Source organism: Urocitellus parryii, chromosome 1 (assembly GCF_045843805.1).
Source record: "Urocitellus parryii isolate mUroPar1 chromosome 1, mUroPar1.hap1, whole genome shotgun sequence".
NCBI lineage: Eukaryota > Metazoa > Chordata > Mammalia > Rodentia > Sciuridae > Urocitellus > Urocitellus parryii.
The window spans coordinates 132651850-132719993 of NC_135531.1; the positions used below are offsets into that span (position 1 = coordinate 132651850).

Sequence of the window (68144 nt, forward strand, 5' to 3'; positions counted from 1 at the left end):
CTCTTGGTTTGGGAGACATAAACCCTTCAAATATAACCAAGCTCAGAAAATGTTTATACTTTTTAGATTCTAATCTGCGATCTGCTGTCAGGAGCTTGGATTTGGGTTCTGTCTCCAGAGACCCATCATATACCCTGACCAGATCCTTCACCTTCTATCTGAGGCAACTCCTCCTGGAAGAGCAGTTGAAAAGTACATTGAAGAAAACAATTACAACAATTAAAGAAGAACTGGCCTTTTCAGATGATTAAGCCTGCAAAATAAATCAAAGTCATTTTGTGGGCCTATTAAGCTCACTTGCTTGCATTCTGATATGTCTTCTTGAGTGGATGAAAAACAAATGGAATTTTAGCAGAGAAATGGATGTAATCTATAAAATGATTGCAGTCCACAATGTAGAGAAACAGATTGTCTTGATTTAGGTTTTTCTGGACTTTGTCAAGATCTGGAACACCAGCCAGGTATGTAATCCCAGTAGCATGGAAGGCTGAGGCAGGAGGATCACAATTTCAAAGCCAGCCTAAGCAACTTAGCAAGACCCTGTCTCAAAATAATAAATCAAAGAGGCTGAGGATGTGACTCAATAGTTAAGTACACTGGGTTCAAACCCTAGTACAATACAAAAAAAAAAAAAAAAAAAAAAAAAAAAATCTGGAACATCACACACAGTTCATTTCTGGGAAGAGATCAGGAGGGACATGGAGACCTCAGACTCATCTCCCCTCCATTAACCTGGAGTGCCACCTCTGCCCAACTCACAAAAGACTTCAGACTGTATTATCTGCTCAAATGCTACTCTCTTCTTAAAACCTCAGTACACAGGACCAAATTTTCCTTGCCTTATATTAAAATTCATTGCATACAGCCATCCCTGGTCTCTCTGTATCCCTCAGTTTCACCCCCTACAGCAGTACCTGGAGAGAATTCAAGTGAAAGTTTGAGCAGCCATGGAAGAAACTCAGTTTTTAGAGAAACTAGAAATCCTTGGGGTGATGGTGGGGGTGTGAAATCAAAATTAAGAGAAGGGTAGCAAAAAGTTAAAAAATGGCAAAGGCTTAACCCTGTAAGTTTTGGAGAGAAGGACTATGATGCCTTGGATGAGACAGAACTTTGGGCTAATATCTGAGTGAAATGTATTGATTCCAGTAAAAAAAAAGAAAAAAAATCCCTAAAGAGGAGATGCAGCCAAGAAGATGGTAGAAACTATTGTAAATTATACCAGTTTGAAGTAAGAGGACCAAGTTTGTGACATAATACAAAATAGAAAAAATTAGTTTTCCCACTTAAAAAGTATAGGAAAACATGAATTTAGGCCTTCACAGAGGTGCTATGGTGGTTAAGAGCACATTTGAGAGCCTGCTGCATGGTTCAAATGCCAGCTGCACTACAATACTGTGTGTACCTGAGCAAATTTTTAACCTCTCTGCCCATTTCTCCAAATGAGAAATTCATAATAGCCACTGCATGGAATTGTGAAAATTGGCGGAGTTACTAAGAATAATGTCTAGCACATAGTAAATAACATGTTATACAAAATTTGAAAGGTCTATTTGGTCATTTATTTGGAACAAATAAGGATATTTGAAGAAAACCTGGTCAAATCCTCTGTCATTCCACAGATGAGGAAACCGTATCATTACATGAACTTTTACTAATTATTTTAAACTCTTTAATAAAATCTACTAGTCTCTATTTTTAAGTGGCTTTCATGTATTTAAAGTTTGTCTTCCAGTATCACTCTTAAATGCAGAAACTTGTGTCTTAATCCTTTGTGCCCCTACCAATATTAGCATACATAATAGAGTTTGATAAAAAAAAGCTGTTAGATTTTAATACAGGATTTTAAATTTATCCCAATAAATTTAACCGTTTATACATTAGCAATGACTAAATTTTTGTGATTTTGTGTTTTTGTGTTTGTTTAATGCCACTTTGGAAGAACCAGATGGCCCTGGCAGAACGGTCTAGGATAAGTATTAATGAAGAGAGAAAAAGTCTCAGAATTGTGATCTGGGCAGCGTGATTTGCTGAGTCTTGAAAGTCAGAGGGAAGAAGGTCTATTACTGAAAAAGGTTGTTGAAAGTAAATGGAAGGACTAAGGACCATAGTCTGTACATTACAACATCCACCCCAACATATACCCTAGTCCAACTGCAGCAAGACTGCTTCATGTTCTGACTCTAGGCCCACATGGTGGACACTGGGCAGTAGGGTATAAATGTGTGCTACTCACAGCCCATTGGAAAAGCAGACGTGTCGACAACCTCACAACACTACCTCAGAGGAGAGCCTGCAAGGACCCAGAACTCAGAACCCAGAGCTGAGGACCTGGGTATTGGGATATTTGGAGAAGCCTCAATCGAGGTGAAATTTATCCTTGCCTTAAGCCAAAGGTTTAGGAAACCTCCTGAACTGAAGGAAGGCAGAGAAGCTCATAAGCATATCACATAATTTGTAAGCAGTTTCAGACAATAAATGATTTTATGATGGGGGAGGAGACATGTTCAAAGGTCCTAATTATTTTTTTTTAAGAGAGTTTTTTTTTTTTTTTGGTAGTCTCTCATGATTTTTTTTTATTGGTTGTTCAGAACATTACAAAGCTCATGACATATCATCTTTCATACATTTGACTCAAGTGGGTTATGAACTCCCGTTTTTACCCAAAATACTAATTGCAGAATCACATTGGTTACACATTCACATTTTTACATAATGACATATTAGTGACTGTTGTATTCTGCTACCTTTCCTATCTCCTACTATCCCCCCTCCCATCTTCCCTCTCTACCTCATCTGCTGTTGTTCAATTCTCTCCCTTGTTTCCCCCCCCCTTTCCCCTCACAACCTCTTCTATGTAATTTTGTGTAACATTGAGGGTCTCCTACCATTTCCATATGATTTCTCTTCTCTCTCCCTTTCTCTCCCCGCACTTGTCAAGAGAGAATTTTTTAATATTTATTTTTTAGCTTTCGGTGGACACACATCTTTGTATGTGGTGCTGAGGATCGAACCCAGGCTGCACGCATGCCAGGCAAGCGTGCTACTGCTTGAGCCACATCCCCAGCCCAAAGGTCCTAATTATTGAGGGCATGAACTAACTTGGCCACACTATAACACACAAATATGCTTTGATAGAAAGTCAAAATTTTTCTTTGGGAAAAACTTAAGGTAATTAAAGAGTACAGGGATCTTTTTGGCGTGGGGGCTGGGGGTGCGTGGACCAGTAGGGGACTGGCAATAAAGGAGACATTCTAAGTATCTACATGCTTCTTAATTTTTCATCCTTGGTTCAATTTGCCAGAAGATACAGTTTAGGGAAGAGACATTTTGAACCTCTCCTTGATTTATCTCTCTAGCCAGGATGAAGGGAGAGGGTGAAGAGTAGTTCACAAAGTTATACTCAAGGGAAGACTCAAATCACCTAAATTGTCTGGTGTTCTCTGGTAGAGTCTCTCTCATCAAGCTGGACTCAAAGACATGAGTTCTGGTCTTTACTTCACCACTGACATGCCATAAGACCCAAATCTCCATTTCCTCATCTATAAAATGAAGATTTTCAAAAGAGGAACTATTTCACACAGCTGTTGGGAATGTCAAATACTTACAAAACATTCAGCCCCGATTTGTCTCAAAGCTAATCTCATGTTTGTATGAGGTAAATCACATATTGCCTGAATATGACAAAAGTATGTGGCTTTCAGACACTAATCCATAGACTTAGAAGTAGCCCAAGGTCTCCTGGCGCCTTTATGCTGCATCAGGGGTGGCATACTGTCACTTGGAGCTGCATTTCTAGGACCTGGATCCAACCATAATGGTAAGAAACAAAGCCAATATAGGCCCTTCTTTTCTTTAATAGATAAATCAAGTTATCAGTATTCCTGAACTGCTCAGGGACTCAGGGTCTTGAGATAATAATATCTAGTTTTTAGTAGGTGCCCAATCTCAATGCTTATTAACTTCCAGGGTTTTTCTACTTCATTGGACACTGAAGATCACTATGCTCTAAAATCTCTCTATTAGTTTGACTTCATGACATTAATTGCTCCTAGTGTTCTCCCATTATTTTAAAAACATGTTTGTTGTAAAATACACAAGACATAAAATTTACCACCTTGACCATTTTTAGGTGTACAGTTAAGTAGTGACAAGTACATTCAGATTGTTATGCCACCAATTTCCAGAACTCTTCATCCTCCCAAAATGAAATGAGGCCCATTAAACAATAACTCCCCATTTCTCTTTGTCTCCAGCCACTGGCAGCCATCATTCTTTAAAAACTCTACCCCAGGGTCCTCATGCTGTATTCATCTTTTGGTTTGCTAGTTTATTTCCTTGGCATAATGTCCTCAAAATTCATCCACATTGTAATATATATATATCATAATTTGTTTTCTTCTTAAGGCTAGATAATATTCCTGTCCTATCATTTTGACTGTTCTATCTTTACCAGGTTTTCTTACTTGCATATTTGAATATTCCAGAACTCTAGTTTTCATCCTAGTCTATTAATTGACCATCAACAATTTTACCCTTGTCATGACTTCAGCTACAACCAATATGCTCAAGATCCCATATATCTCCAGCCAAGATGATTTTCCCTGAGATTCAGACTCACAGGAACCTCTTCAGGCAACTATCTCAAATGCAGCATATTTGAAAACAAATTCATCACTATCAAAAACCTTTCTTCCTGAGTTCTGTGTGAATGGTGCCAACATCTATGCTGCTGCCAAAATGAAGGGGACAGTTGCTTGTTAACCTCCTTCACATCATTTTCACTTTATTTTTGTAATCTTACCCTGATTTCTCGCTGGAGAACTACCTTCTTTACGCTCAGTCAAAATTCTTCAAGTGCCCTTCCAAATTAAATTCATGTGACATGTAATCTAGTTCTCAGCCATTTAGAAAATCCCATTAGGTTTATATACAGTAATTCATTTGATTTCTTCAACGACCTTATAATTTAGATACTACAATTGATAATGAGGAAGCTGAATCACAAAAAAAAATTATATAACTTGTTCAAAGTTGCATAGCAAGTAAATAGTAGAACCAAGGCTCACATTCAAGATCTGCTCCAAACCATGGCATCTAGGATCACCACTACCTCTCATGAATGTAGAATTGCAAACTTCTAGAATTACCCTGAAAGATCCTGACCTAGTCTGGGGATCAGAAATCTTCCTTGAGAAAGCCATGACTGGGCACTCCTTGCATTAACCTCCATAATTTACCACATGGTAATAATGGAAGAAAGAGCATAGAATTACCAAGTATAAGAAAGGTTGGGAGAAGGGAATGGTGAATTCTGTGGGGAATGTTGAAGTTGGGATGTTTTTGAGAATCATGCCCATTAAACAACTGGATTTGTGAGCCTGAACCACAATGATGCTTTTGCTTAATAGGGATTTAATTAATTATTTGCTGAATGACAAAGGTCTTTTGGATGTATACAATTGGAAGGAGGAGGAAGCAGAAGGAAGGTTAGTGCTGTAGGTTCTAAAGAAGTGGAATGGGAAATGAAGTGATTCTCTGTCCTGCCTGTGAGGTGCCCTCCCTCACAGTAAGGATTACTGGTAGGAGTAGGAACCTGCAGGAGAGTCTGGGGTTTGTTCAGCAGAATAGGGTTTTAGCCTCTGAGTAAAAGATGACAGTGAAACAGACTGTATCCCAAAGGTTGGCATGCCAAGGTTCTAGGAGAACTCAAAGGTCAAGTGGACATAGGAGGGGCAGGGTTTGGGCCACCTTATCAACCCAATATTCTGTTTCAAAGGGTACCAGCTGTATGAGGAAACCCTGCCCAACCATGAAGGGTGTGTAACCAGCAATAACAATGAGAGCAAAAGGAGACTATGTCAGACATCCCCTTCTTCCCAGCAGCAATGCCCACAGTTAGGTTTAGACCCTCAAAGTAAACGGTCAGATTGTGCCACCCAGAGGGTTGTCAGATAACATACAGGACATTCATTTAAATTTGAACTTCAGATAAAAAGCAATTGTTATTTCATGAAACATACTAAAAGTTATTTCATGGTTTATTTGAAACTAAAATTTAATTGGGCATCCTGATTTTTGTTTTTGTTTTGCTAAGTCTAGGAATTCCAGTGACAGGACAACATGCTAAGTTGAATCTCAACATTTTTAAGATGGCACTTAAATGCTGGGGCCTCATCATTTCTCAGCAGACTCTGGGGTTTGGTCACTATTTCCCAATGACAGTGCCTTCTCCAAGCACTGAGTCTCTTTTTCCTTTAGGAGCTGTGGAACAAAGAGAAAATAAATAAAAATCTCTACATGTTGTTGTGATTTGCAATCTAAAGTAATAAGCAGTAGCTCAGGAGTTTTCAACAGTTGCTTGCAATGTATAGGTCATCAACCTAGATAATGCTAGCATTTTGGGTACAGGAGCATAGAGTAGGATAGGTGGGGAGATGGGGTATGTTAGGAGATCAGAATGTCTGTGTGTGGCTCTATACACTGGTTACCAATATTTATAAACTAGACAATCAGTCCAAAATGTTTGAAGTTGTAACTGTGATGTTGAGACTTGCAGGGCATTATTTTTGAAAACTGTGTTAAATGTCTCATTTAAATCAGAGTTTCCAGTTATATATCATTTTGATTTTGAGACAGGGTCTCACTAAGTTTCTCAGGCTGGTCTTGAACTTCAAATTCACCTTCCTCAGTCTCCAAAAAAATAGTATTACAAGTGTGTACCACCACATCCAACTAGTGCTTTGTTTATCTATTTATTTTGGTGGTACTGAGGATGGAACCAGGGGCTCACAATCTAGTAAGCACTCTACTCTTGAACTACATCATGATCACTTATTTAAATTTTATCTTTCCCTTTTTGTGTGTTTAGGAAACACAGCATAATATGAATCTTAAGTCTCAACATTTATTTTTTGTATAAATTTCTCTAATCTCCAATGTTGGAGATCTTACATTTATGGATGGATGAAGTAGATTTGCCATGCTTTGTTGGTAGGCAATACCATGTGGCCATAGAATTTGGAACAAATTCAGGCTTTAGAGGCAGATACTCCTGGATATGATATGACTCCTGACACACAGGAACACATATGACTTTGAAAGACATATATGTTCTTAGCTATAAAATTGGAATAATGAAAGTAGCTAACTTATTTACAGAGCTGTTGTAGAGTTTGATATAATTAATGTAAAGCCTAGTGTATCAGAGACAATGCTACTATTCACCAAATTACATTTTTCAATTTTTTCTTTATGAACAGGAGATCAAATTTCCAACTTCCCTTTTTAGTCTGGGTTCATGTAAGTGGATTTTGCCTTATAGGCTGCTACAGAGGACACCTATTCTATGGAATGAAGCTACAAGACAAAGGAGGGTTGCCTGATCCATAAAGGGCTTTATGTGAGCAAAAACAACCTTTATCTGTAAAGCCACTGAGTTTTTTTTTTAACTCTGTCTTTGCATAGTCTACTGTGACTAATACATTTTACACACACTCTACACACACACACACTCACACACACACACACACGTTAATGAATTTTAGCATTTAAGGTATTGGTGAACTAATATTCAATGGTTCTTTGAAATATTTTATGAGGAGAAAAAAGCAAGACAACAGAGTAGGCATGCCACATTTTATGAAAGAAAGGAGAAACTAAATGTATATATGTATGTATATGTGTGTATGTGTGTGTGTGTATATATATATATATATATATATATATATATATATTTTCTCATTTTTGCAAAAAGAAATACAAGAAAGGGGAAACTAGAAACTAATGAAAATTTTTACCTACCCTTATAGATATACTGAAGGGGCATTCATGGGAGCAATGTTTCTTTGATTGAGCTTTATTATAGTGTTGATTTTGAACCATGTATCTTATATATTCAGAAATAAAAGTAAATTATAAAGTAAAATGCTCTAAAATTGGACCTTTAAAGGAACAAACTTCATCCCAACTCTATATAAAATTGTTCACTGGAGCCATGGGAGTAGGGGCACAGTTCAATATATAGCATTGCCTAGCATGAGTAAGGTTCTGGGTTCCATCTCTAGCACTACACAAAAAAAATAAATAAATAAGATAAAATGTATTACTGAACCAACAATGAAAGAAAAAGTTATTTGGGGTAGCTTGAATATGCTCTGACTATACATAATGCTGTTGGGAACCAGGACATTTTCAGTATAAAAAGAAAATGTTATAAAAACGAATTTTAAAAACACTATTAGTTAAATTTAATAGCAATATGAACTTAAGCTAATTCATCATATAAATTATATATATGTATATATGTGTGTATGAATAAAATATATAATTTAGTTGTGTTCTTTAAAGAGCCTGCAAGCAATGATGACACACCCCAGTGGTGATAAACATAACTGGCCCTCATATCTTGTATCTCCAAATGCAATAACTATTACAAAGCAAGAATAATCAATGTGTTAAAACCATCAAATGAAAAGTAGCTAGGCAACAGGTTATTCCTACAGGGGCAAAGTACACCTCACAGATCATTTAGTAATTTCAAAGACAAAAATGTTTTGTACTGAATCAAATTTATACCCACTCCTTACTTCCATTTTGCTCTCCCTGTCCCTCAGAACCCACTTGCCCTGATTCTTGAGTAAAAGCAATGTCACCTTATTCCCACCATGATAGGCACTCTGCCTTTGGCAAAATTGTTATTTTATCTGCCATAATGGAAACTGCAGCAGCTGCTATGTTCAGTCCAACACAACAGAAGCCATAAACACCATGACTTTCCCAGTGCTGCTCAGAGGCACCTAGTAACAACCCAGAAGCAATAGGTACATTAATATCCTGTGAGCACTGCTCCATGGAAAGATTTTCTTTTTTTTTTTTTTAAAGAGAGAGTGAGAGAGAGAGAGAGAGAATTTTTAATATTTATTTTTTAGTTCTCGGCGGACACAACATCTTTGTTGGTATGTGGTGCTGAGGATCGAACCCGGGCCGCACGCATACCAGGCGAGCGTGCTACCGCTTGAGCCACATCCCCAGCCCCAATGGAAAGATTTTCTAAGATGAAATGGTGCTACTCAGTTACCTCCAAAGAGGTCTCACATGACCAGTGACTAGCCATGCTGTTTATGAAACCATGGCCAACTTGGCAATGGATCATTTCTCATTTCCCCCTTCTTTTCTACCTCAATTCCTCTTTTTCCCCTTTCTTGCTTACATAGGTTTACACCACCCATGAAGCATTACCATGTAAACTCCACCTCAGTCTCTGTTTCCAGGCAAAGGTGCTTTTCCATGGAGATGTGGCAGTTACTTTCTCAACCAAGTCGTCACCCTTAGCATTACTTGTGGAAAAACCAAATATATGAGACTTCTCATGTGATGGCCATGTAATATTCTTGCAAACAATGTTCAACCCAAACCTCATGAAGAAGCTCCAACCTGGACTTCATTTTAAGGCAAATACAGGCTTAAACCTAGAAGTTAAAAGACAATATCAGGCAATGATCAGACAAACCAAGAATGTGCAACTTTCAGTAAGTTGGCCCAGATTCTTGAAAAGTTAATGTCCTAAATTAAAACCACATAGAAGTAAAAATGGGGTAGATTTTTCAGATTAGCCTCCAGATGGAACTCATGAACCTTGATCACATCATGTAGGAAAATTGCACATGAATTTTTTAGAGGACTATTAGGAAATTTTAAATACCACTTGGATATCAGTTGTGATTATAGGATTATTGTTAAATTTCTTAAGTATGATGGGGGTATGGTGATCATATAGGAGATTGTCTCTTCTGAGGAGATTTGTACTAAAGCATCTAGGGATCATGGTTTCATATTGACAATTTATTTTTAAAAATGGTATGTGCCACATGTTTGTGAAGAGAGAGAGGAGAGAGGATACGGTAAAACATTAACCACCATTGACTCTAAGTGGAAGGCATTTGTGGTTCTATTCTCTTGACATTGTTAAGTGTTCAGAATTTTTCATAATAAAAAATAGAAAGATATGGGCTGGGGCTGTAGCTTAGTGGCAGAGAGCTTGCCTAGGTGTGAGACACTGGGTTCGATCCTCAGCACCACATAAAAATAAACAAATAAATTAAAGGCATTCTGTCCATGTACAACTACAGAAAATTGTTTTTAAATAGATAAATACCAAGAAAAATCAAGTAAAATTTAGAATGTATTCATATTTGAAGAAAGATGTTAAACTTTTATTTTCCTCAACTACTTTGGTGTAAGCAGCCACTACTTTATCAGGGACTAACTCATCCACTGTAACTGTATATTCACACCCAAATTGCTGTGCTCTCAAGCTTTTTACATTTTGCATGTCTCTAGCAATCTCCCAGGTAGGAAAAATATGATGTCATTTCTTCACACCCAAATTCTTGTTGGCAGAATCATCAGCAGGTAGAGAGTTAGTTTCTTTAAAAAGCTGTATTCAACCCACAGACAGTGAGTGCTGAAATACTGAGACACCAATGTACTGTGGAGAAATTATTTTCTAGAGGTAAATTTTGATAGATCTGGTAGAAGCCTTGATTATTTTTTGCATGCATTTCCCAAATTGGGAAAGCATCATTCTCTATAGCTATATTGGCAACAAACATGGATTAACAATTTAATATACTAAAGTGTATAGCTATTTCAAGCTTCTATTATTAGCACCACCTCTTCACTCACTGGAAAAACTTCCCCAACATGTTTTGTTAATGTACCAGGGTTAGGTTTTTTGGTTTTGGTTTTGGTTTTGGTTTGTTTTGAGCCAGTTTTCCACTACAGTGGTTCTTCCCACTCTCAGCCTGCCCTTCATTCTCATGGGGCCTCCAAGCATAGGTGCTCCTGGTCTGCTCTCAGTCTCCTGGCTGACCTCAGGACAGCCAAGCCATCTCCATCCCCACACTCATGACAGAGTCCTAGAAGAGTGTACTTTTTATGTTATTGTCATGCAACTCAGCTGGTGAGGCTATGCTCTGAACTTCTAAAGGGTCCCCTGCAGGTGAAGGGGCTACTCTCATACCTACAAAATGTTTTGAGTCCACAAATGTTCATTCCTTCCTTCTTTAACAGCAAAACTAACTCCTCAGTTAAGACTGAGCTCATGGCAAGCAAATACCAAAATTGCTCTCCTTCAGGCTCTGAACCAATTTAGGGCTGTGCCATTTATCTCTCATGCTCTGAACTTAGTGAAGGCCCTTCTCATGGAGGGTGGCAGTGGTGTCAGTGGGGCAGGGCAAGCAGAAACACAGGCCTCTTAAGGGTCACCTCACAGCTGGCATACTATCACTGCTGTCCACATTTCACTGGCCAAAACCCAACACCAATAGGGTGAGGAAGTATTCTTCACCTTGAAGAAGTGCCAAAAGAGGAGAATGGAGGGAGAATTGCAGGAAAATAATACAATCTACCTTAACCTCCCTTGCAGCTTGGTGTGTACTTGCAACTAAGTTCTAGCCAATAGGATATGAGAAGATGTGATATGTACAAACTTCAGGCCTTAACCCTGTTGGACTGGCCCTGCAAGGTCCCCCTGCCTACCAGCTTGGGAAATCATGAGACAGCAGCAGTCACCTGGCACAGCTGTCCTGCTGGTCCTACATCTGAACTGTTACACGTGGCCACACTTACACTATTGGTTTCTTGCTTCATGGTTATGGTACCTTAGAACCATAGCTGGTACACCATTCATTCATTCATTCATTCAACAAGTATTTACTGAGTGTCTTCTTTGTACCAGGCATTGTGCCAAGCCTTGGAGAAATGACAGTGAGCAAAACCAAACTTGGCTGTTCTGTATCTGCAATGTGGTAGTGGTTATGCAAAACTACATGCAATAAAATTGTGTAAAACTAATACACAAACACACACAGAATGCAAGTAAAAAAGAAGTATATACAAGATCTTCAGTTTGTACAAATATCAATATTCTAGTTGTGATGCTGTACTATGGTTTCTAAGATATTACTGAGGGAAAGTAAGTAAAGGGTACAAAGGATCTTTGTATTCTTATAACTAACTGCTTGTGAACCTATATTATCTCAAAATAAGAAATTAAAAGAAAAAAAGTGGATCCTTGGTCTCTTTGTGCTTGGTCTAGAACAACAATCAGAAGAATAAAAAAATCATTGATGATAAGTTTGCATGGCAGCAGCCCAGCTTAACTATCTGAATGACAACAAGGCATTGAAGTGCTCCAATTACTAAAAAGAATTGAGAGGAGAGGTGCCAGGAAAGGATGCTTACCTTGGACTGTGAAACAAAAGAGAAAGAAAGTTCTTTTTTCTTTTAGTAAGCACTCATGTAATTTATCATCTGAGACACTTGTGAAAATAATTACACTGGAACAACTTGTACAATAATCCATTGGGCACTCTATAAGCCATTGTATAGTTGACTTTCTTCATTATAACAAACTAGCCTCTTCTAAACAATAGAGACTAATTGCATATTTTATTGAGATAGAATAGTCAAGAGTAGGTAACCAATAAGTCTCCATTCTCAGTGACTCTCTGCACTCAAAAATTTTTTTCGTTCTCATGCAAAGTCTAATTTGGTGCTGCCAACTCTCTTTCATCTTCTATTCAACTCATTTTTAATGTGAACCTCCCAGATCACTGGAACTGTGGGAGAGAGAACAAAAAGATTCAGGTGATTGTAAGGGTCAATCCAGGAAGTAGCTTTCATCATTTCTACCCACCCACTTTTGGGCCAGAATTCAGTGACATGATCACCCTTAACTGCAAAGGAGATTTGGAAAAGCAGTCCTCCTAGAAACTCAGGAACAGTAACCCTTCCACAAATGCATGATTACACACTGGGAGACATAGCTCTTACTTTGGCTCATTTAAGTATTTATATAGCTGTGCTATTCATGAAGCAACTACTAAGTTTCAGTAAAGCAGTTCAGAGCAGCATAGAACAGTGAATTAACTAATTTTACTTTCTCTCTGGCTGTTTTAGATTGCAAAATATCAGTGTTCACCTCCAATAACATTTTTTATCCTGTTTTATAATGCCTTCTCCTCTGTATTAGTTTGGGTTTGCCAGAGAAACAGAACCAGTAGGACATGTGTATAGATACAAAGAGATTTTTAAAAATTGAACCACACTATTATGGAGGCTAGTAAGTCCCAAAGAAGGTGGACCAGCAGACTAAAGACCAAAGAAGACTCAAGGTGGTAGTTTAAGTTCCAAGACATCTGCTGGCAGAACTGTTCCTTCCTTGGACAAAGTCAGTCTTTTGGGTCTATTCAGGCCTTCAACTAATTGGATGAGGTCCACCACATCAAAGAGGGTAGTCTACACAAATCCTACCAAATTGCCAGGCATAATGGTGCACGCCAAATACTTGGGAGGCTGAGTTAAGAGGATCTAAGTTGCAGGCCAGTCTGAGTAATTTAAAGAGACCCTGTCTCAAAATTAAAAAATGGCTGTGGGGTGTAACTCAGTGGGTAGGGGGCTTTCTAGGTCCTGGGTTTGCTCCCCAATACCACAAACACAAAAAATCCCACCAATTTAAATTTTAAATAACTTCCAGAAACCTCTAGATAATGTTTGGTCAAATACCTGGGCACCGGGCTGAGGATGTGGCTCAAGCGGTAGTGCGCTTGCCTGGCATGCATGCGGCCCAGGTTGGACCCTCAGCACCGCATACAAACAAAGATGTGTCCGCCGAAAACTAAAAAATAAATATTAAATATAATAATATTAAAATTCTCTCTCTCTCTCTCTCTCTCTCTCTCTCTCTCTCTTAAAAAAAATAGGCAGTCTCCTAATGTGAAGGTTTCAGAAAGTTATTTAAAAAAACAAAACAAAAAACAAATACCTGGGTACTGTGGCTCTACCAACCTGACACATAAAATTAGTGTGTGATTCTTGGCTAGACTTTGTTTCCCTTCATGAAAAGAATATGACAGAAAGGGATGTTCTGGAATTTTTAAGGCTATGTTATGCAAAGACTGGTGACTCTTGTCTGGTTTTCCTAGAATGCTCACTCAGAAAAGCAGCCTCCATGGAAGTCCCTATAGACCCTCATGCTAGAGTTATCAGGCATTGGCTTGCTGTTCCTCAACCCAGGCCAAGCCCAGCCTTCCAGCTATCTCCACCATGGTCCAAAGAGAAGTCCACCTGGCCACCCCACAGCTGCCCACCCACTACTTGAATACCCCTGAGAAATATCAAATACCACCTAAGGAATCCCCCATCATGCCCACTCAAAATTTCTAACCCACAAACTCATGATATATAATACAATTCTGTTGTTTAAAACTACTAAGAAAATCAAACATTATATTACATCCTTCAAGAGCATATTTTTATTGTTGTTGTTTTGGTTTTTGTTTTTGTTTGTTTGATTTTGGTACTGAAAATTGAACCCAGCGGTTCTCTACTGCTGGGCTATATCCCCAGTGTTTTGTTTTGTTTTGTTTTTTGGAGACAGAGTTTAACTAAATTGCCATGATTGTCCTGGAAGTTGCAATCTTCCTGCCTGCCTCAGCCTCCTGAATCGCTGGGGTTATAGGCATGTGCCACCATGCCCAGCTAGTCAGTTTTTAATACTTCATTTTTCTCATCTAAAGCAGGAGGTGGGGCTATTTGGGAGGGGAAAAAATCAAATCCCCTGAGTGACCTTGGGAAAGCCTCTTACTCCTCTGAACTCCAGTTTCCTCATTTGTAAGATGGGAATATTAACCTTGAGCAATTCTGTAAAGTTTAGAAATCACATCTGCAAGACACCTATGCCTTGTCTGACTTGTAAATTATGGCAATTATTAAGCCTTCAATCTAAAAATAAGGCTTACTGAGCACTTCACTCTATTTTTTTATAGTTGCTTTTTATTTTCAGGCAGCCTTCAATCTTTTTTATCTTTCCTCTGAGGGTTGGTAGCATTCAACAGGAAGAAAAATTCCCTGCCAGTTGCTCTTCTGCAGTCTCACCACCTCCTGGTGCTTGGAATGCTAGCAGTCTGCTGTACTTTTACGTGCTTTGTCACTTCTCTTTCTATAAGTCATCACTGATGATCCATGGAATGCCACATGTTGGAATAATTTATTTAGGCACACAAGAGAAAAAATGTAGGGGGCACAGCAGTGAGGAAGAGTAGTTAAGAATAAAGAAACAGTTGGCAGGAAGAAGTACAAGGAGAAAAGGGAACAGAATCTGATTTTCTACAAATTTGCTCTGTGTTCCTATATCAGTTTATAAATTACTATCTGCAGGAAGCCATCCATAAGTTTTGTGTGACCTGAGGGACGTTCAAGCCTTTAGGCAGGGAAGCCTGGTCTTAGGAACTCCCAGACAGAATCCACTGAGGGTTCGAGAATGTCCAATTCAAGTTGGTGCCCTGTTCTAGCTTACTGCTCACATTCAAGCACAGTCCCAGAGATAGGAGTGACTTGCTAAGAACCATACAAGCTGCTGTATCAAGAAGCAAGCACTGAGATAAGGCTTTTCCCACAGTGAAACCATCCCCTTTGATCTGTACAGCTAAAAATGAAGCAAGCCCAGGATTATTCTTTGTTAGAGCCAGACACTTCCCGTCAGCTCAACCATCACACCCCTATTTAAAAATATTTTTGCCTTTTATCTTTATTTCTGATATATTACTTTCATAGTTTTTATTTCATAGCCAGCCCACCCCTCTGATGGGTACCCATTCCCTGGTCCATGCGGGTTGTGAGATCTACATATATGATTGATTAGAAGAAGAAACTTTTTAGATCCTTTCATCCAAAAAAAGATGCAGATTTCTCTTCTCTTAGAGCTGAAGAAGTTTTAAAAGTGGTCCTAAGACACATTAAGGACAGGTGACATAATGAGAGAAATTGTTTTCCAAAATCAAATGTTGGCCTAGAGTAGGTAATGTAGAAATTCTTTTGTTCAGCCTTGGTTTTCCTGTTAGACAATTGGCTAAGCTATTATACAAAAAAACCTAAATTCACTGTTTTCAATAAGACAGGCCTCCAACTTTTTCTTTTTCAGGTAATTCTTCAGAGGTGGGCAAGTGCAAGAGGAGGGGGCGGGTGTTGCACTGTTTCATGAGGTCATCTGAGCACCAAGGTTGGCTTTGCCATCATAGATACATGGTATCCACCTGTGGACCCAAGATGCTGCTCCACTTGTCTCCTTTCCCAGCCAGGAGGAAGGGGCAGAGCAAGCAGAAGGCTAAGCTTTCTTTTTAAGGAAGCCATCAGAAAGTAGCTCCTTTCACTTCTGCTTATATTCCACTGGACAGAAGATCAAAGGGAAATTGAGCATGCCTCTTGCCATAACTCTGGTGGAAGAGATGCAGTTACTTAATGGAAGGAGGAGAGACTGGATGCCTTGGAGTAGTTAGTAGTCTTTGCAATACCTAATGCTTTGGAAGTCATTCAAGTCACTCAGGAAAATCTGTGCGGACCAATGGTCAATACTTCAATTCCTCACTCCACTTTCATCTATATGAAAGCTCCACTTTCATCTATGTGGGGGGGTCTATGAAAATTTTATCTGAAAAATAAGTTCCTCTGCTTAAAAAAACATTTGAAGACCATTTCACAGAAATTTGCTTTCCAAAGTATAAAGAGAGAGTGAGGTGACTTAGCCAAAAGCATTTGTTATATCTCTGAGCTGTAACTGAATCTGCTGGCCAGATAGCTCACTGGCTTTCCCAACCGACCCCAAGTTCCTCTTCCACATGCATACCAAACAGTTCTTAGTCTTGGAGAAAAAAAATTAAGAACCCCAAAGTTGAAAAATTCTATCTTGTTTCAAGTGCAGACATTGTCCCCATGAAATATCTTCACAATGGATGTGTTGGACCTTTACTCTCCACCAGAACCACCAAAGTTCTCCTTCACACTGGCCAAAGCCTTCTAAAGTACTAATTAGGGGGTGTGGATGCTAGATGTTCTGGTATTCAGGTTTCCCTTTAACCCAAGAATAGTGTTTGACTCTCCTTACCTGATTCCAGGGCTTCCCTGAAGTTAGGTTGGGGCTCCTGATACGTGATTCAAGCAAAATATGCTACTTCAGGAATCTTTTGCTGACTGGAATACAGACCAGATGACAGGATCTGGACATCTTTCTTAGACTACTAGAAGGAAGAAGAATGGGTAACAAAATGATGGGAGCCTGTGATCTTATGGTCACAGAAACATCAGGTCAGCCCTGAGTCTCTGGTCCAGACTTTCACCTTGTTTAAGCCACCATCATTTAGGGTATCAAAGCAGACAATCTTCATTCTAATTGATGTAGAGGGAGTGGGTGGTGATGGAATGCTACCTTCTGTCAAAGATAAAGTAGAGCCACTGGTTAGAGTGGCATAAACAGATTTTATTCAGTAACAGTTGCAAAGGGAACTCAATGCTGATTTATATGGAGAGGTAACTGGGCATTTCAAGGGGAGAATTATGAAGTGGGGAGGGAGAAATGGGGGAGGTGGTGTTTAGCAAAATTAGGAAAGTGAAAATGTACAAACACTGAATGGGGTTGGCCAATGTGATTAGGTCATCCGGGTTTGCTAACTGGCATTTATGAACCTTGAGAGCTTGTTTGGAGGTTCCAGCAAGGGAGCACAGCTACTTTTGACCAAAGAACAGTCCTCCTCTATGGGGGAAGGTCATCTTCTTCGTCTAAGCGCATAGCTTCAGGAGGGATGCACATGGAACAGTGAGGAGGAAGGGGACAAAAGCCTAGCTAGCCAGATCAGCCAAATCAACCCTGGTGATCAATGGGTGACAGATGTCACAGCCAGATCGCCCTTACCTCCGTAACTTGCTTGCATTTATGGAAGTAAGGTTTCTATTCTCCTACACAGACTGGAACACAGGGCCCCTAACTTCACCTTCTTTGGGTGCTAGCTGAGTACCTTTTTTAGGTGCTAGAACAAACAGTTCTTTCATTTGGCAGCTTTGAGTTTTCCCAGGCAGGAACTTGGGGTACTGGAGTACTCATTCTAGGAACATAGCCTTGACCTGTTTGAAACTGTGCTACTGTGGAAGTGTCTTAACCCATGATGTTCTCCTGAAGTTCTTAGAGCTCACCCTGGAGACCTTAGGTCATCAGAGAGCAAATCCAAGACAGGGCTTCTCTGACTGTAAACGTGGCATTGGAAATGAGGTGAGGGAAAAAACTCAGGCCCATGCTGTCATCTACTGTTTCATAAAGTTTGACAATGGAGGACATAGAGAAATAGAAGACCAGTGTGATTATGAAACAGAGTGAAGGGAAGATTGCTTTCAAACTGGGCTTAAGCCCAGCATGTTTGAAATCAGAACTTAAGTTAGAGGAGAACAGAAAGAAAAAATGGTGGCATAGACACTCCAGGATATTTAAAAACTCATTTCCCCCTGCTCTCTGTATGTACCTGGGCTTTGATTTTCTTGGGAGTATATCAGTTATTCCTAGAGTGCCTTAATATTTACAGAGGCTTCATAAAGGACATTCATCCTAAACCCCATCAAACACAGCTGAGTCCTAAAACTATATCATCTTCAAACTGCATTTTTTGGTGGAGAGCAGGTAATGCCCTGTATTCTTGATGACAGATGATGCCAAATAAGAATTTCAGTTCTTTAGGCAGACTGCCCTGGGTCCAAGTCTGACCCTGACATTGAAATGAGGGATGGTCTTAGGGAATACTCCTCTTCCATAAAATATGGATAAGAAAGTTTCTACCCAAAGTGATGTTATGAGGTATAAATGAGCTACTATATATAAAGTATGGCTCATAAAAACCTAACATTTATCATTAGCAGTTCAAAAAATAATTATTTTCAAATGTGCATTTCAGGTACAAATTGTTATCAGTTTCAGATGAGCATACAATAATTTATCAGTAATAGTTTCATTATAAAATTGATGTTCTGATCCAAATTTCAAATGCAATATAAAATCACACTTGAAACACTGAATGAAGAAAATTTAAGGTTGTTCAGCTAGTGTAGGTTGAACTAGTTTCCCTGCGGGCTTTTATAACAAAGTACCACTAACTGAGTAAATAAAGCATAGAAAGTTTATCCTCTCGTAGATCTGGGGATATAAGTGTGAAATTATGGTGTCAGCAGGACCAATTCCCTCTGGTGGTTCTATGGAAGAATGCTTCCTTACCTTTCCTGGCTTGCCTGGTTCCCAGCAATCCTTATCATTCTTTGCCTGTGGCAGCACAACTTGTTTCTCTACATGGAGTTTTCCCTTGCATGTCTCTAATCTCTCTCCTGATGACACAGTAATTGGTTTTGAGGCCTACTCTAAGCCAGTGTGACCTCATCTTAACTTGAATACAACTGCAAAGATGCTATTTCCAAATTAGTTCACTTAAACATATCTTTGGGGCAGACACAATTGAACTATAAATAGAGAAATAGCTGCAAAGAAATAAGTAAAGGCAGACCCATTTTCCATCTCTAAACTTGAAATAATAATTGAACCCAGCAGCCTATGTGTTAAACTTTTCCCTCCCTTCCTCCCTTCCTTCCTTCCTTCCTTCCTTCCTTCCTTCCTTCCTTCCTTCCTTCCTTCCTTCCTTCTTCTTTCTTTCCAGGGCTTGAACCCAGGTGAACTTATCCACTGAGCCACATTGCCAGCCATTTTAAATTTTTTTAAAATTTGAGACAGGGTCTCTAAGTTGCTGAGTCTGGCTTTGAACTAGCTCTAGCAATCCTCTTGTTTTGGCCTCCCCAGTCACTGGGATTACAGGCATGGGCCACCATGTCTGGCTACCTGTTTCTTTTTATGAACATGTAAACTGAAGTAAGGGCCACACTGCCATGATAAGATTTCCATTTTGTCATTCCAGAACCACTGGGATGGACGATGACAACAGGGATGGGTTGTGGACATGCAGGCTACTCTTTACAGAGGCTGTGAGTAGGGGCTATTACAGCAATTGACTTCCTATAACAATAAGCATTATTCAAGCCCCTAGTAAGAGGGCTAATTAAATATATTATGGTATAACTATATAGTGAGTTATTAGGAAACTCTTAGAAAGAATGCAAAAAGATGTATATGTACTTTCACAGAAAGGTGAACCATTATATAAATGTAAAGGTACTCATTATACAAATGGCAAGATTCCTTTTGTTAAAACTCAAAAGTATATGTTTAGAAGCAAAAGTGCCTATTTAGAGGCATGGTATAGAGAGCTGTTAAGAAGAGTGCCATTCTGCTGCTTTGACTCCCCTTACAGACTGCCCTGGTGATGCTGAAGTGGTTCTGGAACCATGAGAGCCTGCCCCCTGTACAAATTTATATTGAAATATAAATGCAAAGATTATTAATTCAATTTCTTCCAGAACAGTTATGTAATACCTGAGTTTAAGTTGTGTTGCTGGGAGTGGTGGTGCATGCCTAATTCCAGCGACTCAGGAGGCCAAGACAGGAGGATGGCAAGTTTGAGGCCAGCCTCATCCACTTAATGAGACCCTCAGTAATTTAGTAAGATCCTGTCCCAAAATAAAAATAAAAAGGACTGGGGATGTTTCTCATTGGTAAAGAGCCCTTGGGTTAGATCCCAGTATAAATAAAATAAAATGGTTGTATCCTCACAAGAAATGAATGTTACAGATCTGGTTAGATCCTACCCACTTAGGGACCCCAGAATTAAAGAACTTCAGTGTGACGTGCTGAATATGTTTGTTTTCTACCTGCCTCAGTCACCAGCTTACTTACAGTAAGACTTTTAATTCTTGATTAAATAATGAGGAACTTTTTTATTTTATTTTATTTTGTTGTTATATGAGAAAATCTAAATTTGCAATGGGTATATGGTTCCTTTCCACCAACCCACCTGAAATACTACAGTTGTGGGTTTGACTATAAGAAAGGTGTCAGGAAATCAAGAAAAGTGAGCTGAGAATCCCCAAGGCCCCATGGTAAGTCGCATGGAGAAACTGAGTCATCAAGGCCATATTCTGTGAAGAAGTTCTAGACATAGCCTTTGTCCGTTGTCCCCTACACTAACTGGTTAGGCACAATGGAGAGAGGTCTTAGCCAAGGGAGTAGTGAGCTCAAGGGCTTAAATGCATTGATATGAGGCAGTCAACTTCAGAGAGAGTTGAAGAGCTGGGGGATGAGTAAGTTCCTGAAGATGCCCTTCAAAGCTCTACTAAATGTCAGTCAGTCCATGTATTAGTCTCTTTCCTATTGCTATAACAAAATGCTTGAGGCTGATATCTTATAAAACAAAGAGATTTATTTGGTTTATAATTTTGGTGGCTAGAAGGTCCAAATAGCATTGAGCCAATGTACTGGTGACAGGCCTCTACTGCATCGAAACATAGCAGAGAAATGGAAAGTCATGTGTAGAAGGAGCCAAGCACATGGGGGTAGGGTGGGGGTTGCTCACCTTATTACAACCTGCTCTCTTGAGAACTAAATCACTTCAGGAGACCAGCATTAACTCCTCCCAAGAGTAATCTAATTGCCTTGCACTAGTCTCTACCTCTTAAAGATTCCACCATCTCAACACCATCACTGAACTTCTAGGACATGGAATCTTTGGGGGGCACACTCAAACCATGCCCCAATCATAACAGCTTCCAGATGTGGGTAGAGGTGAGAGTGGAACTGGGTAATGGTGTCACTTTTTCCACATTAATAGTCAAAAAACTTTTTTTCTGGGGGGGAGCGGAGGGAAGATGGAGTAATAAGACCACACAAAGAAAGAAAAGTCTTCATCATAGTATTGCTGTTGTAGCATTTCTGTTGTAATATGCTTGAGTCACTGTTTTTAGAGGAAGAAGCCTCCTGATAAAGATGCTAGAAACTAGGAGCTCCATGATTTGTGCTGATCAATAGTAATTTTAATCTAATCTGAAAAAAGAAAGTAGGTAAAAAGGAATTAATAAGACTTAAACCCAAAGCCATCATTAATTATATATTAAAATATAAATCCTCTTATTAAAATAAGTTATTAGATTAAATTAAAACAACAACAACTAGGGCTGGAGATGTGGCTCAAGCGTTAGCGCGCTCGTCTGGCATGCGTGCGGCCCGGGTTCGATCCTCAGCACCACATACCAACGAAGATGTTGTGTCCGCCGAGAACTAAAAAATAAATATTAAAAATTCTCTCTCTCTCTCTCTCTCTCTCTCTCTCTCTCTCTCTCCTCTCTCACTCTCTCTTAAAAAAAAAAAACAACAACAACTATATGCTATTTCTAAGAGGCACATCTAAAACATAAGGGTACACAAAGGTTGAAAGTAAAAGAATGGAAAGAGATAAGCCATGTAAGAGTAATCAAAAAGAAGACAGTGTTATTAATACTAGGAAAAAAGAGACTAAGTAAGCAAAAGGCATTATACTAGAGATAGAGCTTTGCTTCATAAAGATAAAATTGAAATTGACTAGGAAGATATAACAATTCTATTATCTGTGTGGTCTCAATAAATCTAAATTCACAGAATTCTAAGAAGAAAGTACCTCAACAATTATCTCATTAATTGATAAATAAGCAGACAAAAATTCATCAAGAGCAGAGAAGATATGACTAATCCATTACAAACTCAATCTAATGCCTTTATATAGATAACTGCACCTAGCATTTGCAAAACACATGTACTTTTCAAGTGCCCAGGAACCTTTTCACTAAGATAACTGCACCTAGCATTTGCAAAACACATGTACTTTTCAAGTGCCCAGGAACCTTTTCACTAAGGTCAAACATGCTAGGCCATAAAGCAAATCTTGACAAATTTTGATTGCAATCACATGGAATGGTTTTTTATCAATATTTATTCTTTAGTTTTAGGTGGACATAATATCTTTATTTTACATTTATGTGGTGCTGAGGATGGAACCCAGTGCCTCATGCATGCTAGGCAAGCACTCTACCACTGAGCCACAACCCTAGCCCCACATGGAGTATGTTTTCCAAATACAATGAAATAACTAAAATCTAACTTAGGAAGTCCCCATATGTTTGGAACAGTAAAAATATACTTCTAAATAACTCATAGTATATCAGCTGTGCTTTCCAAGTTTTCATTTTTCTCTTTAATTATTTGTGGTTTCCTGGTTTTTCTTGTTCACTCATACCAAAGGTTTTCCCTCTTTCCAAAATACCAACCTGACTTTGCTGATCTTCTCTACTGTGTTGTTTCCTGTTTTCATGCTCTTGTCTTCATTATCTCCTTTAACTTAAAAAAAAGACAAATCATTAAGTCAATTTACCAATAATGTTTGTACAAAGTTTTTAAAATTAAAGTACAGGGTTCTTTTTCATTAACCTTTAAATAACTTTATGTAAAATATGAGAGATTTATACAATCTGAAAAGAAACCAGATTATTAAAGTAACTTATGCGTCAGTCATTTTCTAATTTTACATACAGAAAAATTATAGACAGGACAGGAAACCAATTCATAATTATTTCATTGACTGGAATATTTCCCTTAAGGTTTACATTCAAGACCAAAGAAACTTTGCCTACCATCCCAGGGCCTGTTCCTTTTAGATCCTAAAGAACACTCAAAAAAAAATATCCATGGTTAAGATGATCCATGGATAAGCCTGGCTCTTGCCAACACTTCTGAGTAAGCTCCAGAATATTTGGGGATTTCTAAGAAAACACGGGGGAGAAGTGAAATGTGTTCAGCATAAGTGGGCAAGGCTGCCTATGCCAGAGAAGCAAGCATATATGTAGCAGCTTTCACCTCACCCAGCACTCTTCATTCCTGGACTCAAGTGGGAGACTCTTTTCCCTGACCCTTGACAGAAACAAAGCATATTTGCTTAAAAACAACAGATTGCTTGCTTAGAAGCAAAATACCACTGAGAAACTATATTAAAAAGTTTTTTTTTCTCACATCTCTTCTCAAAGTGTATGCGCATATGGAGTGATTTTTTGGAAGGGTTTTCTTAACTTTCAGATAGGAATTGTCTTCTATTGTCTGAATGTCTAGATGTCCTTGGACAGGAGCCATTATACAGCCAGACTTACTGATTCATCCTTATAACAAATAATTCTCACTGCAGGCATTCTTCTTAGGTTTCTAATAATACTAACTTTTTAACCTCATTACAACAGTTTGTTTCCATTATCTTGACAAAAGATGGTTGAGGACATACAAGCATAGAAAGAAAAATTTGTGTGCATGTATGAATATGTAACAACAAATCCTACCATTCTTTACAACTATAACGCACCAATTACACAGACAGATATAGAAATACACAGATAGATATAGGAGCTGGGTGCAGTGGTGCTCACCTGTAATGCTAACAACTCAGGAGACTGAGGCAGGAAGATTATAAGTTCAAAGCCAGCCTCAGCAATTTAGTGAGGCTTTAAACAAACTTGTCTCAAAAGAAAAATTAAAAAGGGCTGGGATGTGGCTCAGTGGTTAAGTGATGACTATACTTGGTTGACTTTCTTCATGGATTTAATACTAACTGCTACCTGGGCAAAACCAATACTATTCGTGGCCTGAGAACTGTGAGGTATAAATGGGAACAGTGTCTCAGTGGGAAGATAAATTGAATTAAAAATGTTCTATTTTCTTCAACATGTCTCTGGACTAAGTCCCTGAGCTGAGGCAAGTAGAGCCATGGAGAGTCCTCCCAGGAACTTCCCTGGGGGCAGCTGTCTCCAAATTCTTAACGTCCTTATGCAGTCTTCAGGTCTCCATTTTCTAGCCTCAGCTAACTCATCCTCAGGTGTTCCCCAGATGTTTTTTAATCCCATGAGGAAAAGTTTCCTTGCATCATACAGCTAGTATTTAATACCATTTTACCACTCAGAAGTCCCACATATGAACTACATAAAATTACATTTTAGGTTTTCATCTTAGACAAATTCACTAATAGCAATTGAGATGAGTGGGGGCTGGGGTTGTGGCTCAGCAGTACAGCACTCGCCTAGCTCGTGCAAGGCCCTGGGTTTGATCCTCAGCACCACATAAAAATAAAAAAAAAATAAAAGTATTGTGACCAACTACAACAAAAAAAAAATTAAAAAAAAAAAGAAATCGAAATGAGTGCTTCTGTGCAAGGCTCTTCAATATTCACTGTTTATTCAGGTTTTGCCTTCATGATTTCTTTTCCCTTCTTCCCTCATCCTCTTCTTAACTCTCCTGCAAGAGGACTAAACACATTCCATACTCCTTCTCATACTCCCCATATCCACAAGATGTAAGCCCTTTAGTACATTTTGGTAAGTTATGTTTTTCTAGGTATTTTCTCATTTTATCTAAAATTTCTAATTTATTGGCATAACATTGCAATATAATACCTTCTTATGGTTTTAATGTGATAGCATTTTGTAACATCAAACTTAAGACATTCTCCTAGATTTATATGCCCAAAAAATGCTATCTTGAAACTTTTGTAACAGGAAAAGTTCTCAAAGGGAATGTTTTTCCAATTATGCAGAATGAGAGTTTTTTTGTTTGTTTTAAATATTTTTAGTTGTTAATGGACCTTTCTTTTATTTATTTGTATGTGGTGCTGAGAATCGAACCCAGTGCCTCATCCATGCTAGGCAAGCACTTTACCACTGAGCCACAAACCCAGCCCCAGAATGAGAGTTTTTAAGAAACACAAGCAACAGTGCACACTATGGTTTTGGTGAGCATTACTGAGGTATAGGCATTGTAATTTTACAAAAATGAGCTATTTCTTTGTGATTTGGCTCATCATAGACGGTTACATCCTGTTCTCAGAATTGTTGACTCAAGGAATTTAGAGGAAGTGAGGTATTCTCTTAGTTTCAGGGAGCAAGGGAATCAGTGTATGTTCAGAGAAGGAAATTTTACCCTGCTGTATATTTCCCCCTACTTTTTATTCCTGACTTTGGTTATTTGTGCTTTCTCTTTTTTTCTTGATCAGTCTCATGAGAGTTATGTCAATTTTGCAGTCTTCCTAAAGAAACATACATATGGATTTGTTAATCCTATTTTTCTATTTTGTTAATTTCTGCTTTTTATTACTTTTAAACATTTTTGGGGGGGATTTGTTTTAACCTTTTGAATGGTGCTTAGGTGATTACCAAGTTTTTGATTTTCTAAAAATATTTTTAAGCTATAAATTTCTAAGCACTGCTTAAGCATCTTCCCACTGTTTGGGTATGTGGCATTTTTATTATCATTCAGTTAAAATATTTTTTATCTATGAACCATGATTTATTCATGTATTTGTCCATTTCTGAATATAATGGGAATGTCCTAGTTATCTTTCTTATTAATTTCTCATTTAAATGCATGACAGAATTACCCTGATTTCCATCCTTTTAAATTGTTGAGATTTACCTTATGTCTCAGCACATAGTCAATTTCTGAAAATGTTTCATGTGTGTTTGAAAGAGCATATGTATTCTTGATACAATAGTACATGATATCCATTAGATTGCTTGTGAATCATATTTTTAAATGATTTTAAACCATATCTTTACTCATTTTTAGTCTGCTTACACTGTTAATTACTGAGAGAGGTGTCAAAAATCTTTCAACTGCTTTGAGTTTTGTGAATGTTTCCCCACTTTTGAGCCATATCGTTCGATAAGTACTAACTTAAAACTGCTATATCTTTCTAATATTTCCCCTGAAATTTTTTCTTGAAGCAATGGCTCTCTTTATCTCTAGGAATGGTTTGTGCCATAGTTTCTATTTCAGCTAATGTTAGTCGAGATATGGCAGTTTTCTATTGACTACTATTTGCTTTATATACTTTCTTTCTATTCTTTTACTTTCAAACAGTCCTTATATTTGAGTCTCCTCTAAACAGCACAGAGTGGGGTCTTGTATTTTTGTCCTGATGAAGTACACTGGATATAAATACTGATATTTTTGGCTTAAATATTTACCATCTGTTTTTTTCTTTGTCCTATAAATTGTTACTTTTCTTTCATTTGCGATTTTCATTTTTAAAAAAACTCTTTTTCTATCCACTAGTATCAAAATTAGACTTTCTACTTTATGATTCCCTAGATTTTATAATTACAAGATTACTCAAAACCTTTATATTTCTAGACCACCTCAATCCTTTATTTTTCTTGATTTGTTATTGTCTGGTGTTTTAAGTCTACTTTAACAACTCTAGATTATAATTATTTTATGTAAAACTTTCATTTACATTTGCCCACATTTCCTACTCTTTGCTCTTCCTTAATTTTTACATCTCATAACTCTTTGTGGTATTGCCTTTCTTCTGTAAGTTCTTTAGAATTTCCTTTAGTGAGGCCTGGAAGGGATCAATAAAATAAATCTTTTCTCAAATGAAATTTTTTTTAAAAAAATGTGCTTATTTTGTCCTCATTCTTGATTTTTTTTTCATTGGCTATAACATTCTAGGTTGAGTTATTTTCTATCTTTATACTACAATTAATTCCACTCTTGGCTTTTATTGCTGAGGAAACTAACAGTTGTTTCTTTGATAGTAATTTTCGTTTTGTCTTTTGCCAAGACCTTTTTCCTCCTTAACCCATTAAGTCCCAAGCTTTCAATGCTACATAGAATGATGGGACATATTAAATAATTTTCTACAGTAACACTATGATATCTGTAGGTGTGGTTTTCATAAATTTACCTTGCTTTGTGTTCTTTGGGGTTTGAAATCAGTAGGCATATTTTTCATCGACTGTAAAAAATTCTCAGCCCAATGTCTTTCCCTTTTCTTGTGTCAAGACTATGACTAAATACATATTAAAAACTTTTCAATGAAGCCTCCCCATCTCCTGTATTATCCTATTTCCATGCTGCATCCTGGACATCTTTACATATCTTTCAATTAATTCTCTTTTCTGCATGTCCCACTCTGTTGCCAAATACATCTTTAAATATTTTAAGCACAGATGTTCTCATAAATATACCTGATAATTCAGTACGGGAAGTCTATGTGGGTCTGTTCCTTTCTTTTGGTTTTCATTTATGTTGCCATTTTTCTATGTGCATATCTTTTGACTGTTTGGTGAAATAAATAAAAATGATTTATAAGCCCTGAGGTTAGAATTGAAGAAATCCTTTTTTGTGTGTGTGTTTACCAGGTGTCAGGTTGTTTTACCTGGATCTGAGTAAAGGTCTAGATCTGTGATCACAACTCATCAGGAATGTTTCCCCTTTCTCTTCTACTGGTTTGCTCAGTAACAAGGCAATTGTCTTTACACTTGGGGGAGTGGGGTCATATCTGATTCATCTTATCTTGAAAGGGTAGCATTTTGGGAACCCAGATCAACTGCAGAAAGATCACCTAGTAAGATTCATCATTTTGGGTGGGCCTGGCCTTGAACTTCTGATCTAGCATCCATTGAACAGCATCAGCAGTCTAGAACAAAAGCTGTATTGGTGTTCACCTCTTTAATTATAGGACCCCATTTTTAAAACCAGTCTTTTTAGCCTCCATGCTTTGAGAGGGAGGGGCAGTGCTATGGTCTAAATGTGTCCATTTGTTTCAAATTCGTTTGTTGAAACCCAATTGCCAATTCAGTGATAGTGTTAGGAACTGGCATCTTTGGGAGGTGATTAAGTCATAAGGGTACACCATTTATGAACTGAATTAGTGCCCTTTATTAAAGGAGGCCTCATGAAAAAGGAAAAGAAAAGCAAGGGGATCTCATGAATAACAAAGAGAAATCAGAAAATAGGGATCGGGGGTGAAGGGAGAGGAATGCTGAGGAGTGATATTGGCCAAATTGTATTGTTATATTTTGTGCATGTACATATATGTATGTAACAAATTCTATCTTGTTACATGTGAGGATGCAGGAAGAAGTTCCCATCTACAAACCAGGAAATGGACTCTGACCAGGCACATAACCCAGACTTGCTAGCCTTCAGAGATGAAAAATATATTTGACTCAGTTTGTGGTCTTTTGCTACGGCAACCTAAATGGACCAAGAGGGCAAATTACCTACCTTTTAAAGACACCCAAACTGATCCAAATAAAAGCCTATCTTTAAAAGAAAGTAATGTCCCACCTTTTTTCCCTTTACAAAGCTTTTCATTCATTTTATAGTGTATTTTTGTCATTTTAATGCTCATCTACGACATTTTCCCATGTACATTTGACTCTGAAATCTAGAGTTAAACAACATCTTGATCTCCCCCTTCCATATAATATAATCACTTTAGGCTTTTATGAATATCTTATTTACCTACTAAAAAAAGTGTTTGATTTAATTATAAGTTGGCAAATTTCGCTCCCCATGCCCTTGCATATTATATTGTTCTCTGTTCTTAAGTGGGTAGGGGTGGTTCCTCACAACCATAAATTACTGCACTGGCTTGAGTAGGTTTAGCCTAACTAATTGGATCTGCTCTTTGATGTCCACCTGGGGCAGCTGAAGATCAAGAGACCCCAGATATGCTCAGTATCCTTATAAGCTCAATTTATCTGGCCCTAGAGCTATTTAAGGCCTGGGTCAAGAGGCCAGGAGCCCATTTTCCAAGCATCTAAATAGTTGGGGGCTGAAGTAGGTGCATGCCTCATGTTCAGTGCACTGGCGTGCTTAGGATTCACATCTGAAAGGTGGCCAACCTCTAGTTTGTTACTTAACCTGCCTCCCTGAAATTAGGCAGTGTACTAGGTCCGGTTGGAATCCAATGAATTGGAACTGTGTGTGAGCAGGAGGTGGTCAAATAACAGGCATCCTGACTGCCCTGGCCATGGGGCACATGGAAACTTCAGGTAACAGAACTGTCTTAAGAAGTCAGAGCTGGTTTCATCTTCAACAAATAAAAGGCCAATCTGTATCACAGCAACTACTGGGAATGGATACTCTAAGGCCTCCTTTTCTCCACTCACCAAACACCAACCCTGCCAGATGCCTAAATACATGTGCTGCTGCCTTTATTTAGGCTTTTCTCCTCCTCCCCATAAAAAGAAAGAAAAATCAATTCAATGTCTTTCATACCTCCCTCTTTGTTGGCTGTGCTCACTTTCCTCTGAATACCTACAAAGGTTAGCTTAGTTCAGACATTCAATAGAAAGGTATTGTGATCTTGTTCTATATCTATCTCCCAGGTACTCCTGCTTCTATCCTCTGCATATTTGGTGCTTAGACAGTGGATTGTGCCTAGTAAATTCTTAACAAGTATTTGCTGAGCAAATTAATTCAAGTCTATATTGGATAGAGTCAGGTTTGCTAGTGTCATATGTAGAAAAGGACATACATCAAGTGTGGTCATGACATTTCAAAGTGGAACTGAGTGGTAGAAATACTTCATCTCCTCCTTTCTTTATATCATCCATCAAAACCTACAGGTATTAGAAGACAGTACTCTCTAGTGCTCCTAGAAAGCAGCATGGAAACTATCTGGCTGCAGTGACAGGAATCCTAATGAGATAGGAAACAATCTGGCTGGAGATTGTTTTCTTATAAACAGATTCTGAAGCCACAGACCAGACTTAGAATTTAGCCTCTATTGATAAGCCCCACCCACAGTCTTTTTGGGCAAGTTAGTTAACTCAGAAGAGTTTACTTTTACCATGAGTTACCTAGCTAACACTTCTACATAGCTAACAATATTTTATATTAAATTCTACCTGTTCCTAACAAACTGTTTCTGTGGGGCAATTTCTCACATGGCCTGCCTACTCCCACAAGTTATGATCTGGCCCCAAAATAAGAATCACATTGCTTACCTGTGGTCCCCTCAAAATCTATCTGTGCTTCTTCTAGTGGAGGCACCATCAGGTAAAATCTAAGTTACCAGGTTGTAGGATGAGTGTCCTGATGTTCTCTCTGGTTTAGATTTGGTATAACTTATTCCACAAAAATATAACACACAAATGGCTCTGTATATTTTTCTATCTAAAGTAAGTCACAGCCTGTTTATATTTGAGGAATTTCTTTATTGGAGTTCAATCTTACCTCACCACAATTACCTGGTCTTTATGGCAGAGCAGAATGAGCCTTGAACAAAGTATTCATAACATTTTACGACAGACAATATACACATGTAGTGCATGAAATCTTTACAACACATTCCAAAACAAATATTTGACAAGATTTAGAAACATGAATTTCCTCTCTCGATTACTAGTAGCTACTTAGTTTTTTAGCTACCACAATAAAATGCTCTCCTTCCCAACATTCCTATTCACAGGAATCCCTGAATTGATTCTTTCTGAAGGTGCAAATTCATGTTGAAGATTCACGTTCCATTAGTTATTGAAGATGGCAAAATACTCTCCATTGTAGGACCTTTTATGGTAGAATATGTGAATACCAGGTTTTCACTCATCACACAGTCATCATTTATTGAGGGGGTTCATTTGAAACTTTAATTTTCACCCATTCAACTCTTGAATTACAATAGTACATTTCACTCAATTTGCATTTTTATAATACTCTCCTACTCCTGTTAGATTTATAAGTCTATGCTTTTTACTTTACTACAAAGAAATCCAAATTTTTCTCATCCTATCCCCCAAACCATTCAATTACATTGTTAATAATCCATGATTACTAATAAATAAATTTATATTCCCTGAAGCCTATCTCTCCCTGAATTTGCCCTTTGGAGGCTCTTCTTGGATTTTTTTTTTCCCACGGACTAATACAATCTTATTGGGATGCAAAGCTATGCCTGAATTTCCTACATTTCTATTCACAAAATTTACCCAAATATGAACTTTCTAATGGTGACTTTGTGATTTCTAATTGAAATTCTTTCTTCATATACATTTTTATGTCCAGAAATGTCTGCTCACTTTGAGGATTTAAACATATCCCATTGTTTTTGATAGGTTTTATTCCCATAATGGACTATTTTACACTCCAAAAGGGCTCAACTACTTTAACACTGGAGCCTTCTTTGCTGATTATGATTGAAAATCACATAGTAATTTAGATCTTGATCATCTAAAATGGTTTCACTTATACTATGAAAATTGTAAGCCATGAATAAGGGCCTCAGAAATTCTTACATTCATAAGGTTTTTCTTCTATTTGAGTTCTTTGAGACTTAGTAAGCTCTGTCTCCCACAGAGGCATCCTCATCCTGGTCCCATCCAGAACATTCCCACCCACGTAGATTATCTTCTGGGATGTGCTATTATAACTTTCCACATTTATCACATTTAGAGATTCCTCTCCAGTATGAATTCTTTTATGCTTGGTGAGATTTGATCTGATATTAAATGCCTTCCCACACTCATTACATCGATATGGCTTCTTTCCAGTATGAATCCTTTTGTGTTGGTCAAGGACTGATCTATAATTAAAGGATTTCCCACATTCACAATTATAGGGCTGCTTCCCCTGGTGGACACTTTTATGGTTGATTAGACTTGAGTGTGAGATATATGCCTTTCCACATTGATCACATTCATAGGGTTTCTCACCTGTGTGGATCCTTCTATGCACCGTGAGGCCTGAGCTGTTCCTGAATGCCTTCCCACACCTATCACATACATAGGGTTTTTCCCCTGTGTGGATCCTCTTGTGTTGAGAAAGGAGTGAGCTGTAACTGAAAGATTTCCCACACTCGACACATTTGAAGGGTTTTTCTCCAAGATGGACTCTTTTATGGCTTAGAAGTGTTCTGCTAGAGAAAAAAGCTTTTCCGCATTCATCACATGTATAGGGGGTCTTACCAGGATGGGTACTTTTATGGTTAATAAGGCTTGAGTGTGAGATGTAGGCTTTTCCACACACATCACATTCATAGGGTTTCTCCCCAGTATGTATTCTTTTATGAACTTTAAGGCTTGAGTTGTTTCTGAAGACCTTTTCACACCTGTCACATTCATAGGGTTTCTCTCTAGTGTGGACTCTTTTGTGTTGAGAAAGGAGTGAGGTGTAGTTAAAAGATTTCTCGCATACATCACATTTATAGGGCTTCTCCCCAAGATGAATTTTTTTGTGGTTTATGAGAGTTCGGTATGTGATGAAGGCTTTCTCACACTCATCACACTTAAAGGGCTTTTCCCCAGGGTGTACACTTTTATGATTTATAAGGCTTGAAAGTGAGATGTAGGCTTTCCCACATTCTTCACATTTGTAAGGTCTCTCCCCAGTGTGGATTCGTTTATGTACTTTAAGGCCTGAATTGTTTCTGAAGGCTTTGCCACACTCATCACACCCAAAGGGCTTCTCCCTTGTATGAATCCTTTTATGCTGTTCAAGTGCAGAGCTATAGTTGAAGGATTTCTCACAATAGGTACATTTATAAGGTTTCTCCCCTAGATGAATTCCTTTGTGATTTTTAAGGCTAGAGCGTGAGATATAAGCTTTCCCACACACATCACACTTATATGGTTTTTCTCCAGTATGAAGTCGCCTGTGGACCTTGAGGCCTGAATTGTTTCTGAAAGTTTTCCCACACACATCACATACATAAGGTCTCTCTCCAGTATGAATAGTCTTATGTTGAAGAAGAAGTGAGTTATAACTAAAGGACTTGCCACACTCCTTACATTCATGAGCTTTTTTTCCTGGGTGAATGCTTTTATGAACTGCAAGGCCAGAGCTATAGCTGAATGCTTTGCCACAGACATCACACTTGTAAGGTTTCTCTCCTGTGTGGATCCTTTTATGAACTATAAGGCCTGAGCTGTTCCTGAAGGCCTTTCCACATTCATCACATTCATAAGGTTTCTCTCCAGTGTGGATGACTTTATGTTGAATAAGGAGAGAGCTATAATTAAAAGATTTCTCACACTCATCACATTTGTAGGGTTTATCTCCAAAGTGAATACTTTTATGATTTAGGAGTGTTCTGCAAGTAATGAAGGCCTTCCCACACTCATCACATTCATAAGGTTTCTCACCTGTATGGATTCTTTTGTGGACCCTCAGGCCAGAGCTATTACTGAAGGTCTTTCCACAGATGTCACATTCATAGGGCTTCTCCCCTGTGTGGATCCTTTTGTGGACTCTGAGACCAGAACTATTCCTGAAGGCCTTCCCACACTCACCACATTCATAGGGCTTCTCCCCAGTATGAATCCTTTTATGCTGATCCAAAACAGAGCTATAATTGAAGGACTTTCCACATTCATCACACTTACAGTTCTTCTCCCCAGAATGGGTACTTTTATGGTTTATAAGGCTGGAATAGGACATGTAGGCTTTCCCACATTCATCACACTTGTACGGTTTCTCCCCAGTATGGATCCGTTTATGGACTCGAAGGCTGGAGCTGCTCCGGAAAGTTCCTCCACAGTCATCACACTCATAACGTTTTTCCCCTGTGTGCATAATTTTATGTTGAACAAGGCGGGAATTATATTTGAAGGACTTCCCACACTCATCACATTTATGTGATTTCTTAAGAGCAATAGTATTCTGCTGTAGGCTGGCATGAGAGTTTCCATTAATGCTCTCAACACATTTACCTTGTTCACTGCTTTTCTGTTCTATAGGGACAGTCTGATGTGTAACATGCTTTGAGCTCAGATGTAAGCTTTTCTCAGATGCCTCATCTCGTTCTGTTTTTATATTTGTCGTGTTCTTGGTTTTGTCAATCTTCTCCCTGATGCCACTTTTGTCTTCCTTCATTCTTTTCCACTCAGGCTTTTCCAATTGATTCCCTATTTTGCTATCCCAATCATGAGTTTTATCAATAGATTCCTGCATATGATCCTTGTGAAGAACTTCCATTTTTGGCCACTTAGAGTCTGCATTTCCAACATTTTCATATTTTTCAGTTGATTCCTCATCCTCAGTGCCCGTCTTCAAATGTGACACTAAACCAAGAAAATGAAAATGATACCTGTTCACTTTGTTTAGAAAAAACTGGAAGAATAACATTAAAATTCATTCATTCACTTGATAAATATTTATTGACTGCATGCACCATAGATACCATTTTAAATACTGGAGATGTAACAGTAGTCATGACAAAATTTCTGTTAAAACCAGAGCCCTGAATTTCAGATCAAAGAGCTTTCCAATTCTTGCATAACAGTTTAGCATGACAGCAAGTTGAAATGATGCACAGAATAACAGATAACACTGATCAATTTTTGAACAATGTAACCTAGTCATGGAACAATGAACAGAAGGTAGGAAAAAATCTCTGAAGAACAGGAGACAGACAGATTATTAAGATAAAAGTTAGGTTAGTCATAATTTTTGGGGGGGGCGTGGGGAGGGTGGTACTGGGTACTTTACCACTAAGCTATATCTCCAGTCCTTTTTAAAAAAATTTTTTAAATTGTATTTTATTTTAAAACAAGGTCTTGCCTCAAATTTGCAATCCTCCTGTCTCAGTCTCCTAAATCACTGCAATTACAGGCATGTGACACTGTGCCTTGCATAACTTTTATTTTTAATTATGAAAGTTACACATAATCAGCAGAGGACAGGCAAACTAAAGAAATCAGTACCTGTGTAGAGGTATCAAGGAGGTGGTTGTGGTTGTGAAATCATGAGGATGATCACTGCAGAGATTAGAAAGAAAACAACCTGCAGCTGCCTGAAGTTGGTTTGGCCTTCCGGACTTTCCCTCCAAGGAAAACACTGGCCCTGGAAAGTGATTAGGGAAGAACTCTACATGAAAGAACATGTTCCGGCCATAAAGCTTTTATTCCTACTTATAAACAGGCTAACTATTGGGCAAATCAAAGATTAGATGCAAAACCATGAACCAATGAGCAAAGAAAATACAGTTGGCTCACCATATCTGCAGATTCTGCATCTGCAAATTCAGCCAATAATGAATTAAAACTACACAGAAAAACAAAATTTCATCCACATGGAATATGTATAGACTTTTTTCTTGCCATTATTCTAAAAAATACAGAATGAGAAAGATTTATATAACATTTACAGTGTTATAGGTATCATAAATAATCAAAGGATGACTTAAAGTACACAGGAGGATGTGTGTTGGTTATATGCAAACACTATACCAGACTTGAACATCTACAGCAGATTTTGGTGTCTCTGTGTATGTGGGGGTGTCCTGGAACCAATTCCTTTTGGTAACCAAAGAATTAATGGAATACTTCCTAAGTTCAAATACCCAGCTGTATGCCCCTGAGAAAGTTATTTAATCTCCTTATACAGCAGTTTGCTCCTGTGTAAAATGAAGGCAATGGAGTTGTTGTAAATATTAAATGATAATATGTGTAAAAGCACAGAGAATTGTGCCTGTTCTTTGGTGAGTGCTATATGTTATAATTATTTGTTGGACTATTAAAATGAAGTCGAGTTATTTCAAGTAGAGTTAGTGGATTGAGGTTTAAACCTGAGTGATAAAGCACATGACTCAGAAAAGGTAAAATTCCAAAAACAGATTCTAAGATCTTTATTCCCTTGAAGTCATACTACATATCATTTGTTCTCCATTCGTACCTACCTACTAAAATACTAAGTCCTGAGAAGAAAAGATACTATTCTAATTATTCTAAGCTAGTTACTCCTAAACCTTAGACAATGAGACATTTGCAATTAGACTTAATTAATTTTGTATTTTCTCCTCTTATCCTGAAGGCATATCAGATTCTTGGATAATTACTTTGAAATTTGGATAATCGTACTATGAAAACTCTATAAGTAAATGTTAGGAGGAAACAGGATCAATAAAAGGAAGGTAAAATATATATTTTAGAGTACATATGAATAAAGAATTACAGTCAAGCTGGGCAGTGGCACGTCTGTAATCTCTACTCAGGAGGATGAGGAGAGAAGATTGCAAATTTGAGGCCAGCCTCAGTAACACAGCAAAACCCCGTTTAAAAGAAAGAAAAAGTAAAAGAAACAGTCATGATCTAATTTATGAATAGAAAAGACTCCAAATTAAAATTTACAAAATAGGGAGGCTAGGGGTGTGGCTCAGTGGTACAGCACTTGCCTAGCATGTGTGAGGCACTGGGCTCAATTCTCAGTACTACATATAAAATAAACGAATAAAATAAAGGTCCATCAACATCTAAAAAAAATTTTTTAAATTTTACAAAACAGGAGAAGCAGTTAGGAACTCAGGAGATCATTAGGAAGACAATCATTCAGTAGACATTAAATCAAAAGGTGTTTCAGCTGAGAGAATATCACAAAATGACTATTATGTAATTATGTAATATTAAATACTAAGTAAGAATCAACTGAGGTCACTGAGGAATGGTGGCATGGCTTACTTCCCTGCTTCCTTTTATTACTTTGGATAAAGTGGTCCATGTCACTTAAAGTGTGAGGGCTACTATTTGGGCATAATTCCAGAACCATTAGCTGCAATACATCTGTGCTCAGAATGCTGTTCCCATACATATCAGGTCCCTGGTCCACTCATTTCCTTTTCAACTTTGGCCCTTCCACTTATACTCTCCAGGACAGAAAAATGTTTATGCTTCTATAGTAATAAAGCCAAATTTCTCCTTTAAAAAAATACAAAAGAAAAAACCCACAAAAAATTGTTAAGGGTAAAAAAGAACAAAAAGGCTAAGGGGGTACAAGTCATACTAGATATTAAAATATACTATAAAGCTTCTATAATTAAAATAGTGTGGTACTGGTACATAAATAGAAGAAAGTTCAGAAACTTCCCCAACTACACATAGAAATCAATGGTAAAGATGGTATCTCAAATTACTAGGTAAAATTCATCTTTTATGTTTTAACAACTACAAAGCCATCTGAAAAAAAGATATTAGATCCATTCTTCATAACATACATGGGAATAAACTCCAAATGGAACATAGCTCTAAATAAAAAAGCTATACAAAACATGGGTGAATGCCTCTATAACCTGGGTATAGAAAAAGCTTTCTATAAAGATGCAAAATAAAGACTGAATTTAACCACATAATAATAAGATTTTATGGTAATAATACTATAAGCAAAATTGAGAAATAAAAGACAAAATAGAAGAAAATATTTGCAACATAACATACATAAGGGCCAATATCCTAATATACAAAGAATTTTCAAAAAGTGAAAGAAAATAAGACTAAAATTCCTACCGAAAAATAGGCAAAAGATATGAACAGATTATTCACAAAAAGAAATACTAAACATGAAAAGATATTCAACTTCACTAATGAAAGAAACATAAGAACTATAGTAAGATACCATTTTGCACCTGTTACATTGGCAAATATTCAAAATGCAATAAAATATTCTACTGAGGTTGTGAAGAAAAAGTATTCTCATACATTGCTAGGAATACAAATAGGTACAACTCCTGTGGGTAGAAAAATCTGCCGATATCCAACAAAACTGCATACACATTTCCCCTTTAATTCCAAAACTCCAGTTCTAGGAATTTATACTAAAAGAACACTTCCAATAAAACAAAAGTATAGCACAAAGTTTTTCATTATAATATTTTGTTGTTGTTGTTGTTGTTGTTTTTAGTTTTTGGTTTATTTTGTCATTTTTTTCTTTTTCATTATAACATTTTTATGACTGCAAAATCTGGAAAACTATGTAAATGTTTGAGTATAGATGATTATGCTATGGCACATATGCAAAATGCAGTATTAAAAAATAATGAGGAATATCCTATTGACATGCAGCAATTTCCAGGATACACAGTATTATAAAGTAAAAGTGAAATAGAGTATATATGCTAAAGTTTGTGTAAGAAATAAAGGAAAGTAAAGATACCAGAAAATTGTCATTACTTAAAAGGGTGGAGTGGGAGAAGACAGCAGAAGGGACAGGGGAGAAATATACTCTATAGCATCTATATAGCTTTTACTCATGAAAGTATAATAATGTTCTGCATATTCAAAGAATGATATTAAATCCCTAATGATGAGAAAGAGGGAAACTGCAAAAACAAAAAGCAAACAGAAACAAATGAACTCATTTGTGTTTCACATGAATATCAAAACCACAGGGAGAAAACAAATACAAAGAACTAGTTCATGTAACTTAGGAACATAATATTTGACTATATACATTCAGGAAGATAGGATAGGAGTGGTTTGGTGCACAGAAGGATATCTATAAATTACCCTTAAATGATTGAAAAACAATATTGTATCTATGAAAGAGCAAGACAATAAAATGAAGTAAATGATAACTAGGGGTGAATTTGAGTAAAGGGTACCTTTTTTCTGTATTATGCTTTGTCTTGAAATTTTTCTGTATGTTTGAAATTATTTTCAAATAAAATGTCAAAAAGTAAATTTATAAAAAAAATTCTCCTCTTTGTACTACTTTTACCACTCTGTTTCCTACTACTGTCTTGATAAAGTGGTCTTTGTGTCCCATCTCCCCTCTAGCCCCATGGAATTAACCTGATTTCTTCTATTCAGACAATGCTGAATTAGCTTTTTCTAGGTCAGGTGCTTGCTCCCCAGACTGCTGTCCCTTGGATGCTGCTGGCCTCCTTGTTCCATCTTGAATCTTCTCAATTTACTCTATATACTTAGATACTAACCCCTAGACAAAACTCCTACCTCTCCTATAAGCTGTCTCTTAGATATTCATCTCTGTCCCAGATCCTTCACTTCAATTACAGACCTGATTACAATTATCTTTAATTACAGCCCAAATTATCCACCCCCGCTCCTCCCTTTGCCTAAACCAGAAGGGGGGGCTCTTATTTTCCTAATCTACTCCAAAACAGCCCATAAAACCAGCTGATTCCATTGCTTAAATAGTTCTCAAGCTCCCATCTCTGCCTCCATCTTCATTTTTGCTGCTAAGACCTTAGTTTAAACCCTTCTAAATTCTCGTCTGAGCTACTACTATAGTCTCTTTGCCTTCATTCTTATGCCTGTCCACTTCTTCTTCCAATAGCTTTTAAGAATTCTATACAATGCATATACAATGCATCACTCCCTGCTATGGTTTGCATGTCCCCGCCAAAACTCATGTTGAAATTAAATTGCCATCATTGCATCAGCATTAAGAAATGGGTCTTCCCTACCCCTCCCCTCCTTTCATTTTCTTCCTCCTTCTTTACCTCCCTCTGTCTTTCTTGGTACTGGAGATTGAACCCAGGGGCACTTTACCACTGAGTTATATCCCCAGACTTTTTATTTTGAGACAGGGTCTCCCTAAATTGCTTAGGGCCTCATGAAATCGACAAGGCTGGTCTTAAACTTGCAGTCCTCTGCCTCAGGTCTCCTGAATCCCTGGGATTATAAGCATGTGCCACCACTCCTGGTGCATCTTTTTCTTTATTATTTTGAAAAATTATTTATTTATAGCACTGGGAATGAACACAGGGTACTCTAACACTGAGTTACACCACTGGCTTTTAAATTTTGAGACAGGTGTTGCTAAACTGCTCAGGCTGACTTGGGACTTGTGAACCTCCTGTGTCAGCCTGGACCCCTTCCCAGTAGCTGAAATGATAAATGTGTGTCAAACAGTCTGGCTCTCATTTGTTGTTGTTACTTGTTTGTTTTTTGAGATGCTGTCTTGCTATGTTGCCCAGGGTAGCCTTCAACTCCTGGGCTCAAGGGATTCTCCTGCCTCAGTTTCCTGAGTAGCTGGGATTATAAAAGCACACCACAGAAGCCTGACTGAAGTGGGACTTTTAAGAGGTGATAAAGTCATGATGGCTCTGCATCTGTTATGAATGGATTAATGCTATTATCTTGGGATTGTGTTATTTATAAAAAGGCAAGCTTAAGCCTGGCACAGTGGTGAATGCTGCTCAGGAGGCTGAAGCAGGAGGATAACAAGTTGCCAGCCTGGGCAACTCTGTAAGTCCCTGACTCAAAATAAAAACAAAAAGGGGACCAGGTATATAGTTCAGTGGTAGAGTGCCCTGGGTTCAATATTCATTTTAAAAAAAAAAAAAGTGAAAGGGCAAGTTCAGCTCCATTCTGCCCCTCTCTCTTTGCTGTTCTGCCATGTTATGACTTCCACCATGAGGTCACAGCATAAAGACCTTCACCAGATGCCAGTGCCTTGATCTTATCTTGATCTTGGATGTCTTAGCCTCCAGAAGTGTGAGAAATAAATTTCTCTTCATTTTAAATTACCCAATCTGTAACATTTTGTTAGAGTAACAAAAAACAAAGTAATACATTTCCCAGGCCAGTCTTCTGCATCCAACCACTTAAAACTGATTCTTTGAACATAAAATAGACCACGCCACTCGCCACTCTCATCACCTCATTGCCACTGCAAGCACTGATTCTGAGTCTGCCCTTTCTCTGAACTTTTTAACAGATTCTTAGCTCCTTTCATGTCCTTCGGGATTATCTGGTTGGCTGCTGACTGGCCTAGTCTGCATGTAATCACAAATACTTAACTATATACCTCTCTACACTAGTCATAAGCCAGGGATCTCCTGGTTCACGTTCTGTTTAATCATCTCTGTTTGGATAGGTGCACAATGTCTATCACTTGGTGTAGTTCACTCCTCTTATTGAGTAAAATGAAAATAGATCAACATATTCACTGAAAACAGCTCAAAATTCAAATTAATCACTATCATAACTAAGAAAATGTGAAACAAAAATGCAGAACACCAAGATAGCACTGGAGTAAGTGCTGCTAAAAACTAAAGGCCTTAAAGAGAATGTAACAAAATATTAATTTATGCCTCAGCAACTTTAGCTTGACTCTTAACAACTTAGTGAGACCTTATCTCAAAATAAATAAAGGGAACTGAGGATGTAGCTCAGTGGAATAGCAAAGCACCCTTGGGTTTAGTCTCCAGTACCCTCCCCAAAGGGAAAACTCATTCTTAACTTATAGTCCATACCCACAGATTACAGGCCCAGTAGTTTCCCAACCTACTGCCTATTCAATAATATAAAGGAACCAGAGTTACTTTAGGATGGTGTGATAATGGTATTGTAGCTGTTAGAGGTCCCTATTTAAAAAAAATATGCCAACTGAAATATGCATGGGTAAAATGGCATGGCATCTAAAATTTACTTTTAAAATACTTCAACAAATTTTAAAAAAGCAAAAATGAGACAAATGTAGCAGAATCCTGAAAAGAAAGATCACTCATACTAATTGCAGTGGGAGCATGGATTAAGAGGGAAGAGAATCAAGACCTGGAGTTCTAGCAGGTTATTAAAATCAGGAAGACTAATGTGGGGCTGTCATATGTCCCCTATGTCACAAGAAAGGAATTACTCCAAAATCACAACTCTTCCACAGAGAGGGCCAGAAAGATCCGAATTTCTTAGAAGTTCTCAAAGCTGGATGGGAAACCCCTCTCTAACCAGTTTTCAACAGGGATCATGACCCTGAATATCTGGTTAAATTAGTCAAAGTCAGTCACAGAATGCTCTCCATTCTTTACAAAACTATGTATCACTTACAACCTGTGGGCATTTCTGCCAGTACCAACAAATAGTTTGTGATCTACTACCATTACCAACAAAAGTACATGCTGAGAGTAAGAACATGAACTCAATTTTTGTCTCTCAACCAGAGTCAGGAGCCACTCCTTAAGAGCCTAGACAACTCACATGAGCATAACTGTGACTCACTCTGGGGGCTGAAAATTCTTTCCTATAATAACAGACTGCAACAAGAAACAGGTACAACATATCAATCACTACTCTGAATTTCCAAGGGGCAACAATATTTCACAAAGCAATCTACTATCTCAAGTGTCATACTGGGATTCTGTCCCTTAAGTTCTTGGATTATATTTGACTTGGAGATAACTGGAGAAAGAAAAAAGAAAATGAGAGAGAATGTACCATAAAATGGTTACTAACAAAGAAGAAAGAGAACCTAGAATGAGGAAACAGACAAATGAAAGCTGGGACTAAGGAGTGAGCAAAGAAGGAAAGAAAAGTGATATGCAAAGGATAAAAGAGAAAATGGTTTGTGCTGTCTACTTATTTTTGCATTTAGTTTGTGAATATCTGAATTGTAAATGGTTAATATGACTTGTTTCTATTGCTTAAAAGCACCAGTAAGGATTAAAGGTGATTTTTTTCTAAAGGTGGAAAAAAAAAAAAAAGAAGAAGAAGAAGAAGGAACAGACTCATACCTGGTAATGGAGAATAGATTTCCAATTGGCCCAGGAAACAAGGTAAAGGAGATTTTGAAAAGCAAGTTGAGAGATTCCCTGAAGCTAAACGGGCAGGGACTGGCTTGAAGAAAGTCATGGATAGAATTAGTGTCTATTAGGTCAGTGAAAAACACGTCTCCAGAGGGAAAAACTACTTCATTTTTATATAGTTTTATTTGTTCTCTAAACACTCTACACAGTAATTACCATACTGATTTGACATTTTAACAGCCTGCCAATAACTGGCTGAGTTAACGTAAAACAAACATTCCTTAAAAACCTTAATCTAATATAATGGCATTCAGTACTATTGTTAGGGGTAACAAAAAATTGGAAATAATCCAAATTTCCCTGAATGGAACTAAAGCAAATTATGAACATTCAAAACATCTAAACAATAACCAATCCCAAACCACGGCTCTGTAAAACAAAAACTGTTTTCTAATATGCAGGGATCTGTAAAGCAGATTAAGTGGAAGAAGCAAAGGGCATCAGGATGTACTGTATCATCTTTGAAAAAAGGGAGAACTAACTACATTTATATCTGCCAGTTTTTAAATAAATTTTGGGACATACACTCAAATTAAAAGTGGTCACCAAGGAAGTGAGGGTTGATAAACAGCTAAGTAGATTGGAGGAAATCTTTTCACCAACTTTTTAAGTTTTTATTATTGAAACCATATGAATATATTATATATTCAAAAATTCATTAAAAAAAAAGTTGGGCTGGTGACCTAGTCTAAACGTCTTAGAACAACACAACCAGCCCTGGACTACTCCCAACCCACGTTTGTCTTTTATATTCCCACAACCTGGCTTCCTCCAGGCTTTCCAGCAGCCTAGAAGCCTCTGCCACCTTCTTTCTCCCTACACTAGTCACTGTTCAGATTTGAAGGCCCGTGGCAAGTCGTTCCCCAATCATACCCTTGCCGGGGGCCACAAAGCGCTTTCTGGGGGCTCCATCCACACCTGCAGCAGGAGTCTCTCAACACCACTCACTCACTCACCAAAAAGAAGGAGTAGGCAGGTCGAATCAGAACACCCCTAAGGATCCTTCTGGCGCTAGAATTTCCTCCTAAGTCCCAGGGCCAAACTTTAACTGTAACCGCGGCACCACAGGGTAGTTATTTTAAAGCGCTTATTTTCAGGATTGTCTACCCTCCCCGTCCAAGACAGCAATGAACAGTTAAGGAACACGGGGGGCGGGACACGGTCCTTCCCTGGAAGTCGGGGCAGCCCTAACACGACCCTGGCCTGCTCAGATGACAGGAGTTGGAATCCTGTCAGTTTCAGAGGCTGGCCCTACACCCTTTGGCAGGCCTGAGATTTTCTTTCCTTCCCCTTTTCTCCCCAGGAACCCGCCTCTTGAGACGTGTGTGGGGAGGGCATGCTTTCTCCCAGGTCCCCGCCCGAGACCCAGGGTGCAGCCTGGACCGGGCCAAGAAGGGAAGGGCGTGGCAGGCAAGGGCCAGGGGGGCGGGAGCGCAGGCGGCCCGGGACTCACGTACTGGCTGTGGCGGCGCCGCGGGAGCCCGGCCGCCAGCGGGACAAAAGCTCAGACGGCCCGACCGGAAAGACCTGCGCCAACCCCAGGGCACTTCCTATGACTCTCTGGGAAGCTGGAGGACTGACTCGATGGTATGCCCTCTTTTGGACACGTGACCGGGGATCCTCTTGGCCCGCTTAGGCTTGGAGAGTGGGAAGATCCTCCAACTCCTATTTATTTAGTACCGGTGTTGTGGTCCGCACGTGGGGCGTGGCCTAGAAATTACAGGCGGAGTTTCCTGTTTTGGTGGACTTTACGTTCCGGGATAGAATGGGGCGCGCGGTAGGAGGGGAGCACAAGTAATAAGCATGTAGATTGGTAGGATAAATACCTAACTTCCTACCGATGTACTGGAACACACAGTTATCGAATGAAGCCGGGAGAACGACCTGGGGAGTGGGGGGATCCAGATGGGGTCGGAGGAGAACCTGGGGCTGGGGTTCCCGTAAACTGTTTCCAGAACCTAGTGGGACACGGACCTAGCGGGCCAAGCGTGTAAATCCACTGCTTGGGTTGAGAACCCCCACCGAACCCCACTCTGGGCCTGCTGGAGTGAGGAAAGGAGCTAACCCCTGGGTTCTAGACCAGACCCCTTACTATGCTGACTTGCTGTTTTCGCACTGACCCGGCCTTTCCACACCCTGTCTTGGTGCGGACCTAAAGCCTAAAATAACTGCGAAGAATGTGTTCTTCCCATGCTATTAGTGTTGACATTTAACTTTCTTTCTTTTTTTTTTTTTTTCCATTTGACTGGATTCAGTGAGATCTAAAAACCCATGAGGATTTGATACTATCATCCACTTTTAACAGACATTTTTGTAATTGGGGATTTTTTTTTTTTAACCTTGAACTTGTGTTTTTATTTTATGCTTCTCAGGGGGACTTTTATCCTAATCTAAAACGTTTTTATTCCACATGCTTCACTGAATTTTATCCTGTTAAATATTTTCTGCTTTGGGTTTTATTGTTCATCTGATAAAAGAAAAAGCTTGAGATGACCTAAAATGTAGTTCCAGGAAAGAGGATGGAGAAGAGAAATCAGAGAAGCTATTTGGCTAACAGCTTCAGACCAAAAACAAAACACTCGCACAAAAACCCACTAAACTGCTTCACATTCTTGAGTGTATAATTGATACCACCCATTATGTGAGGAGTTCTCACATGTTGAAGTTTGAACATTGGAGAAGCATGCGAAGGCAAGCATATAAAGCAGGGTTTATTTTAAAAGGGTAATAAAAAAAATAGGGGGTAATATAGACGTTTCCCAGGAGGGAGAAGGGGGCCATAACTGGTATCCTGATATCCCAAGAAGAGAGGTGGTTTGCCCTTTTTATATGTCCTAGGCTGCCTTTGTTCTGCCTGCTTCCTCTTATCTTGCTCCATCCTGCATATGTGACTAGGTGGGATGGCCAAAAGGTGGGAAACAGGTGGGCTGAAGGGGTAAGGGCAGGATGGTGCAGCCAGGACTTATTAATTAACAACCTTGTAGCTCCCTGTAGGGAGGGGCAATTCCTGGGACAGTTTACCTCAGCAACAGGTTGGAGCAGGGACAGTTTCTTGATAAGGGTGGAGGAAGGGCTACAACTCTTGGGCTCACTCAAAATTAGCTTCCTTGATCCAACCTGACTCCATAATTAAACCCTTAACTCAAAACTTCAGGAAGCAACAAGTACTTTTCCTTGCTGGCTATCCTTCTGTCCCCAAAATGCCTGGCTTGGCCTTGTCCCTACCAGTCTTTCTATAGCTAATGTGGGGTAGAGTCCTTTCTTTCCCCAAAGCTAAAAATGCTCTTGGCTCTGTGCTGGTGGAAAATTTTCCAATTACATAGCCCTGCTATAGGTAGTTAGGGGAAATTATCCCAGTATCTGGTTGGACCTTTTTCTGGTTAGCATCTTTAGTGTCTCAATAAACCCTCTTATTTCCATAGATCCCTTGGTTCTTTAGGATTTTGGTTTAACACACCCTAGCAGACATCTCCATAATGAAATGATTACTTCACAATTTTTTTTCTTATTTTAAAGTGTTAATTATTATTAACAAAGCTGTGTAAGTATGTTGTAAAATCTTATGTTCAGTTCTTACACCAAAACTTAAATGCTTTGGAAGTATAACTTTTTAAAGTTCAAATTATACTAGGGTGAATTGTACTGATGGCTGGAATGAGCTGGGGCTCAGCATCAGTTTTATGCTTAGTTTTCTTTTGTATCTATGGAAGGTCTGAGTCAAAACAGAGTAACTCAGTGGAGTAATGTTACATTTAAATAGCAGTATAGGAATTTTGTTTGTAGCAATAATCCTTTGGTTGTATTTGGACTGCATGCCAGAATTCCACATACTCAAAAGGAAGTCTGGGCCAGTGGGAGGTTTGCTTTGTCCTTGAGCAGCAGGCAGTGGTGAACTCTAGTAGGAAGCAGATCCTTAAACCCTGTCCAGGCCAGGAAGTTTTGAATAGGAGCACAAGCAAGTTAAAGATTGGGAGGAGATTCTCCTAGAGCTGCCCTAACCAGTAATCTAGACACATGTAGCTGTTGAGCACTTGAAATGTGGCTAGTGCAACTGAGGATCTGAATTTTTAATTATATTTAATTTAAATAGTCTCATGTGACCATGTTATTGGACAGCATAGCCCTAGAAGGAGCTTTGGGCAGTTCTAAGCTTTCAGAAAAATTCAGACTGAAGGCTGCTGCTTTAAGCTGGCCTGCCAACCAAGACAGCAGCAAAGTTTAAAATATTTATGTCCAGGTTGGAGGGCTTTGCTCAATAAAAGGTAGTTTGAGAGAGAGAGAGAGAGAGAGAGAGAGAGAGATATCATTGAGAAACCTAAGAAATTGTTTCAGATGATTTTTAGATAATGTTTTTTCTCTTCATGAGTCTTGTAATACTGCAGCACTTTTTGTTTGTCCTTATGCTTATACACACACACACACACACACACACACACACACACACACACCTTTTCCAACACTGTCTCTTTGGAATATTTACAGATCATTTCAGTGTTTAGAGTTGTCCAATATGGTACTACTGTTCACATCTGACTATTGAGCACATGGTGGCTAGTCTGAACTGAGATATGTTGTGAATATAAAATTCACTCTGGATTTTCAAGCTAAGTAGGAAGAAAATGTAAAATATTAATATTTTTATGTCTGTAATATTATATTGAACTATACTCTCCTTTTCTCCTGTTGTTAATCAGTGAGATTCTTTAAAATTGTCTTAAAAAAATAAGTCTGTGTTGTAATAAATAATTCTGTGCAAAGTTTTTCCCATATTTTCCTTGGAATAGTTGACAAAAATAGAAATTCTTGGATCAAAAGAAAATAACAACAGTGGAGAATTAAAAGCACTAGTAAGCTTAGTGGGGGAAACATTGAAAACAGAGTAAAGAAACAGTAAGAGATGTTACTCAACAGCACCCCCTGCAACTGGATAAGAAAAAAATGTAGAATGTAAATATTGGAAAACAAGGGTATCACTATCCTATTTTCAGGTAATAAGCATATTAATAATTAAGCTGGTGTAATTCTGAGCTTATCAGTGAACCCTAAAAATAGACCTATGTGGTTATGGGTGTATATCTGATAAAGGTGACAAATTTGGGCAGAAAGATATAACAACTGGGAAGTTTATTTATTAAAAAAATAAAGTTAGATTGAAATATTAGCCCTTATGTTGGGATAAACTATATATATATATATATATATATATATATATATATATATATATATATATATGAAATGTAAAATGCCATACACAAGCCAGAAGTATGTGCCTGTAGTCCCAGCTACTCAGAAGGTTGAGGCAGAAGGATTGCTTGTTGCCCAGGAGAGTGAGAGCAGCCTGGACAACATGGTGAAACCCCCTCTGAAATAAATAAGTGATAAATAGAAATGTATACACGTTGACCATCACCAGTGTACAGGTGAATTCTTTGATCATATTGGAATAGAGAAGGTTGTTTTTCTTTTTTTACTATAACAAATCCAGAAACTGTAAAAGTAAAGAATAGCCAATTCAAATAAATAAAAATGAAATACTCTGTGGCAAAACCACCATAAGCAAAGTTAAAAAAACAAAAACAAAAAAAATCAAATGACTACCTAGGAAAAATATTTGCCTTTTATAGGCAAATTTCCCTGATACACAAAGGTCATCTCCAAAACTGATAAGATGAAAAACCCACTAGAAAAATAGGTTCACAGAAAAGTATATACAAATGACTCAATAAAAATTTAAATCCAAATTACACATAAATACCCTATTTCTATCAGAATGACAAGCATTCAAAAATTTGATAACACAGTGTGGTAGTCATATCACAAGGGAAAGCACTCTTCTGCCTGCTGTAGGGAGCATAGACTGACCCAGGGGACTGGACAATACAGACTAACATGCACGTATCCTTGGCATTTCTGCTCTAGAAATTCCCCCATGCTGGTGTAGTAACACTACTATAGTTTGGATTTGAAATGTCCCTGAGAGTCCCATATTTAAAGACAGCCTGCAGCACTACTGGGAGCTGATAGAGAACCCTTAGGAAGTGGGGCCTAGGAAGTTGGATCACTGGTCATATGCCCTTGAAAAGGACATTGGGACCTCAACTACTTCCTCTCTATTCTTCCTTACTTTATGGCCATGTGAGGCAAGCAGTTTTCCTTCATCACATGCTCCCATTATGGTGTACTCTGCTGCCACAGGCCCCAAACAGTAGAGTCAAGTGAACATGGACTGAGATCTCTGAAACTGTTACATAAACCTTTAAGTTGAATTATCTCAGGGATTTGTCACAGTGACAGAAAGCCAACTCACACACATGTAATTGTGAAATGGTACATGGAAAGCTTATTCACTGTAGTATTTTTAAAGTAAAGGATTGGGGAAAACCTAAAAGTCCAAAATAGGGAAATGATTAAATGATTTATTGTACATCCACTTGTATTACTTAGCCAGGGCTGCTGTAACATGTAGCACAAACTAGGTGGCTTAAAGAGAAATTTATTATCTCACAGTACATGAGGCTTGGAGTATGAAATCAGGAGTCAGACGGGTTGGTTCCTTCTGAGGGCTGTGAGAGAGAATCTTGCCTAGCTTCTGGTAGTTTGCTAAAAATCTTTGGTGTTCTTTGTGGACATATCACCCCTGTGTTTGTGTTTATGTGAGTATTTCTACCTTTTACAAAGAAAATAGTTATGTTGGATTAGGGTCACAAACTACTCCAGAATGACCTCTACTTACTAATTATGTCTGAAATGACCCTATTTACAAATAAGTTCGTGTTGTTGGGTATTTTGGGTTAGAATTTAAATATATGAATTTGAGGAAGAGCACAACAACCCTATACTACTTTTAGCAATAAAAAATAAAGAGAAGGCTCTTTATTAAATGGTAACATGGGGAGGTTCCTGGGTTGCTGAAAGGGAAGGATGGGAAGGAGAATTTTGAATGCACGTCCTTTTTATATTCCTTGCATTTCCAATCATGAGAATGAACTAGTTATTCAAAAATTAATTTAAACATAATAAAACCTAAATTGATTCAGAATGTTAAACTGTTCCTGAGAATGATTATATTTATGAGGTCCTCCAACCATAAGTAAAAAGCCTCCTGGGGATTAAGTTTGGCAGGTTTATTTTTTTCTCTAAATGAGTAGGCCAAGCATGTAGTTTCATTTGCTGTTTGGTAATCCTCAGTGATCTCCTCTAGGGACTGCCTGTCCTGATCTGAGATCAAGTATTTTCTTGATGTCTTTTGTGGAGTTTTTCATCACTGTGAGAGCATATTATATAATTAAAGAAGTTCACCTTTTGAATGTTGCTGTCCTCTTTATTGCATGCTCTTTGGTGTGGACAGTGGATTTCTTTCACATAAAAATCTGTGTGGCAGGTGGCACTGTTGAGCTTTGAGCTGGAAAGGAGAGAGGATGAACCTGGAAAAACTTGAGTCATCCACACTGTTAAGGGATAAATCACAGTCCCTGGGGGAAAAAAAAAATCTAGAAGGAACAGGCAGCCCTTCTGCCAACCTCATTTCTGATCTCTATGCAAAGGAGATTAATTTTTTCCCAGAATTCTTGATTGGAAATTTCATCTAAAATGATAATTAGCAATGGCAAGACCTTTTGGGGGACTTATTTTGTGCCAAGTACTATTATTAAGTGCTTTATATATTTTGATATATTGAATCTTCTGCACAACTTTATGATGAAAGCACCATATATATCCCCATTCCTACAGATGGAGAAACAGAAAGTAAGTAAATTGTCCAAGGACACACAATTGGGCAGTTTTGAAGCTGGCATATTTGACATCTGTGTGTGTGTGTGTGTGTGTGTGTGCGCGCGCACGCGCGTGCGTGCGCGCATATGTATGTGTGTATTTCTTTTTTTTTGATCTTTGGTATTTTTGAGATGCTCTGTTTTTAGCACCTGCATATCAAACCTCAGCTGCTCGTTCTCTTCCTGGAGATAATATAGTTATAACTTGGAGACCACAGAGCACCAAGCAGATGGTTGTTGTGTTGGCACACAAGCAGTAAGAATTTTTTTAAAATTTAAATTTATGTAACTGATACATAAAAACGTAAAAATTGCACATATTTATGGGATACTATGTGATGTTTTGATTCATGGACACACTATATAATATTCAAATCAGCATAAATATATTTATATCCTAAAACATTTATCATTTCTTTTATGGTAAAAACATTTAGCATACTTTCTTCTAGCTTTTTGAAGTATACTTATTGTTATCTGTAGTTGCCCTGTAGTGTAATAGCACACTTGATTCTACCTAATTAACTTCTTGATTCTATCTAATTATAACTTAGTACCTACTGATCAACCTTTCCCCATCTCTCCTCCCTTCTATTCTTCCTAGTCTGTGGTAACCACCATTTCTACTCTCAAATTTTCTGAGATCAACTTTTTTAGATCCACCAATGAGGGAGATTATACAGTACTTTCCTTTGTGTGCCTGCCTTATTTCACTCAATGATGATTTCTGGTTCTGTCCATGTTGCCAGAAATGACAGGATTTTATCCTATTTATGGCTGAAAAACATTCCATTGTGTACACACACACACACACATATACACATACACAACACCACATTTTCTTTATACATTTATTAGTTTTGGGACACTTAGAGATTCAATGTCTCTTGCAAATACAGCTGCAATAAACAAGGGAGTACAGATGGCTCATCAACATACTGATTTCATTTCCTTTGCATATGGACCCCGTAGTGAGATTGCTGGATCATATAATATTACTATCTTTAATTTTTTAGGAACTTCCATACTCTTTTCCATAATGGCTATGTGCAAGGGCTTCCTTTTATCCACATCCTTGCCATTACTTCTTGTCATTTGTCCTTGTACTTATTATCATTTTAGTTTTTGGTACAGTATAAATGAAAAAGAAAATTGAATTTCCCATTATGCAAGTGGACTAATTCAGTTATATATACCTGTAGGGAAATAAATGGCAACCTAGTACAAGTTATTTCTCTTGAATCAGTACTGGGCCTTGTGTCTCTTAAAGGACTGGTAAGTTATGTAACTTTGGGCTGATACTTAACTTTCCTGGGTCTCGAATTTCCTCATCTGTAAAAATAGATAATAACAGTACTTATTTCATAGTATTGCTGTGAAAATTAAATTAGTATAAGTAAATATTATATAAACATTAACTATTTTCACTGTGGTTACACTCCTGTAGGTTTTGGGTTTCTTGAAAAGAGTGGAAGAGAAAGCCAGGACCCAAGGACTTGAAATTGCAGCTTTAGGCTGAGTCAAGTGTTCTCTCAAAGCCCAGAGAAGCACTTCAAGGGAGGAGGTTAAGTGATAGTGGGGGTGGGGATGGAGTGCCCTGAAGGGGCCTCATGAAACCACCCAGGGCCTGTGAGTGTCAAAAGTAGCAAGTGCTAGGGTTATTCCCCTAATAATAAAGTCTTAAGAAAACATGATGACTTGCTTTTGTCTAGGCTAGGGGAAGTTACAGGAAAGACTTGAGTCTTCATCTGGGTCTACAAGGTGTGTCCCAGGTTTCCTACAACTCTGGAAGTAATCCATCTGTACAAAGTACTCTAACTGGCTGGGTTATAGCTCAGTAGTAGAGTGCTTGCCTAGCATTAGCTTATGGTTAAATCCCTAGCACTGCAAAATAAACAACAAACAAAAATCCACTCTAAACTGGAGGGAAGGGGACAGAAATGTAGCAATGTAGACACACACACATCCTGGAGTAGCCCTAGAGAATACCCCAAAAGACCCAGAAACACTGGAAAGGGATAATAATTTAGTTAAGATTAGTTAAGAGTAGGCTTCAGGAACAACTAAACCTTCCATTCTGATGGCCCAAGATTTATTGATTGTTTACATAATCCTCAATAAAAGTCTGTTTTCATTCTTCTATCTGGTAGCCATAACTGAAATGTGTGGCATTCAGAGTTAACACTGTAGGGGAAGAAAAGGCTGGAAGATTTCATAGAATATTTTTAAGGGCTAGGTCTGAAAGTACCTTATGATATACCCATATGTCTTTGACCAGACCAAGTCATAATGCTAACTAACTGCAAAGGAGGCTAGAAAAAAAGAGGAGCTTGTGGATATTTGGTGGACAATGCTAGTCTTTCAATAGCAAGGGAAACTCAAATATGGGGAAAAAAGCCCCATGGGGCACAGTAAACTGACACCACAAGCTGGCCTCTTCCAGCAATTGCCCCATTTGTTGCGTGGGCTGGTGAAACCTAAATTGAAGTGAGATAGAAATCTTTCATTAAAGTTTAGAGATCCTTTCTCCTCTCAAGCCCATTTCTGTTTCTTTATATATATATATATATATATATATATATATATATATATATATATATATAATTTATTATAATAAATAAATAAAATAAATATCTTTATTTTACTTATTTATTTTTATGTGATGCTGAGGATCAAAACCAGGGCCTTGCCCGTGTTAGGCAAGCACTCAACCGCTGAGCCACAATCTCTCTCCCTCTAATTTATAATTTAAACTTTTGCTTTTTTATCTTTGAATTAGTTACCTCTTGCTATGTAACAAATTACCCCCAAAACTTAGTGACATAAAACATTTATTATCTCACAGTTTCTTTGAGTCAGAATTTGTTTTAACTAAGTGATTCTGACTCAAACTCTCTCATGAAAGTCTAGTCAAGATGTAGACTGGAGCTGCATTTCATTTGAAGCAATGCCCTTGTAGAGTCGGGAAGATTTGCTTCCCAAATTATTCACTCACAATGTGGGCCTCTCTGCAGGCTTGGTTGAACGTCCTCAGGGGATGATAACAAGATCCAAGAGAAAGGGCAAGACAGAAGTCATTTCTTATGTCTTTGTCACTGAATACACCATCACTTTTGCCATAAGCTAGTTATTAGAAGTCAATCACTAAACCCAGCCCACATTGGAAGAGAGGGGATTTAACTCTATGTCTTCAAAAAGGAATATAAAAGAACTTGTGGACATTTTAAAACCACAACAATCTTCATAGAATTTATCTTAGTATAGGAATTTCTCTCCCCTCCAAAGAACCAATTCCCTAATTGCCATTTACTCATTTACCTTTTTCATTGATTTGACATACTTTATCACATTAGATTATTACATAGAAAATGACACATACGGGCCACATATTTAGTTGTATTGACCTGGTTGCTGTTGTCATGTTCAAGTAGCTCTAAATATTGCAATGGTCACAAAACTTTAGGTCATACCATAAATTTCCTAGTAATATACCCTTTAGACAAGTTAGTGGTTATAATATGGTATAACTCGGGGCTGGGATTGTGTCTCAGAAGTAGAGTGCTTGCCTAGCACGCATGAGTCACTGTGTTCGATCCTCAGTACTACATAAAAATAAAGATGTGTCCACCTATAACTAAAAAATAAATATTTTAAAATAATAACAATAATAATATGGTATAACTTATGCAATACTAAAGTGGTAACTTGGTGGTGGGTAGTAAAGCTGCCCTGAGAAAGGGGGTTCACACCATCTGAACTTAAGGACTGTAGCAACCAGAGTTATGGAGGCTGTGCTTCAGGAAAGGCAGTGGTCATGCTGAGGGTGAGCTTAACCAGGGGTATGTGTTAGAGGTGGGTAAGGAAGAAATCAACACATAGGACTTGGTGACAGATCAGATGGGGGAAGGGGTACCAAGAATTGCAGCTGACCCCTGTCTTTTGATAGATCTCAGGCTGTGAGACTTTATCTCACAAGTATGAAATAAAGATGTCTATGATGAAAAATCTGAATCATAAAAGCAGCAACATCTCATTTGCATCCTATAGAGATAACCCCTGGCACAGTCCAAGACAGAACACCACGTAGGATACTTGACCTCTCAGACAGAAGATGGGCTTTTGGAGGCAGGGAAGTGGCACAGGCATCACAAGTAAGCACACTGGGGACGTGTGTTAGAATTAGCAGTATGGCAAGGAGGGGACCTGCTGAATGGTCTGTTCCTGCACCTCAACAGATCCATGGAGCTGCCAAGGCTGTTGCTATCTCAGGACCTCCCTCCTCCACCTCAAGAAGTTCGAATTCAGCCTTATAGACACCCTTCTTCCACAGGAGGACAAAGGCTACCATCTGGGAATTAAAGTATTAAACTTCAGGTATAATAAAAGGATCAGTTTGGGAAAAAATAGGAAGTCTCTATTAATGTGATTTAGTTTATAAAAATCATAAACTCCAAAGAAACCAAGAGTGCAAAGCTGGATCTGGATTTCAGTTTGTGAACTGTGACTGATATTGTTATTTTCCTTCCCAGTAGCCATTTTCATCTTTCTTCTTCTGGGCTAACAGAACCCCAAAATTATAAGGGGTAGCCCCATGCCCAGATTAATCACAATTGGTATAAGATCTTCGTGCATGACTCTTGTTCTCCTTTTTCAGATTTAGAGCTTCCCCTGGTGGGACCAGTTTGGGCCATTGAGTTGTGTGGGGAACACTGCTGTGGGGTTTTGGAAACATTTTGTTTTAAATCAAACAAGAAAAAACAGCCCAGAAGAGAGCTGGCTGGTACTCTTCTTCCTGCTTCGAAATCCATGTGATGCCTAGAACTCCTCTAGTTTTATAACCATGACACAAAACACAGGAGGATCCAAAGGCATCCTTTGGATGTGGTGTAATGGTTAGGTTTATATAGCAGTCTGACTGTGACACAGGGTGCCTAGATATTTGGTCAAATGTTATTCTGAGTGGGAGATATTTTGATGAGATTAACATTTAAATTGGTGTACTGAATTAAGCATCTTGACTTCAGACTGCTGTCTCTCTCTCTCTATACCCTATTAGTTTGGTTTCTCTGGAGGATTCTGACTTGTACATGCAGGTAAGCCTGAATTTCCACTGATGCTTCTGTTTTGCTGTACCAGCCTTGATGTGCCAATTTCCATACTCTTGACACAGGACAAAATGGAGGATTTTATTGTTCAGGCTGTTAGTCTTTCTGATACTTGCAGCCAAAAGTATTCCTAACTGGCCTTGGGTGATGGGCCTAAAACTCTTTTCAGGTTTTCAACTTGCTGTATTAAACAAAAAAATCACCTTAGGGAGATCCCCTCCAGAAACTGTTTTACTAGCTCTGAGTGGAAACTAAGAATAAATCTGTTAAGTGTCTCAAGAACTTGTTAGCCTATGGGAATCACTGAGCTTTTAGAAAACAGGAAGGCAGCAGGCATGATAGGAAGAAAATACTCATTGAAAGGAAAAGCAGAATAAAAAGTTTAATATACTTTAAATTATATAACTACTTAGACAAAAAAATATTCTGAATCATTGGGCAAAAATGCTAGAAAGAAAATTAAGATTTGAACAGTTTTCTTCTAGGTGTTACAATTTGATATTTTTGTTTGCTTTTCATAGCTTTTATTAACAAAGTCCTCCTTATTTCTTTGTGTTGTTGTAGGATGAGAACCTGCATGTACTTAAAGGGCCACTCTCTTGTTATTGCTCCCTTCCCCATTCCCATGACATCTTACCACTAATTCAGCTTCCTAGTGTAACATAATAATTACAGATTGTCACTGTTTTGGATTAGATTACTGCCTTGGGCTCCAACAGATCAGTCTTGAAAATCAAAATGGAATCATCCAAGCTAAAGTTCCATATCACCAAGTTGAGACTATTTTTATCTGGCCTTCCAAAAAAAAAAATGAGGAGCCAAATTTCCCATCAATTTCCCAATTGGTGCAATAAAGAAGTTTCCCCTGCCTTTTATCTTTAGATTTTTTTAATCCTTACAAGAAGTAACTTGAAGTAACCTATGGTAACTATTTATTTATGGCACTAGGGATTGAATGTAGGGCCCCCACACATGCTGGGCAAGCACCCTATCACTGAACTACATCCCCAGCCTAACCAGTTATTTTTCTATTTTCAGTTCTGGCTTTATAAGGAAGGTAACTTTGAATGATCAATATGGTTTTTGCTCTTTTACTTTGATTTTTTCAAACCTCTTATGCTTAGCCCATAGGGACACTAATTCCTTTTTATGGAATGAATTGTTCCTGGGTTCTAGAATTGAAAATAAAGCCAATTAATATCTTTATTTTGTTGTGATTTTGTCATTTTAGATCAATGACCATGGAAAGAGATGTCTGAAAATTTTAGTCATTGACAAATAAAGTTCCTATTATATAGCAAAGCTATGGAACAAATATTGGTGCCCTTCAATAGATAAATGGATTAAGAAAGTGTGGTACATATACACAATGGAATATTACTCAGCCATAAAGAAGAATGAAATTATGGCATTTGCCAGTAAATGTATGGAACTGGAGACTATCACGTTAAGTGAAATAAGCCAATTCCCCCCAAAACAAAAGGCTGAATGCTGTCTTTAATAGGTGGATACTAACACAAAATAAGTGTGGGGGGAGGGAATAATACAAGTTCATTAGATTAGACAAAAGTGAATGAAGGAAAGAGAAGATGGGAATAGGAAAGATGGTAGAATAAATTTGACATAACTTTTCTATGTTCATATATGAATACACAACTAGCATAAGTCCACATCATGTACAACCACAAGACTGGGAAGTTATATTGCATGCATGTATAATATGTCAAAAATACTCACGTATATCTAAAAAAAGAACAAACTTTTTAAAAAAAGAGTTCCCATTGTAAATTAGTAATTTAATATTGTGTTGATGTATCTACTGTGAATATGGATAATGTGAGTTCAATAAGACAGACTCTAACAGGAGTTCACTTCATGCTCCGAACATAACACTTGCTATTCTGCCATTGCGGCTTTTAAAAAAACTGACATTTTTTTTTTCTTCTCCCTCTCCACCTCCCTAAAGTTGAGGAGTGGGGGGACGATTGCCCTTGTTCTCATCTTAGGCTGAATTATCTGTCCTGGAGCAAATACACACCATAGGAATGAAATAATTCAGACTTCAGGAATGGTGCAGAAGACCTAAGAAACAGTTGTCTTCCAAGTCTTCACCACCCTTGACAAGGCACACCTGGAATGTAGCCTTTGAATCACCTCTTTAAAAGCCCTCTGTTCCCCCTGGTGAGCAGAATCATAGCCTCTGGGACAGGAGCCCCTGTATTTCTTCTTTGCTAGCAAAGCAATAAAACTTCTTTTGCCTTTTTCTTAAAACAGTGTCCTCATTATTGGATTGATATCTGGGGCAAGGACTGGGCTTTCCAGAACAACATAAGATTGAGTCTCTGCCCTCTGGACCCTGGCTTATGGCAGAGTCCCTTGGCAGGGATGACAAGGACCCAGAAACAGTGAACATGACAAACTAGCAGCCCCACTAACTACAACCAACGTATGTCTGTCAAGCACCCCTTGTGTGTCAGGATTGGGGCTTAACACTTAACAGGCCATCTCATTTAATCCCCAGGACAACGCTGTGAGGCAAATGCTTAGTAAAAGTTTTCACGGGTAGACTTGGCCATCCAGGTGTGACTGTAACTACTAGGAATCCCAACACCAATCTCAAAGATGAAAAGACAAAATATCCCCGAAAACGCTGAAGCTACAGGAGTAAAGTATTTGAGAATGAAGGTTTTAGGTCCCGGGATGCCTCCAAGCGGGACCGGATTTGCCTGTGAGCTTAAAAGGCTTTATGCCTCACAGTGGATTGCCATTTCCAGAAGCACCAGGGGCCTGACAAATCTATTCTGTTTTAGCCCTACTTAGAGAATTCTCTAACTTTTCAGGAAAAATGAATTTCACACCGCCGCATGGAAATTGGTCTTCTCTGAAAAGGACATAGTATATAGCTCACAATGCAGGCGTGACTGCCCAGGGGACGAAGCAGAGAGGGACCTGAAGTTCTCACTACCTGGACGCCAAGATTTGGGATTTGGCTTCTGCCCTTCGGTTGAGTCCCGGCGCCGATCCGCAGGCAGCGCAGGGGGAGCGCGCCCGCGAGAGGCCGCCTTGCTCCAGAGGACCAGGCAAGCACCCTTCTCAGGAAGGTCACTGGCAATCCTCGCCGCTCCTCCGCTCCTCTCCCCGCAGCTGGAGGCGTGCATTCTCGCCTTGCGGTTCCTTCCATACTTCGGCCAATAGATCCCGAAGTCCACACTCGTGTGGCCGCTAGACGAAGCCCCAGACGACAGCGGCCGCAGAACCGAGGCTGGCGAACCACAGCAGCGCAGCGCCCGTTCCGCTCCAGGAGCCTGGGCCGACGCCGTGTCACTCGTTCTGGCCCCCTTGCCGCCCTCCTGGCAGTGGCTTTCATTTAAGATACATCGAAGTTCAACATGGAGCCCGTGTGACTGTGACCCATTAGAAACATTGAAATTTCTGAAGAATGAGGACTAGTATTTTCTTAGGTCCTGAAATCTTGGCACAGAAAAACCGAAGGCTTGTAAATATTCATGAACGACACATAAATCCCATTAGCCACACAAAGGAACCAGGAGGAACCAGTCTAGAAGACTGGGCAGATTTGGGGTTGAGGAGGGAGTGATTTTTGACAAGATTTCTCCTGATCAGTAGTGAGGACACTTCAACTACACCTGGTTCTGGCAGGAGAAAAGGAGAGACTCCTCCTTGGAGGCAGATTGAAGGCTCAGTGAGATTTACAACTGCAATGGACAGATACAAATTTCATATGTTTAAATAAATGAACTCATAATGTTGCTAGCTACCTCATTTGGGGGTGTTAGGGAATAACCTCATTTTTTATTGTTTACGTAAACCAGTAAAGAGGAAAAATATAAAGCACGTAGCCTGTACCTGAGTATTGCCAAATGCTTGACACAATTTTTCCTTTATGAAAGCTTTCCTGATAATCAGTGAAGATGTCATTGTCATTCCCTAAACAAAACCAGAACCAAAACCAAAACCCAAAACCAGCCAACCAAATAAAGAAGTCCCTGAATCTGATCAAACCTCTAGACCAAAGGAAATAAAGGGATAGAGGAATATGTTAAAAGAGATTCAGCCAGCAACATGGAAAATTGTGAGAAACTACCAGAAAATTGATTCTATTTCTTCAACAACAGCAACACAAAATTGCAAGAAAAAGGAGAGAGAACAGTAGATTAAAAATCACTTCAGAGTTATCAATTAATTAATAATGTTTGGGATTTATCTGAATGCTGATTAAACATACAAACTAAACATATATTGTCTGTGTAAGACAGTTGTAGAAAAGAGAACAATTACTGGATGTTTGATGATACAACATAAGTATTATTCATATTTAAAGAAATTATAACAGTATTGTGGTTATTTTTCAAAGTATCCTCTTTTATATGTATCTATGAAATATGTATAGGTGAAACAATAGAATGACTGATATTTGCTTCAAAATCATGCGGAGGGCTTTGGAGAAGTAGGTAGGGAGAAGTAGGTAGGAACTTGGATAGCATGAAGTGTCCAGGAGTTGGTAGTTTTTAAAGCTAATGATGGATGCATCTGGGTTCATTACATTTTATTTTGTCTTTGTTTGAACATTTCTAAACTGAAAGTTAAAAAAGATCTGAGGAGAGTTGGGGTTTGCAGGAGGAGCTCAACCTTGGACTTTTTACAGCAATCATTCCTCCATCGGTTAATGGCAGGTGCACGGTTTTATAATGCTAAGTCTGATAATGATGAGGGCACATAGAACTTTCTTAAGTTCAAGGGGCCTCAGAGAGGGCCTGTGGGGTGCTGGATCATTGCTGAAGGGTAGAGATGGAAGTCCAGGTTCCTCCCTTGATACCCAAGAGGGGATGGGCTTTTCATTACAATTGGGTGGTGTCAAGAGTTGCAGATCCCCACTAGGTGTCCAAGTAGGCCATACTGGCTCTCTTACTGTTTTCCATTGTAGTCTCCACTGAAAGCACAGATAGTGGCCTCATATTTCTGGGATATGCTGACTTTCTGGGAAAGTCCTGACTTTCCAGCAGCCTCTTGTAATACCCTCACTCCCTAGGGAGGGTGAGGAGTGCCTCATTACTGCTGGATGTGGGTGAAAGTCCTGGATCTACTTGGGGTGTGTTAAAAGGCAAGGATTCATTACCAGCCTTTCCTGATAGCCCTTATTACAAAGAGGTTAGGGGACTCATTAGAGGTTATGAGAATGTCTAGAAAAATCCTCATTCAGACTTTGCTGCTGTGGGAGGGGTCATGGACTTTTCTCTGGTGTTTTCTCTGGAGTATACAGCTTATTGTCTCAAGGTTTTCTCTTGCTAGACTTCCTCTTTTCCTGGTACTTGGCTCAAGAGAAAAGGCTTTGTTGTGTTATGTATTTTTCTGTGTGTATCTATACAACTTTATTTTTTCTTTTAAATTGCTTCTTTAAGAGCCTGAGATCCTTGGTGTCAGGACCTGTCCAAGGGTGCATGGAAACCTCATGGATAAAGACATTTTGTGTCTAGGAAGGACCATGGACATTTTCTCTTGTCAAGTGCCCAGGGACAATGTGAATCTCTTTCCCGCTCTGTAGTGTAACCTGCCAAGATGTCAATCAATCTGCCAGATGTCTATCAAGTGCAAGAAATCATGAAACAAGACTCCACCCTTGAAACCTTATCCCTGCCTTTGATGTACCTCGTTAAATAAACCACCGGGGCCATTTTCCCTTTGTCTAGTTCCAAAACCCATGTGGACTAGATCTATCAGGGGCTTCATCTTGTGTAAATATATTTCTGAGTATTTTTGCTTTGTTATTCACTAATTTATTTGAGATTGTAAGTTTTAGGGTGGCTTGGATTATCCTGGGCAGGAAGAAGTACCCCTTAATGAGATGCTGACTGTCGTCCCCTGGATACATTGGTGTGTCTGTGCTTTCTTGACTTGAAGATTTTTTTTCCTCATATATCTTGACCACGATCTGCTTAGACAAAATAAACTGAATTTAAACAAGCTGGCTGCAACTTTGAGCTAAGAAGAAGGTGGCAAGAAATTATGCAACACATACATAATTTTCATATGGGGGCAGGACAGCTCTTTGAGCTTGGGAGTCAGCTTCCACGCTAGAAAGAGAGAGCACTGGAAAGAGCACAGAAACTGAGATCTATTTATTTATAGGGGGATTAACAAAGGATTTTTGATAGAATGTTCTTCACCAAATAAGGCAGGAATAAGGTTTCAAGGGTAGAGTCTTGCTTCTGGATGTCTTGTGGTCCGAAGATTGATTGAATCTTGGCAAGTCACACCCACTTTAGGTGCTGTGTGGGGTCTTAGGCAGGGCTAGAGGAGGAGGCACACCTGCATCAAGCCATCAATCCCTGACAGGGATTTCCAGTGCCAGGCCTATCCTCTCATATGGCTATTATGCGCAATAGTTCACACACACAGCCCATGGATGGCTTGTGACACACACAAAATTTAGTGGGAAAAATAGAGGAAAGTATGTTTGCTCCATCTTCCTGGAATTGAAAATGAACACTTTGTGTTTTGAAGAAAGAAAATCTATCACTTAGTATGATGCTTCTTGGTTTCTGTTAGAATTCTCAACAATAGGGGCACACTAGATATATAGAGAGAGCTCCCTGAAAAGTTTCCTAGGACTTAACAGAACCAAAATCAGATCTTGGGAACCACAATCAGATCTTGGGTTGTAGAGAAAATTCAGGTTCACCTGAGTCTCCACTCTTAGGATCTGACACTTATGCTCACTCTCTGAAGCCTTCTGAGAGGAAGGGGTACCCAAAGCACTGGCGAGAAGCCTAAAGCTGAGGAAAAGAAAAAGCACTAACACTTTGATCCCCTCGGTATCACCTTACTGATGGGAAAACCATTGGTCCATTGGGGGAATAGGTTGAAGAGCTTTCTTCTAAGTGGGAGAGACTAGTGATGTGGCAAATAACAGCAGCTGAATGGAGGATGAACATAGGCCCCATTTGCTTCCCTTCCTATAATACTTAGCACTGAAGATCCCTCCCTTTTTGGAAGCCGTCACATATGCTTTGCTGATCTGCTGATGTGATCACCTTGGAGGTAACTTCTCTGACTTCTGTCATCCCTCTTGGATCTCTGAAGGCTGTTGTTCTATGGGGTTCAGCTCTTCATTCTCAACTCTTCCTGATCCAAATTCTTTGGGTAAGTTCATCCATTTCTGTGGGTTTAATCACCATGGTTCTCAAATCTACATTCCCAACTGTTTCCTGGAAATTTGTTCCTGAATGTTTAGTGATTACTTAAAGCATGCCTGCCTGAAGCAAGGATGCATTAGTTTTCTTTCTGCTATAACAAATCACTATAACTACAGTGGTGTAAACAACACAAAGAAATTATACTACAGTGCTGTAGGTCAGAAATCTGTCCAGAGATCTCATTGACTTAAAGTCAAGGTGTTGGCAAGGCTGTGTTTCCTTTTGTAGGGGAAGACATAATTTCCTGTTTGTTTAAGTTTTAGAATAGAAATCCCTTTTTCCACGGTGGCTGCCAGCTCAGGGCCATCTCCAGCTTCTAAGGTTGCCCACATTTCATGATTGGCCACAATCCTTTCTGCATCTTCAAAGCTGAAAAATGTGGGCTGAGTGCTTCTCAAGCTTTGAACCTCTCTCCTCCTTCAGTCTAATCTCTTTAACGTACTTTTAAGCTTTGTATTATTATGTTAGGCACACCTACATCATGAAAGAATTTTCCCATCTCAAGATATATATCCTTAATTACATCACCAAAGTCTCTTCTTCATGTAAGATACATCTTCACGGGTTCTGGGGTTTGGGATGTGGATATCTTTAGGGCCAGATTGTTTTACCTACCACAAGGGATCATTTCTGCTTGTGGAAAAAACTGCTTCTGTTGTCTCTCTTACTTCTGGTATATGCTGGACCACATTTCTCATCTTCTCTCACAGATGAGTGTGGTCATGTGACAGCTCTGGCCAGTGGTTTGTGAGTGAGATTGGTGTGTGTCATGACCAAATCATGGCATACATGACCCTCCCATTGACATTCTTCCATATTCTTTCCCCTTCTGGATGTTGGGAAGGAGAGAACTTTTCCTCCACTAAAACACGTTTTAAAGATACTTGTACAAAAGATGATTCTAAAAATCCTTGTTGCTTAAGTGATTGAGAACAGTGTTATTTCAATAAGTTGTTCACCACACTGTTACATGTATAAAAACCTTAATTTTTCATCTCTATTACTCCATCTTATCACCACATATTATGAATTTGGTCTCTAAACCTGGAATCAAAGTGCTTGACTCTTGTTCTCACTGCCAATGCCTCATCTCTTTTCATAGGTTATAGTGGCAGTCTTTTAACTTTTTATAACCAGGCTTTTGCTAACTCCCAATTCTTCTTAAGACCCTCCTGTGCTCAACCCTTTGATACCATATATAAGGCTTTCAATAATCTGATTCCAGTCACTGATTTTATTTCATGGTCCCTCTTTCAACATACACTGGGTTTTCTTTTGATCTTCCAAATGCTTCTGACCTGTCTTCTGAGCCCTACAGCCAGCAATTCCCATTCCCTCTTTCCCTGTCAGTTCTCATCACCCAGAGGGTCTCTCCTCTGACAGACTCATTTCATTAATACCTCTTGTTATTACTTCTTCCTTTGTGGTCCCATGTGCCTCTGCAGAATCTGCCACATGCTTTTTATTTGAGTTTGTATGTGAGCCTTTTTCCATTAGAGAGGTGAGTTAGTAATCTCTGAAGTCTTATCATAGGCCTATTTGTTGAATGATTAAGTGGAGTGAAAGGATCAGAATGTGAACATCAAGCAAAGGGCAAATCTTCACATTGAAGCTGCACCCAGAACCTAACCTCATTCTGCCCTAACACTTCTTTGGTGTTTCTCTTGGAATGGAGAGTAGGTCTGAATCTAAGGGTGAGCTGCTGAAACTGTAATGTGGAGACCGAAGTCCTGATTCATTTGCCTGTACCATGTGACTGTTATGCTCGAATTTGGGACCCCCAAAGACCACCAGAGATCCAAGATCGATGTAAGCAGCAAAGAGGTGTTTATTGCAAGCTAGCTTGGTCCTCTGCGCACGCACACACAGCAACTGGTGACGCTGAGAGGCCCCGAGCCCAGGGTTTGCAGCAGTTTTATACATTCTTTGGAGAAGGCAGGGACTTCACATACATCATAGCATCTCTTAGCAAATCATCACACACCGCGGGAAAATCAAGTAACAACTCTAAAACATGATTAGCACATTCACTGGTGGGAACAAGTTGGGTAGGGGTGATTGGTCAGTACAAAAGGGGTATTCATTTGAACTGATTGGTTTAAGCCAAGAGAGGTGTATGTGCTGAACTACATGGTTTCTCAAAAACCATAAAGTACTGGGAAGGTCATCTGGCATTCCAGGTATTTCCCTGTCTCATGCTGATTGGTGGCTGCTAGGGGGTTGCTATGGATCCCCACCTAGCCTGACTGAGTCAGGGACACCTGGTGCAGCAGATCTCTCCTGTTATTTGTAGATAAACCACTTAGCAGGGTGGGAATGTGCCTAGGGTGCTCTGTGGGTCTTTCCAAGGACAAAGGCCATGCCCCTTCCTTGGACAGGCTTTGCTCTGAGGTAGAGGCTGGTTTTTCATGACCTCTCCTCCCTACCTCTGCCCATCAAGCTATCATCAACTCCTGCCATTTCCATTCTTCCCTAACCTTATCTCTCACTTTTGTTCATTGTAAACCATTGATAAAAACATTCTGATCTTTGAATGTAATGGAAACATTTCCTTCTCTCTCTTGAGCCTCTTTTAGTTTCATTTCTCCGCAGGAGATCCCTGTGACTCCACTCCTCCCACTCATGGATGGGCTTTCTTTCTTGTTTCTTAAACCTACCTGCTGCAGACCTTCAACTCCTCCTCACTTCATGCCTAACCTCACTCTGCTCTAACACTGCTTTGGTGTTTCTCTTGGAATAGAGATCATACAGCACACCCAAACAGGAACATCTATGGTTCCTTTTTCTTATGTCTGGGGCAGAGATCATCTCTCATGGGCAAAGACATAAATGCCAATTTCCCACTGTCCTCTCAGGAATATATGACCTGGCTCCTGTTATCACTGTAAGCCACTTTGTAATAGATGGTGTAGAAATGGGGCAAGTATTGCAGTAACCATGTTGTTTGTGTGAATTTCACTGAGTCATCACCATCAATGGCAACCATGGGTTGTCTCCAGATCATGTGGGGTAAGTTCCTCAGAGTGCAGCCTCTAGGTTCTCTTGGCACCTGGAGATGCTATGATCTACCCAATAGCCTTTAAGGAATTTCTCTTCTTGCTTCTACTTAAATCAGTTTCCACTCTTTGCAATAAGTGAAAGAATACATCAGGAATTAGGTGAGGAAGAGAGACTCTTTTCAACTGTAGGGCTCAGCTGGTTATTTGATTAGAAAAGAATTATCCTGAAAAAAATACTTAGAAAACCACCTATACGCACACTATCTATGTAGTCAAGTTCTTCTTCGGATGCCCAAAGTTGCCACACTGTTGTTCTGAACTAAGTTCAGCCCAAGCTAAGTTTCTCCTAGCTTCATCTCATACCCTTCCTGGGGAAGATTAGTTTATTCTTAACAATCCCAGTCAGCACCCCTCTGTTCCATTCTGTGCTTTGCCTGTTCCTGTCTTGTCTTTGTTACTTCCTGCTGAACTAAAGGGACCCCTGTCAAGTATCTTGTTCTCCAAATCCTGAGAGTGTTACTGAACCCAAGTTTGAAAGTTCATCCATGAAAAATCAATGCCTGAGAGACAAATTTTGGGGAAACAGAAAAGCTTTATTCAGTGCCCCCAAAATGGAGAAGAGGGAGCTTTGCTTATTGTTTTAGTAAGTGTTTTGTTTTGTTTTGTTTTAGCTACCTGACAAGAACAATTTTAGGAGGAAAAGTTTATTTCATTTCTCATGGTTTCAGAGGTCTCAGTTCATAGGTGGCTCTATTCCTCTGGACTGAATGAGAGGCAGAATATCATGGCGGAAGAGTGTGGCTGAGGGAAATGGCTCAGGACATCACATCAGGAAGCAGAGACAGACTCCACTTGCCAGATACAATATATATATCCCAAAGGCACAACTCCAATGCCCCTCTTCTATCTTCAGTTACCACTCAGTTAATCCTTATCAGGGGATTAATTTACTGATTGGGTTAAGGTTCCCATAATCCAGTCATTTAACCTTTAAGCCTTCTTGTATTGTCTCACACATGTGCTTTTGGTGGATACTTCACATCCAAACCATAACACTAATAAATCATCCTCTTCACTCCTGGAAGTGAACAGTTATACCAGTAGGATAGGAATAATGAAGGAGTGGGAATGCCTAATGGAAAGGAGTAATATTCATGTCTTTTCTGAGAATAGGCAGAAATCCCTTCCAGGAACTTGTGCACCACCTCTTTTTGCTCAAACCATGGTCATGACAGTTGGTAGGTGTCTTTATCCTTGAAGTGGGGTGAGAGAGAGAGACTAGGCAAGTTTAGATCAAGTTAACTTATATTATAGTTTTGGACAAATCTTTTCTCAAATCATCAACATGTCTACATACAAAGCTGAGTAGAATCTGACCCAAACATTAAGGCAACAAAAAAGACAGACATAATATGAAGGCAGAGATGCTAAACATATTCATCTCTTTCTAGTCACCCATCAGACACCTGTAGGCCCAGGTGAAGACAGTGTTTTTAATAAAAGTGAACTTGAGGTCCCTGAAAATTAACGTAGGCAACCATTATCATTATAATCCATACATTAGATGTATTATCTACTAGATAGTGGGAAAGTAATATAATATATTGCACAGATATTTGACCTCCAACATTTGTGAGTCAGAGCAAGTGAAGCTAGAGGATTTGTTTAGGACCCTCCCACCCCATAACAAGATCATGTTTACCACTTGTTACTAACTTCCTGCACATTCTGCTCAGCTTCTTCTCCCTGTCTCCACAGGGGCTGTGTTCCTTGTGCCTCAGGACAGTGTATGGGTCTAATTCTGAATCCAGGGAATGCAGCATCTACTCTCTTCCTCTTGCCTAAGGAGGACAAACCCAGAGAGATGAAGGCCTCCAATAGCCCCCGTCTGTAGTTAACTAGAAAGCTCCAGGGAAATCTGACACCATGCTGAGTGTCACATCTTACAAGTGCTCTCAGATCATCAGCAGGATAGCACTGACTCCTAGATCTTTCCATAGCTGCTTTAAACACTTTTAAGAACACAGAAGTCTGCAGTTTTTGAAAGCCCTGCAGGCTGTGACTCCTGCCCCCATGGGGTCCTCTGGAGATGCTGCATTATGGAGCCATTCCTTTGACCCTTTGGATAGCATACACATTTGAGTACTTAATTGATCAACATTTGGACAAAATAATCTAAATATTTTAG

General features: G+C 38.8%; 1 protein-coding gene across 5 annotated transcripts; it reads right to left on the reverse strand.

The window, feature by feature from the left end:
* Positions 1-30795: 30795 nt before the first annotated feature.
* Zfp62 (ZFP62 zinc finger protein) lies at positions 30796-44409 on the reverse strand. 5 transcript variants are annotated; one of them, XM_026381631.2, is made up of 3 exons: positions 44324-44409; positions 35254-35307; positions 30796-34611 (listed from the first exon to the last, which is right to left on the reverse strand). In XM_026381631.2, the coding sequence occupies exon 3, from the start codon at positions 34523-34525 to the stop codon at positions 31835-31837; it is 2691 nt and encodes an 896-aa protein (XP_026237416.2). In that variant the 5' UTR covers positions 34526-34611; positions 35254-35307; positions 44324-44409; the 3' UTR covers positions 30796-31834. The 5 variants fall into 5 exon arrangements, with proteins under 5 accessions (XP_026237416.2, XP_026237414.2, XP_026237417.2 ...); XM_026381629.2 differs by lacking the exon at positions 35254-35307; XM_026381632.2 differs by lacking the exon at positions 35254-35307 and having other exon boundaries at positions 44320-44402.
* Between the last annotated feature and the right edge of the window lie 23735 nt (positions 44410-68144).